The following is a 60,948-nucleotide window of genomic DNA, read 5'->3' as shown; positions in this document are numbered from 1 at the left end:
AGGAGACTGATGCCAGCACTGCGGGTAGGTTCTGCCTGAGTTCTTGCAGACCAGGCCAAAGCAACTTCGCGACGGCTCCCACGCTGCCAGAAGAATCAGCGTCACAGTGAACAAGCATAACATTCGGGATCCAGCAAGCCTCTTGACAGACGCGGGATTAACGACTTCCCACAAAAGCCTCCACATTTACCGAGCACAACTATCAAGCAACACGCACAGGAACGCGTGTGGCTGCCCCATTCCGCGACGAGGATACGGGGTCCCGCGGACGCAAACCGCACTGTACCAAATCACACCATCCAGAACTGAGACCGTGACCACACACCGAAGCTTCCGCGGGTCGCATCAGGACTGCGAGACGCGCTGGACTTGCGCATTATTTTTGGTACGCTGGCAGTCACTAGAAAGGGGCGGATCCCAGCGTGGCTAAAGCGGCAGCCGGCGGAAGTGGACGGCGGACGCAAAGGCGGAAGGAGCTCTCTCAGGAAGTCCCGCCTGTCTTCGGGGCTGCCCCGGAAGTGTGGTGTTCTAGCGGACGCGATGGCTTCAAGGTTACTTCGCGGAGCTGGAGCGCTGGTCGCACAGGCCCTGAGGGCTCGCGGTCCCAATGGGGTAGCTGCGGTGCGCTCCATGGCGTCTGGAGGTACTCGTCCCGCCGGTCGCGTCAGGGCCCGGCGCAGTGGTCTTCCCCGTGTCGGGGGTCCTAGTGCAGCACAGCGGGCCGGCCTTTCAGCTCCTCTGGGCCTCAGTGACCGTGCCCGAGCCCCGCGAGCCTCAGGTTCCTCGGGCATTTCCCTGTTCCTACCGGCCGCGCCGCTGCAGCAGCCCACCTAATTGACCCCTGCTGCGACAGAATCCTAATGGAGGTGCCAGGTGACCTTGTTGGGGCCGGTGCTGCAAACACGATGGGGAAGGCTAAGCCGCCCTTCAGACCCGCGCGCAAAGTTGGACTCTGATTTATCTGCCTTTACGAAAAAATGTGTCGAAAAATCGGTCTTGGTGGTTGGGGGAAGAGGATTTCCCGGGTGCTGTAGCTTTTGGGCATCATGACTCTGGTACTACGGGACAGTGGGTATGGGTAACCTTTAGGAGCTTGTGAGCCCACTTAAATAGTACGCGGAAACTTTTGTGCAGTTTCTGCCTTGATCATTCAGACGACATCATAATTCATGTATTTTTTTTAGGTGGTATTCCGTACAGATGACGAGCAGGCGACTGGGCTGGAGCGGGAGGCATGATGGCTGCGCGGAAGGGACAGGTGAGAAACTGCTTTCTGTGTCTTCTCTGGACCTCATGCCTTGATTGGGACCAGAGCACTCTCTCTCTGGGAGTGGTTGATCCAGGAAACCTGACTGTGGGGAACAGTAATGCTAGCCCCTGAAGGGTAGAGGTCCTCTGGGTATGATGGCTCAATCTTGGTTTTTTCAGGACCCTACAATATGCTAGCCCCAAAAGCAGCTTCAGGCACCAAGGAAGATCCTAAATTTAGTCCCTCCATCACCAACAAGCGAATAGTGGGCTGCATCTGTAAGTACCTCACCACTATTTTCTTATTCATTTGTTTAATATACTCTACTCTACTACAGGATGTCTGTAAGCTGCTTCAGATCTTCTGGTGTGTAAAGAGAATATGTTTGTAAATAGTTGTTTCTAAGGGTCTCAGCCCTTTCAGCCCTTCTTAGCCTGAGTAGGTCACCATTACTGTGAGGAGGCTCACTGAAGACATGACATGAGAAGTATTCATCCAGAAAATACTGTATTTCCTCTCTGCCAGACATCATTTTAGGCACTAGGATTACATATCAGAATGACCCTGCTTTGGGATTCTATGTAGGCAGGGGAAATGTTAGAATCTATATTGACTTCAATATATGGTCACTTTACTCACAGGTAAACTCAGACCTCAGTTTCTTCATCTGAAAAATGGGGAGGATAGCTTGAACTGATCTCTTAAAATATCAACCATAATTTTGTGTCTCGGAGGTGTCTGAGGAAAAGAGATGTTGAAAGTTTCCTCTCTTCTAGACTAGATGGCCTTCAACCACCTTTTTCCTTTTAGGTGAAGAGGACAACAGTGCTGTCATCTGGTTCTGGCTGCACAAAGGCGAGACCCAGCGATGCCCTAGCTGTGGAACCCATTATAAGCTGGTGCCCCACCAGTTGGCCCACTGAGCCCTGACAATAACTCACAATGTGCTGTAAAGTTTCTTGTCTCCGATAAAGACTGGCCATTGCTTTGGCTCTTCCCATAGTTGGCTGGTCTTATTTCTGTGTTTTTGGAGAGATATGGGTAATTCTTACATCAGGAATAGCTCTCTGTTACTACTAGCTTGCTCTCCGCTTGCGTACGCTAGGATTGACAATCCCATAATGCTATGATTGGGACTACCTGGTACCAGGGAAGTATGTGCTGTGGAGTCAGACTGATTGGACTTGAAATATTGGCTCCATCATTTTGTAATATTGGCTCCATCATTTAACTTTGTCACTGGGGACATGTTTTCTGAGAGTACATTATAAAGAGCCTGGTAGACGGTAGGTCCTCAAGTATTGTTATAAAGACCGGATGAACTTGTGAGATTTTTTTGGGGGGGTTGAGGTCTTGAGGGACCCAGGTTCAAAGCACAGTTAATGGGGCTACCATCACAATTCAGAATCTGGGACAGTTCCAGAAACCAATGCCTAGGTTTTGTCAACAAATACATTGCAAAGAGAAAAAGAGGGAATACCTACAGAATGAAGTGGATGTGAGGGAGATAGCAAGCAAGTGCAGTGGTCAAACTTGTTTGGATATTGATTTGAAAAACTTACTATAAAGAAAAAGAAATTGGAATAATTTGAACTCTGGATATTTTGATGTTTAAGAATTTATTACATTTTAGGTCTTCATTTTTCATGCTTTAGAGATACATACTGGGGTACAATATGCCTGGGATTAGGTTTAAAACTGGGGAGAAGAGGCAGAAGTGGTTTGGAGTGTGATTGATCCCTCATAGCCAGGTAGGTACATGAGGGGGTCATTGTTCTTTCTGCTTTGGTGTGAGTTTGAACTTTGCCATAATAATGAAACAGCACCAAAAATAGTTCTGTCCATATCCCCAATCCCAACACCATAAGGTTCTAGCCTTAGCAGCTTCTCACCTGTAGCTTTGATCCGGCAGTGAGAAACCCAGCGGGGCCAGAGCTCTAACCACATCATCCCTGCCAACAGAGGGAGGAGGGAGGGTGCTGCATAGTGCTTAGCTTAAAGGATGGGATTTTGACATACGGGAAAGCCATTCCTAGCATGGAATGGCATGAGTAGCAGCTGGCAGACAAAGCAGGGCATGATGATGCAGAAGCCTAAAACAGGGAAAGGACAGATCCCAAAGGGCCTGAATTAATGCAATAATGTGTGGTTCACGAAGGTGATCTCACCAGGCAGTGGAGAACTGTTTTAACATTTTGGATTAGGAAGTGGCAAGACCAAGGTTATCTGGGCTTTAGACCCAACAGCAAATGAATGGTGGGGAAAATGGAGCTATGATCTTGAGCCAGGGTAGTAGAGGCCCTCATGGAAAAGAAATGATGGGTAGGAAAGGTATTACAGAAGCAAAGAACTTGGGAGTGACAGAATGTGAGGGAGGTAAGGAAGAGGGAGGACCCACACTAATAGGGCTCCAACTTGGATGGTTGGGAGAAAGTGGTACAAGAACAGAACCCCAAGGTTCTCTGTAATTTTGTTTCCCCCTTGAGGGCAGCTATGGGCTTAACTGCTTTTCTGAAACAAAGGCTCACAAAATGCCCTATGAAGACAGGCTGGACAGAGTAACCTCTCCCCTTCTGTATGATCTCAGTTCTGGGCTCTCCCTCAGCTCCACTCATTCCAGTTACCTTCAACACTCAGTTATGACAGCCACCCTTCTGTAGCAGGCTGCCCATCACCCAGTATATAGCCAAAAATTGGCAAGGCCCTCATGTGCGGGCCTTGCCCCCTAACCTTTTTGGTGTACCCTTGCATTCTAACCAGAGACCACTTTCTCTTCCCGGCTGACTTGGTGTCACTCAGGTCTGTGCCTTCTGTCCCAGTCCCAGGTGTCTCCTTGAGCTCTTACCTCTGCCAGGAACACCCTCATCTCCCATACCTGGTTAACTCTTCTGGACCCATGCAAGTAAGCCTGCCCCTCCTTTAGGGCCCCACAGCTACTGAAATAGCCTGTTCTTCCTCCCCTGACCTGTATGTTTTTGGGAGCAAAGATGTTTACCATTGTCCACAAACACATGAACCCTCCTGGGTATACTGTAGGTTTTCAATACTTGAAGGAAGGAAAGGGCAGACACTCTGGTGTCTCCTTCTCACTGCTCCTCCATGGCCCTTTCTGTCCTCAGCTTCTACCTTCAGAGCCCAGCTCATTGACAGCCTTTGCCATCTCCCCTTATCTCCTTCCTCACTTGTCTGAACTCTGAGTCTATTAGTGTGGGTCCATCAGCTTTAGCCACCTGTGAGTGGGGCAGCAAAGGTGTTCCAACAGGTGAGGACTCAAAGGCACCAAGCCCGGCCCCACCTGCCAGGAGGCCCTGTCCAGGAACAAGGCAGAGGAGAGCAGCTTTGTCCTCTGCTGCTCGTGGAAGACTAGCAGCAAGTGGGTAATTAGGCCTCAGGAATTCTGGCACCAGGCTGAGAGCCCGCCTCCTGCGCCACATTGCCCCGCAACCACTAAAACCTTCGGCGCTCTGAGCCAGAGCTGGTACCATGCTGCGTTCTTGCCTGTCCTTTCTTTCAAAGTCCCAGGGATGGGTGAGCAAACAACAACATAAAAACCATAAGAAAAGAGAGCCACACACTGGGCCTTGTTCATAATTATTACTATAATGATTTACAAAAAAGTTTTTTTCAGGCAACTGGGTAAAATTACTGTACATATCTGGGAGAGGGAGGTGGGGGACCTGGCCCATGGTAACGAGATCTTCTGGGAGAGGAACTGTGCCCCCTCAACCCTCTGGGTCTGACTCCTGATTAAGTGGCTTCCCCTCCTCAACAAATGAAGACCATTAACTCTCCCCTGTCCAGGGTACTGGGGTAAAGGAGAAGGAGCAGCAAGTCAGTGAAGTGCTTTGAAGGGGAGAACACAAAAGACTGTGGCTGTCTGAAAGTCCCCCCCTCCCCCTCCCACACACACTCTGTGCTGGCTCCAACCCTGGGCCAGAACCCCTCACTGGGGAGGGCAGACTGCCCACTGTTCAGCCTGCACCAAGGCATCTGCTCAGGAAGACGGGGGACAGTGTGGAAGGTCCAGGGATGCCCAGGAGTGGCTGGCCCTTTGTGCTACCCTGTCAGGTCAGGAAGAGGTGGCATGAGAAACTGATACACCAGTGGGGAGCTGCCGGCTGCCCCCTCCTCTAACCCACTCCCCAAAGCTAGTTACACAGGCATCCAGGCACTCGGGCTCTGGGAGGGACCCTGTCAGAGGAAATGAGGGCATTTGGGTGTCTGGCCTTAGAGCTCAGGGAAGCAGCCTCAGGGTTAGAGCCAGGAACCGTAGGTCTAATTGGTCTTGCCAAGGGGGACAACCAGAAACCACCCAAGGCTGGGCTCCATTCAAGATGCCCACCCTGCGGCTAACATTACCATGTCTGTGGTGCATGTGTGTGTGTGCATGCGTGTGTGTGTGGAGGGCAGTGCTGCAGGGAAGCACTGTTGCACCACCTGCCCGGGTTCAGGGCATGCAGGGGACCCTACGCCTGGTGCGTGAGCCCAGCCCAGAAGGGGTTAATGGCTCTGGCTCCCCTTTCCTCCCATTCTCCCAAGCGTTGCCCCCTCCTTGGGCACTAGAAGGTTTTGCGATGAATAGCACGGGCGCCATCTTCTTCGTACTCTTTCTTGGAGACCCACATCTTCTTAAAAGTGTCTAGTGAGGCCAGGATGGAGCCACTGCAAGGAGGGAGGGGTGGTGGTCTTATGGATGGCCACCCTCCCTGTGCATGCAGCATTCTGTTTCCCTCACCTGGGAGGGAAATCCATCCACCTCCACCCGGCCTGGGCCAACCCTGGGAGAAGTGTCCAGGGCAAAATGGTTTCCTCCCAGAGCCCTCCCTGTGAGCTCTGCCTTACCCGATCCATGTGGAATACAGCCGTTCCTGAGGTGCAGAGATCTAGAGGGAGCAAGGGGCAACTAAGTGCCTGTCCCCTACACAGCAGCCCCCTGTCCCAGCCTTAGGGGTGATTCCCGCAGGGCACGAGGCCAGACAGCTAGTGGGAGCAGGGGAACAGGCGAATGGGAGAAGCAGCTGGGCTGGAAATGAGACGGCCTCCGGAGGTGGCATGTGCCCTCTCCTGGGTCATGGTTGCTAGGGACCCGATGTCCCACGGGCACTCTCCACAACCTCACCTTGATTTTGACATCCTTTGGGGCAAGCTTCTTCACTTCACTGAGTATCGGTCACCAAAGCCTGTGAACACAAAGCTGGCTAGCCTCGGGTCCCCATCCAGCCCTTACCACTAGCTCCCCCATATCTCACCTGGTACCCCCCAGTTGCTACCCTCCTTTCAGCAGTTCCTTCCAGGATTAAGGGTAGGCATGAGCCACTCCAGGGGCAAAAAAGACCAAGCACCAGGCCTACAGGGAGTCCAGCCTCCAAAGAGAGACATGAGATGGGACCCCAAGTCACAGGTTTGCCGTCCCCTCATGTTCTTCATCACCCAATGCGCCAGCAGCTAAAAACCCGATAGAAGCAAAAATCAAAGGCTAATGACAAACCAGGAGAAAACAGCTACTGGTTGGGGTAGATGGGCAAGATCCTACACGGTATCAGGCTGGCAGTGGGCATAGCTCTCAGAAGGGACACCTTGGCAGGACCCACCAAATAACAAAGGCACATCCCCACTCTGATTCAGCAGTTCTACTCCAGATTTACCCATTAGTATATTCTCAGCATGCGAAATGACAGTGTGGGAGAGTACTAATTAGAAATGACTGCCACTCCTTCAAAGGCCATCAGCAGGATGTCTGCGTGGCACTTCCACTTAGTGAAACACTGTACAGCCAGATGAGAGAACTTACACAGTGGGAAAGACCTTCCAGATATGATGCTAAAGGAGCCATACATGGTCAGGGCCCGTAAAACAGGGCCCGTACACACAACAGTTTGTGTGTACATGGGGGTGGTGCACATTTGTTACATGTGCTGGGAGGTCATCGACAGCTGCCTGAGAAACTAGCAAACCCTGTGTGGAGGGAAGGGCTGACCAGGACAACAGGGAAAGGACACTTCATCTAACACAGTTTAGATCTCTCATAAACTTATCACCCACTTATAAAGTGAAAAAAATATAATTTTAAATTTTACTCTTAAAAAACAATTGCTCACTGAGCACCAAGAAACTACTAGAAAACAGGCCATATGCTGGCTGCAGGGGAAGGCCCAGCTAGCTGTCCTTGGCTCTAGAGCCCACCCCCACACTCCCAAACCAGGGCACCTTTGAATAGCGTGGAGCCACCGGAAAGCACGATGTTGGCGAACAGTGTGCGGCGCAGGTCCAGGTCAGACTTGTGGATGGCAAAGGCCAGCACCTCATGGAGTCCCTCGCTCTCATCCCCTATCAGGTCTGGCTGGAACAGCAGCTCGGGAGCCCGGAATCTCGCGGGCCCCAACCTTTGGAACACAGGATTGAGACAGGAAGTCCTTCTCCCCCTCCAGGTCCCAGCAGCACCACTGCCACCCAGGGCCAGGCCTGGTGACTTACATCAAGCATGCTGCATCTGGCAAGGTGTACTGCACCTTCTCTGTCTCCAGAGCCTCATCCTTTTGAGGGTTGATAGACAGGTAGCAGGCTCTCTGCAAGGGGTTGGGGGCAGGGACACACCCTCAGAAGGCTGCAGACTGGGGCACCCACACCCAGCGTTCCACCTCAAGCCTTCCTCCTGCTCCCTTCCCCCGCCATTTGCCCTCCAGGTCATGTTGACACCCTCTGCCCTTCCTCACCTCTTTGATGGTCCGTACAACCTCAAACTCAGCTGAGGTGTGAAAGTCGACGCCTTCCTTGCGCAGCAGCAGCCGGAGATAGCGGGAGACATCTCGGCCAGCAATGTCCACGCGCATGATGGAATGCGGCATGGCAAAGCCCTCGTAGATAGGGACAGCATGGGTGACCCCGTCCCCCGAGTCTAAAACCACTCCCGTTGTGCGTCCTGTTGCATACCTGTCAGCAGGTCAGCACCCCTTCACCTCAGCCAGTAAGGCATGGGACCCCCCACTCCTGAAGGGAACCCTGGGACAACTGCATGATCTGGTCTGAAAAGGGGACATGAGGAACTCCCTAAAGGAATAACCATCCGGGGGCTGTTTCTACAGGGAAGTCAGACATCTGGTTTCCTTGAGCAGGATGGCCCAGGGAGGATAGGGACTTGGGACCACTCACAGGCTGAGTACGGCCTGCATGGAGATAAACAGGGCCGGCACGTTGAAGGTCTCAAAGAACACCTCTGCTGCCTTTTCCCGGTTCTTACTCGGGTTGAGTGGGGCTTCCGTTAGAAGAACAGGATGCTACAAGAGATGGCAGAGTTGTGGGCATGTGCACAGACAGTATGTTAAGCTCTAAAAGGATCTTTCCAGACAGCCAACCCCCCTTGCCCCATGCTCTGAGTACACGTGGCTGCAGCCTGATGTCCTTCTTGTGGGCACTTTCCTGTCACCTGCTGGCAGTTATTCTTCCAAAGAGCCAGCTCTCTTTGGAAGTGAAGAGGTGGCAGGCCCTGTCAAAATGCAGGAAATATGGGAACCTGACCAATGGAGAGCAGAGCAGGGAGGGCAAAAGGCAAAGCGAGAGGATTTGGAGCTTGTGGAGGGCCTGGCTGCCACACCTCCTCGGAGAAGGTCTGCAGCTGGTCCTTGGAGTAGACATACTGCCAGATGCGCTCCATGTCATTCCAGTCCCGCACCACGCCGTGCTCCATGGGGTAGCGCAGGGTCAGCAGCCCCCGGTGCTCCTGCGGAGGAGAGGTGGAAAGGCCAGTGTGGCTCTGGGCCCCTCACCAGGCATTGCTTTCTGCCTTCCCAGAAAATGCACCTTCAGCTGCCCTGAGTAGACCACTGCTGTTTACTGGGTGTCCCCATGCACTGTGGCAGGTCCTGAACTCAGTGTAGCTCAACTGTCCGGCAGCCTCTCAGGATCTCAGAGCCCAGCCAGCCTCAATGGGCCAGGGACAAGGGAGGGTGGTGACATGCTTCCTTCCATCATCCAGTCCCTCCTCTTCCTCCCCTGACCATGCATCTCTACACTCACTGCCAGCATGTTCTCCCCTTCTCCCCACATTGCCCCAGCTTCCATCTCCATCACTCACAGTCACTGCTCCCATCAGTGGCGGTACAGTCCCCTCCAGTGGTCACCTGTCACCCCACCCCCACTCCTCCCAGCTTCCCAGCCAGCGCTCATGTCTCCTGCATGGATTTGCCTTCCATGTCCTCCACAGTATGCCCCTTCTTGCCAAGCACCACACAGCCTCTCTCTCTCTACTGACTCATCTCCTGAGAGCCCCTGTCTTACCCCAACTCAGTCCCTAGACCCTGGCACCCCACATTATGTTTCACAGGTGCCTAATTTGCACTTGTTTTTAATTCTCCCACCCTACATTTGCTCTTCCTGAAGGCCTCTTCTGGCTGTGTGGCCCCTGACAAGTCACCCCAGCTGGGGTGCAAGAAGTGGCTCCACAGCTCTCATTGTGACCAGTTATCAAGTCGGGTAATCTGGACTCTTAAGTCACTTTTTAAATCAGTTCTTTCCTCTACAGTTTCCAAAAGACAGGGCATGAAGTGGTCTAACTGTTCCCCTTCTCCCTGCCCACAGGAGCCAGTACCTTATTACAGGGCAGAGTTCTTCAGAGCTGAAGCTGGGGGAGTCCAGGGCCACCTGGCACATGGCTCAGAGATCAGAGTTCCAGGGGCCTCTGCAGTACAGCTCTGCCCCCAGCGGATGCTCCTGGGACTATAAAGACCCCAAACCCAGGAAAATGCAGGTTCCACAGGTGTTACCTCTGCTTTTGGTCCAATGAAGATGTCACCTTCCAGGGCTCCAGCCATCACCCGCATGTGCTTAGGGCGCCCGACACTGAGAGGACAGGTAAAGCCAGTGAGGTGGGTACGGGGCACAGTTCAGCCTCAGCCCAGGAAAACCAAGTCCTGCTCCAGTCATCAAGAGAATAACCTACTCCAGAGCAACAGGATGTGGCCATGAGGGAAAGGTCAGAACCCAGGGATATGGGATAAGAGACTACAGAGCAGGCCTTAGCAGGACAGAAAGCTCAGTGTCATAACAGGTGTTCCTCCCAGAGAGGGATGAGCTTTGGAATGTCAGCCCTCCATGGCCCATTCCTGGCAGTGGGTCGGTCAGCTTTTGCAGCTACAGCGACTCAGCCCACACTCTCGATGTTAGGAGGCCAAGCTGATGCCAGTATCTGCAGCCCCAGGAAGGAAGGCCCCGGGCAGCTGGGCAGTGGCTCCCTTGTGTACCCCTCTCTCATCAGTTGATCCTGCCCCTTCCCACTGCTAGGGCTTCCTGAATAGAGATTATGAAATCTGACCCAAGTTCCCTGTGCATCAACAGGAATCTTAGTTACACCCAAGTGGGGTTCAGAAAGGAAAGCTGGAGCCCTATTGGGTGTTCCACATGGGCTTATCTTCAAACTAGGCCTGTGGTCTTGGCACAACCAGCCACTTCAGGGGCCCCAGGACCCCCACCCCCAGGCTTAAGCTAATCACTCTGAAGCCTCCAGGATTTGTGAGGTGATACTGCTAAGGGGGGAGTTCCCAGTGGGCTGGAGTAGCCAAAGGTGTACCCCAGGCTTTCTCCAGGTTTCACCTCCTCTGACCCCCACCACTGCTGGCACTATTCAGGGAAGTACCTTCTGGACTGAAAGAAAATATTTTCTAAAGTCTGAAAATAAATAAGACCCTAAGAAAACCTCTCCCAGGAGGAAGAGGTGGCCTTGCACTAATTCCCCACTCTTTCCCTCCTCTGAGTTCAGGTCTTTTCCTGAAAAAACTTCTCCCTTTTATTTTTGCTGCTGCTACCACGGCCTGTGCCTAGGGGAATGTTGGCAGCTTCTTCTCCCCAGCTCAGTGAGGGGCCAAATTCAGATTCCAAAGAGGAGGGTAAGTGCAGAGTCCTCACAGCATCAGCCTCACAAATCTAGTGTCTTCCATATCAGTGGGGGCGAGGTTGGCCTCAAAGACATAGGACTACTGTTCTGGAAAGCACACTTACTAGTTTGGGAAACAGTATTTGGGAATCTGGTCTCCTGCAAAGCCAGCCTTGATCACCCCAGAACCCTGCAAGGAAAAACAATGTTTAGCCGCCTGCATTTACTCCCAAATTAAGGCAGTGCCTTGCAGTGGAGGGTGCAAGCTGCCTACTGATCATGACGGCAGCAGAGGAGGAAGCTGAGATCTTGCCCAGAGAGCAAGATTGTTTACAAGTACACCAGTGGCTCAAAAAAGTGTGTGGGGGCAATTTTGTACCCCTTCTCCCCCCCAAGTTGACAATGTTGGTAGACTGGGGAAGGGAGGGAGGAAGCTACTGGGATATAGTAGGTAAAGGCCAGGGACCTGCTGAACAACCTACAGTGCACAAGCCAGTGTCTCATAGCCAAGAATTACACAGCCCAGAATGCCAACAGGAGACTGAGAGACCACTGCACACTCCAGGATTAGCTCCCGGCAAGAGGAATCCATGGCAAAGCTACTCCTGAAAGCTGGCTAGAAGCAACCCCTAAATGTAGTTTTTTCAACAGTCCCTCCTCCCAGCAGGCTGTGTCACATATAGGACCCATGGGAAGACCACAGACAAAGGAGGACTTGTGCTGCCAGATACCAGCTGGGACCTGGCGTCTAGAACCCCTCACCAAGCCCTCTTCACACAGGTCTTCAATCAAACACTTTGGGTCTGCAATACAGGAGTAACCATCCCCAAGTTATAGAGCAGCCAGAAGCCCAGAGGCACCGCACAGGGGAACCTCTGAGCTCATAAGCTTGTTGATTAGCCTAAGTGAATTTCTGGCTCCCCAGAAGGGAAGTAGACTGGTCCTTCCTATAGCCTGCTGGAGAGTATCCCCAAGCCCAGTTCTAGCCTTCTTATTAACATCCCTGTTGTGGCTCAGGAAGCCTACATGGGTACACCAAAAAAGAACCACTCAGGGATGACATGTGGAAGTCATGTGGGAGGGAGACAGACCCCAGAAAAAGAAGGGAGTCATTTTCAAAAACTCCAAGGCTTGCACTGGCTGGGTGGCTCAGCTGGTTGGAATGTTGGTTCATACACCAGAAGGTTGTGAGTTGATTCCTGGTCAGGACTGAGGGATTGAGCCCTGGTTGGGGTGTATACGGGAGACAACAGATTGATGTTTCTCTCTAAAATCAGTGAACATGACCTTGGTGAGGATTAAAAATAGTAATAAAAACAACAAATTCCAAGGCTCATACACCAGAGGCAGATACCCAGAGCCATTCATTTTCTTCCTATGACCAGAAATTTCTGAGGACAAATCCTCAGAGGGCAGCTGACAGCACACTGAGCCCCCACTGATGTAGGACAAGGCCACAAGGAAGCCAGGCCTCTTTTCTCTGAGGCTTCTAAACAATTATCCTCAACTGGTTATGGGTCCTGGGAAGAGAGGTCCTGAACTCCCTCTGTGCCCTGCCAGCTACAGGATCTCTGCTCTGCACAAGGAGCACTTCAGGAAAGGGCAAAGTGGCAAGTGGCCAACCAGGTGGTGGTGGATTTGTGGCTGGTACAGCTGAACTTGCATTTTTTTTCTAGTCCCAGGAAAAGAGGGCAGTAGGGCCTGTCCACTCTGGAGGCCCTACCTGGGGGTGGCAGCCTTTTGGAAAGGGCTGTTGGTAAGGACTCCAGGCCAACCCCTCTCCAAAAGATGAGGCCAGCGCTGTGCAAAAGGGCAAATACCATCCTTTCTCTACCATGAAGGGCAGACAGAGCCACAGCCTGAAGGACAGGGGTAAGGGGTTGGGGTCGAAATCTGCCCAGTAACCCCACTCTCAACCAATCGAGGTCCGGGGTACGTCCCCGCGCAGGGCAACCCGCTGTCACTCCTGCTCTCCCGAGATGTTCATCACGGACCAGCTGGGGAAGGGTTCGGGCAGGGGCTCTACGGCGCCGGGGGTGGGGCGGGGGTCTGGCCCCAAGGCTCGGGCTACAGGGCCAAGCAGAAGCGCGGGATCCGGGCAGGCAGCCCGCGGAGGACGAGCCCAGGCGGGTGGGGGTCCCTCCCGGTGCTGCCGCGTACGACCCGGCGGCGGAGCGCCCGCCTTCCCCCCGGCTGCCGGGCCTCACATTGTCGATGACCACTGGCTGGTTGGCGATGATGTCGTAGGACTCCATGGCTGGGCCGGGCCGGCCCTGCCCAGCAGGCAGGCCGCAGGAGGGACCAGCGGGCCGGCGGGCGGGCGGGCGGACCGGACCACTGTGGCTGCAGACACGGCGCTGCGCCCCTCCCACCGGAGCGGGCGCCTACAAGGGCCTCTCTGGAGGGCGCGCCCCGCGGCCAATCACCGCTCCCACCTGGGCCGATTGATCACACCCGCCCGGGGCTGGTCGCGAGGCAAAGGGGCCTGGGTCGCGGGGCGCTGGCCAGCCAATTGCGGTAGCTCAGCCGACCTGCCAGGCACTTCAAGGTTAGGATGCGCGGTGTGGAGGTGACGTCATGGTTTCTCTCTTAAAGGGAACAAGGGTGGTGTCTGGCCGGTTGGAGGTCATCTGTCCTGGAAGATGTCTTCCTGACCCCCAGCACCTCGAAACACGCTCCTTCGTGATCGCGCAGTCCCCGAGCAGGCCGCGCTGGCTATTTCACCTAAAGCATTTATTGAACACTGAGGAGCGTCCTTTCTTTTGTAACAATTACAGTTTAGTGGTAACTTGGTAGCTGGGGTTTATCCAGCACTTGCTCTGGGGCTTGTGGATCACTTCTACCCACTTCGTATAGATTATATTAAATTGGGCAATAACTCTACCAGGTAATTGTATTGTTATCCCCATTTTACAGATGTGGACACCGAGAAGCCTGTCCACGGTTATGGAGCTAGCACTTGGGCAGTTTCCAGCTTCGCAGGTGTCAAAGGCTGAGCCATGGTGATTTGCCATCATATAGAAAAGTGCAGAAATCATAAGCCTACATTCAGTGTGTTATTACAATGTAACCATCACTGAGTTTAAAAAACATCATGATCTGCACTTCAGTAGCCACCACCCCTCTCAGTCACTGCCCTGTTTTTCCTCCCAGGTGACCACCCTTGTAACATTAACACCACCGGTTAATTTTGCCTATTTCAGAACTTAATGCAATGGAATCATAGGAATGTGTTCATTTGTATCTGGTGTCTATGCATTCATAAAATGGGTCAATGTGCAGTTGTTTAAACTAATAAGGGAGTTCTATATAATCTGATATGAAACACAAGGGACATATGGTTAAATCAAAGCAAAGAAAGCCAGACGCAGTGTTCAGCATGTTTTCTATGTGAATGGCTTTGAAGAGTCTATCAAGGACCTTCGAGACTGTAATACGAGAAAGGGACCATTGGTAGATGTGGGGGAGTGATGGGAGAATTCTTTTTTACACTGTAAAACTTTTGTATTGAATTATTTTTAACTTATGTATATATTGCTTTTTTCTTATTTTTTATTGTGCTAAAATACACATAACATAAATTTACCACCTTAACCATTTTAAGTGTATGGTTCAGTAGTACTAGAAAACATTCATCATGTCGTGCTATCACCACCACCATCCTCTGTGCCCATTTAACACTGAGTCCCCGTCCCCTCTTGCCAGCCCCCGGCAGCCACCACTCTACTTTCTGCTTCTACCAACTGACTAAATGTTTCAGAGCTCTACATTGTTTTTCTGTAGCAGCAGCACCATTAACAATGCACAGGGCTTCCAGTTTCTCCACATCCTCGCCAACATTTGTGTATATATATATATATATATATAATTTTTTTTTTTTTACAGCAGACATCCTAATGGGTATGAGGTGGTATCTAGTATCTCCTCATAGTTTTTGATTTCCATTTCTCTAATGATTCATGATGTTGAGCATCTTTTCATGTGCTTATTGTCCATTTGTACGTCTTCTTTGGAGAGATGGCTATTCAAGTCCTTTGCCCCATTTTCAAATTGGTTTATTTTTGTTGTTGCTGTTGATTTTTATAAGTTCTCTCTGTATTCTGGATATTAATCCCTTATCAGATATACAATTTGCAAATATGTTTCCCATTCTGTGGGTTTGCCTTTTCACTCTATTAATAGAGGCTTTTTTAAAAAAGATTTTATTTATTTATTTATTTTTAGGGAGAGGGGAAGGGAGGGAGAAAGAAGAAGGAGAGAAACATCAGTGTGTGGTTGCCTCTCATGCACCCCCCAACTGGGGACCTGGCTCACAACCCAGGCATGTGCCCTGATCAGGAATTGAACTGGCAACCCTTTGGTTCGCAGGCTGGCGTTCAATCTCCTGAACCACACCAGCCAGGGCTATTAATAGTGTCTTTTGATGCACAAATTTTTAAAATTTTTCATGGTCTAAGTTGTATATCCTTTTCTTTTGTTGCCCCTGCCTTTGATGTCTAGAGATACCAAATCCGATGTCCTAAAGCTTTTGCCCTATGTTTTCTTCTAAAACCTTTATAGTTCAAGTTCTTATATTTAGGTCTTTAACCCATTTGAGTTAATTTTTATATATGGTGTTAGGTAAGCCGGTCCAGCATTTTCTTTCTTTTTTTCATTGCAAATATTCAGTTTTCCCAGCACTGTTTGTTGAAAAGACTGTCTTTTCTTCTATAAATGGCTTTGTCACCCCTGTCAAAGACCGTTGTTCTAATATGTGAGGTCCTCTCTATTTTATTTCCATTGGTCTGTCTGTCTTTGTGATAATTACTGTAAATGGAAATAAACTCCTGAAGTGAAAGTTGTCTGCCTAACCAGTCCATTTTATAGAAGGCCAGGGTCCTGGCTGTGAAGAAATTCCACTAGGACACTAGACAACCTGGTGGTGGAGGGTAGGGTGGGGTGAGGAGCAGTGGAAAGGGGCCTCCAAAGGCTTGCTGTGGAGGCCCTGGAGCAAGCCCAGCTCCAGTGGCAGGAGAGCAGGCTTGCCAGTTAGCCTCTGAGACAACTAGAAAGAGGAAGAGCTCAGAAAACTTATTTTGGAGGGAGAAAACAAAGAGAGAGAGGAAGAGAGGAAGGTGCGTAAGAGAATGACGGCAAGTGAGAGGATCCCTCGGACACGAAGGGCCAGCCACTCCCCCGCCCCCTCTGAGTCACCCTCTCCTTTTCCGCCTGAACCAACACCCCTCGCGTCTTAGATCTTTTGACTTTTCAGTCTCAGTAACTTATTTACACTCACTTTACTAAAAAGATTGTTGACTCCCTGGGGAAGGATTCTAGCTGTGAAAAAGGACTCCTCGTTGTCATTAATTGGGCCCAAATTCATAATCAGAGTTTAGCAGCTCTTGTTTACCTGGGGCCTCTCACTCATGCCACAGTTTGGGGAGAAGCCACAGAGTGGGCTGCTGAGCCTCCTGCGTCGTGTTCCTGCTGGGTAAGCCAGCCCTTACAAAGGAATCCCTGGTATCATATTTTTGACCCATGGGTTGAGACCAGCCCTGTCCAGCTGGAGCTGTGCAGACAAAAGGCATCAGTGCAGGTAAGTTCTCCACACACAAAAGAAACCCAGAGGGTGGGGTCTTTGGGGACTTCCCTGAAAGACCCTATAAGAAAGACAGATGAGGGAATGCTGAGCCTGATGCCAACCTTATCCTGGTTTTGCTGAGGTTGTGAGTTTCATGTTGTTTTATATGTTCTTTTCTGTTCTGTTTTTACTTTTTAAAAGATATTTTAGAGAAACAAGACTTATGCTGCTGTCATTACCTAATGTTATGAATTGAATGGTGTCCCACATCCCATCCCTAAATTTAAATGTGGAAGTCCTAACCCTCAGTATCGCAGATTGTGGCTTTATTTGACTTGTCTTTACAGAGGTAATTCGGACTAAATGAGGTCCTGTTAAGGAAAGGAACATTGCATATGGAGGGAAGACACTGTGAAGACACAGGGAGAGGATAGCCATCTACAAACCAAGGAGAGAGATCTCAGAAAGAACCAGCCGGGCTGACACCTTGACCTCAAACTTCTGGCCTCCAGAACTGTAAGACAATAGATTTTTGCTGTTTAGCCCCAGTCCACCCATTTTGTGGTACGTTGTATGGCAGCCCCAGCAAAGGAATACACCTGAGCTACTCAGAACTCAAGCTTTATAATTTTTTGTTTAACTTTTTGCCCCCCAGAGATCTCTTTCATTACCCTACTACACACAGTGTGTGAACAGGAGGGCTAAAGGGTGGTGCCAGATGTATAATTTGTGGGACCCAATGCAAATGAAAATGCAGGGGAAAGAATGCAGTTAAAAGTGCTAAAATATAAAGATTTTTACTTTGAATGTAGTTTCAAAGTAAAATCTTAATAGGGAAACATAATAGGGAAGCCGTGTGTGGGCAACTTAGTGGTTAGAGCATTGTCCTGATAGGCTAGGTTTTGAGTTTGATCCCTGGTCAGGGCACATGCAAGAATCAAACAGTGAATGCATAAATAAGTGGAACAACAAGTCGATCTCGATCTCTCTCTCTCAAATAAATACTAAACATTTAAAAATATAATGGGGAATAGTGATACATGAGGACATTAAACTTATACTTTTGTTTATAATATTTTGGGTATTATAATTTAATGTAATATAATAAATAACAATACTTAATGTGATATCTTGATTTATCCTAAGATTTTACTGGCTAGATTGAGCGGCGTTTTTGTCACTTGCAACCTACTGCCTTCCAGCTACATTGCTGGTGGGATGGAGGAAGGCACTGCACAGCCCCCGGTTCCCCTCTTGTCCTTGTCTAAGGAGTTGGGCCCTCCCTCCTTTCCCCTGAGAACTGTCCCCACCTTGCCTCTGCTGTGACTTCACAGACCATAAGGTTCCACAGTATCCTAGAGTTCAAGGGTGTTCCATTGAGAGATTTGCTTCTAATGGTGCACACGACCATGGCAAAGAGAGGAATAGAGAGCCTCTTCTTTGTTCTTTTCTTGGACTGTTGGCATGGTGCAGCGCTCCACCACCCTTCCCACCTGACCAAAGGTACTGAAACAAGTATACTGTTGTGGCAAAAAGAGAAGTGGGTGGCTCACCTGGAGCCTAAAGCAGGCAGGAGATGGTGGTCACTTCCTGTGAGTTCTGACGTGGTGAACACAGGGCTTCCCCCACCCTCTACCCTCTTCACGTCCCTGAATCTACCATAATGATTTCTTGCTCTCAGGAAAAGGGAGTAACTTAAACATTTTTCCTAACTTTGAACCTTTCCAAAAATTCAGGGATCCACAAGAGGGTAGCATACATACACATTTTAACTTTTCATTATAAAAAATTCCGAGTATACATTAGGTTGAAAGGTTGGTATGACGAACCTCCATGTGCTGACATGGTCGATCTTCCTCTGTCTGTCCCTCACGCACACATGCTGTAACAAATAGCGGCCTGAGATATTTACATGTGACATAAAATTCACCCTCAGAAAGTGTATAATCCAGCAGTTTGTAGTATAAAGAGTTGTGAATCGCCACTCCCCAATTTTAGAACACTTCCATCATCCCCAAAAGCCATTAACTGTCAGTCCCCAACTCCCCTTTCCCAAGGCCCCTGGCGACCACTGTCTCCTCTGTAGGTTTCTCTAGCTTGAATATTTCGTAAGTAGAATCATGCACTATATGGTCTTTTGTGGTTCGTTTCTTTTATTTAACAGATTTCCAAAATTTTTATGATTCAACAACATTCCATTGAATGGGTATACCTCATTTTGTTAAATCCACTTATCAGTTGATGGGTGTTTGAATTGTCTCCGCCTTTTGACCATCTGGCTGATGCTGTTATGAACACAGCATTCCCAAGTGACATCCTAGTTCCCTGCTCTTTTGCTGTTTACTAAGCTTATTGGCTGACTACATTCTGAGAATTCTCTTCATGTAAAACCTGTCAGGTGTGGGGAGAAAGCAGGAACAGAAGACACAATCCTGGTGATGGGGGAAGAACAGTATTGTTCTCCAAAAATTAAGTAGACCAAGGTTGTAAAACAGTGTGATATGTAATAAAGGGCAGTGAGTACATTATGTAAACTGCCCAGTCAGTGGGGCAGCAGGAAAAGGGGAGACAGTAGCTACTCTCCTCAGGGCACTTTAAAAACAAAAGGATTTTTGTGAACAGATATTTACTGCATTGTCTTAATATACTACCATTGTAATGATCATTAATGATTCATTAATATCTCAGCAAAATAAATGTTTTTCATTTACCAAAAAGACAGTGTACCTGGAAGAAATGTCAACGTGTCTTGAACAAACTTATTACATTCTCATGAAGAGCTGAAAGCTGCTGCATGCACACATCACTCAGTGGCTATGCATATTGTCTGCCAGGACACCAGGTGACGGGCAGCACTGTCACTGCATCCGAGTCACAGGGCAGATCCACAGACACTCACAACAACTCTCAGAGTGGCACTTGGAGTAGGTGGGTGGTGTGGCCTTAACCACCCTTCCTTAGGGCATCGGTTTCTTCTTGGTGGTTTGCCACTACCCTGGGGACAGAAAAAAGGGCTGGTCATGACCTTGAATCACAAACCTGTGTCTGCACACTGAGACATCACAGCCTCCATGAAGAAAAGCCTGACACTGTAGCTCAAATCTCCATGGGTCGCTATAGTGCCTGAGCCCAACTGATGCACATCCTTGATGCAGCCACAGCAGTGTGAGCAGAAGTCTTGAAATCGGCCCATGAGGTCCTAGAGGATATTGCCCACCAGTCCATTTCATTTGCACCTTCATTTTTTCATTCGTTGATATCAACACCAGGGGCTTCCTGTGCTCACCAAGTGGGGTGGGGGGATAGCCAAACACAGACCCACAGTGTGGATCAGGGCTGAGTATGCAGTAGTATTGTTCCCTCTCCTCCAAAACAAGAAAGCACCACATCCCCAAAGTGGCCGAGATCTCTCCTATTGGCATCATTCCTTGGACAGGGGAGAGTTTCTCTTCAAAAAACCTGAGGTGTGTCTGTCTGTCTGTCTGTCTGCCCCACACTGAGCACTGCACACAGCCGTGAGTCCACAACAGACACAACACTGAGACTTGAGAAGGGGAGGGCACATCAGCAAGTTTTACCTCCCTCCTCCTCCTGTGGTTGGTGCCTTTCCCACCAGTCTCAAGGAGAAAGCCAGATCCACAGAGCTTACTGCCTGAGCTCACAAGGCTCTCAAAGGGTGGACCAGAAGCCCTTTCCAGTGCTCTTTGCCCTAGAGCAGCCAACTGTGTGATGGTGGTGATTCCACACACCATGCATGAGAGGATCAGTTGAAAATGTTGCATGCAGATCTGATGAGAGATTTACTCACAGCTAAGGTTTGTTTTCCCATAGGCTTTTTTCAACAAAAGAGCTTGAAAAATTCTAAATTTGCATCAAGTCCATACAAGCAAGAAGAATATTTGGCTAAACTCTTTGGTAAGTTCCTTTCTCATATGACACTGTCAGGCTGTATTTGAGCGTCTTGTGCTTTCCCCCAGAAACCGGTTCCTGCAGCTCTGTGGGAAGGGAAGTGCTTTACAAGGAGGCTAGAACTCGTTCTCTAAGTGACAGAGTCCCAAGAAATAATCAAAAGCATAGAAGATCAACATGCACAAAAGATTCTGCTCCTCACAGAGTGGTCCATGTGGCAGTGCAGGGCCCTTCTCTGGGAGGTGTTGGAGGTACAGTGTCAGACCCCCTTGAGACCAGCTGTGCCTGGGCACGTGCCCAGATGATTGTGCATGTGATAGAGATGGTGAGGCCCTGAGACTGAGATAGTTCTTCTGTCCAGGTTCTCATCCCTCACTGAGCATGAGCATCCCCTGGGAGATTATTAAACAGACAAATCCAGACCTACCCCAGCCATCAGGTTCCTTGGTGTGGGGTGAAACCTTTGTGTGAGTCATTTTTAGACGTGAGTCTTGGCTGGGATTTATTGATCTACTCCAAACCTCCCATTAATACTTGAGATGAACTAGGGCCAGGGAGTCTTTCTTTTTTTTTAAAGGAGCCAAAGTAAATCTATAGTGGTTTTCCACCTGGCAGATTGATGGGTAGGTGACTGTGAATGAAGGAAGGAATGGGAGCAGCCAGCTCTTGCAGTCCCACTGCCCATGCTTCAAAGGTTTCCATCTAGGAGTGAGAAGACTCTCTCATGCTCACAGGTATCCCTGGTTCACACGTGGGGAAGGGGAGTATGTGCATCTGCAGATGGGTGTCTGATTCAGGACTTGGGAGGATCACATCACCCCCAGAGCCTACTGAGTTGCCCAGTGCTGTGCCAGCATTGGCCTTGGTATTGGTGGGCCACTGCTGAACTTGCCCAGTTCTCTCTGAGCAGTAATTCAGGAACTTGTAGGTCAACCCATTCACCAAGGAAGGGCTGGTGATGAGATCCCATTATTTTGAATGAGTGAGTGTGGTGGTCCATTTTTTGTGTCCTTATTGTAAGCATCTATCCACCAGGTAAGTAGAACATCCACCAATGTACCAACAGCCCTTGAAAAAGGACTCAGAATAAATATCCAATCAATGTGGAACTTAAGTTCCACATTGTTCCTCTAAGTTCTTAGAGGACAGCTTTGCCTTTTGAAGAGGCGTTGCAAAGTTAGATCAAGAGAGAAGGACCTGGCCATCGTGGCCTTCTGTGACTCACAGTCCATGCAGAAGGTCTGCGAGAAGGTGTTGAACAAAGATGTGGCACCACGATGTACCAAACCATCACCTTCACCAGGGAGGATCTAGAGAAGTTCAAGGCCCTGAGAGTGATCATGTGGATAGGGAACGGCTACTACAAAGTGGACATCAAGCCTGCTGGTGAGCTGGGGATCTCCATGTGCAATATCCCATTGGTGGCAGTGGAGATGGCCTATTCCAGCTTCTGCCACAACCTCAATTTGTCCTGGAGAAACATGTGGCTGTACCAGGCCCTGTGGGAAGGCACATGGGTGCAGAGTGCTGAGCAGATCAGGAGTGCCTGGGGAGCAGCCTGCCTTCTCCGAAAGACGCTGGGCCTCACAGGCTTCGCTCGCAGGGAGAGATGGTCGCTGTTCGAGACAAGGCCTTTGGATTCAGTGTCATCTTTTATTACCCCTACTCGCAGGACCAGGTAGAGTGGTCCCTGGGTGGACAGAGGCTCTACACCCTTAGGACTTACTCTATCAGAGAGCCGCCACATCTCCTTACACTGTAATCTCAATGAACATAATCACCACCTCATCAACAACTTCACTATAAAGCAGATAAGGCAAGGAGCATTCCTGGTGAATGCAGCCCACTGTGGACTGGTGGATGAGAAAGACTTGGTTATCCCAGGCCCCCAAGGAAGGCAGGATAGGAGTGCTGGCCTTTGAGGTGCACTAATTAGAGCCTTTCAGCTTTGCACAGGGTCCCTTGAAAGATGCACAGAATCTCATTAGCATGCCCCACAATAGTCTGGTATAGTGAACAAGCATCACTAGAGATGAGGGAGACTGCTGCCACTGAGATCAGCTGGGCATCACTGGTCTCATCCTAGAAAGCTTAAGAAACTGTGCAAACAAGGAATTCTTTGTCACAACTGCTCCTGTTCAATAACAGATCAGCAAGCAATTCATCCAGAGCTCATTGGTGCCCACATGGAGATCTCTACCAGGCATTGTGGGTGTGGCCCCGGGGAATTCCTGCTGCCCTGGAAGGGACCATCCCCAGAGGCACCCTGGTGACTCAAAACTTCCCAACAGCAGCAGACCCTTCCAAGTGCCCTCTCCCAACCAGCCCACAAAATGTGGAGACAATCAAGAGACCACTAAAGAGCAATAGCAGAGGATAACAAAAGGTCAGATAAACCTGGACCAAGAGATAGTGAAAAATAGATAAAACTAAGAGAAAGGATGTGGCAGTCTTTTTAATTGACTCTGGACATATGCACCATTGACATTTCAGTGTTAAAACTAACAAAACAGCTAGAAGCTGAGATGTGGGAAACTGAAGATGCCTTCTACTTAGGAGGCCCCTGAAAGACTAGGATGTGATATCAATGACTGATTTCTGTTATTGTGAGTTCAACCTTCATCTGTGCGTCAAGTCACAAAGAGGAAATAGATCTTTTTCTTTTAATAGTCCCTCAGGCACAGCAAGTCCTGAACACCTTGCTATACAGAATGTTGTGTCAAGAGTTCCGAACCTCAAAATGAAAATTATTATGAGGCAATCCCCATCCTGTGATTCTGTTGCCTTTGGTCCATGGGGGCTGGTTACCTCTTTTGCTAATAGGAAGATTTAATTACCACGAAATGTGGAGAAAACTGTTTGCCTGTGTTAGACAACTTAACTGCAAGCATAGGATGACAGTCCGGCTCCTGTACTGGGCAGTCCTCCCATCTGAACTGCATAGTAAGTGGGCAAGTTGGTTTTGAGTTCATTAATATATTCTCTGATGATGCAAAAAAGTATTAAGTTTCACAAACTGTACTCAAATATATTTTCTCAGTTCAGATCCTCAGTTATTTTATTGAGGGGAAACATAAAAACAGACACACAGATCAATGGAACAAAATAGAGCCCAGAAATGAACCCACACTTTTATAGTCAATATTTGACAGGGAAAACATGCACATACAATGGGCTAAAGATAGTTTATTGAATAAATGGTGTTGGGAAAATTGGACAGATATGTGCAGAAAAAATGAAACCACCACATTTCACCACATACAAGAATAAATTCAAAATGGATTAAAGACTTAAATGTTAGACTAGAAACCATAAAAATCCTAACAGAAAGCACAGACAGCAAAATTGTGGATGTTGCTCATAGCAATTTTTTAGCAGATGTATCTCCCCAGGCAAGGGAAACAAAAGAAAAAATAAACAAATGGGACTACATCCATCTAAAAAGTGTTTGCACAGCAAAGGAAATCATCAACAAACTAAAAAGACAACCCACAGAATAGGAGAACATATTGCCAATATATCTGGTAAGGGGTTAATATCCGAAATTACAAAGTACTTACAAAACTCAACACCAAAAAACCACAAACAACCCAATTAAAAAATGGACAAAGGACCTGAATAGATACTTCTCCCTTTGGAGAGACAGACAGATATGCAATAGACATATGAAAAGATGCTCAATGTCACTAATCATCAGATAAATGCAAATTAAAACCAATAAGATATCATCTCACACCTGTAAGAATGGCTGTCACTAATAAATCAACAAACAACAAGTGCTGGTGAGGATGTAGAGAAAGTGGAACCCTTTACACTGTTGGTGGGAATGCAGACTTGTGCTCCCACTGTGGAAAGCAATATGAGATATCTCAAAAAATTAAAAATGGAACTGCCTTATGACCCAGCAATCCCACTTCTGGGAATATATCCAAAGGAATCCAAAACACTAATTCAAAAGAACATAAGCATCCCTGTGTTCATTGCAGTATTAATTACAATCACGAAGATATGGAAATAGCCCAAGTGTCTATTAATAGGCAATTGGATAAAACAACTATGGGATATTTACACAATGGAGTAGAAAATTTTTACCCTTTGCAACAGTGTGGATGGACCTGGGGAATATTATGCTAAGTGAAATAAGTCAGTCAGAGAAAGACAAATACCATATGATTTTACTCATATGTGGAATCTAATAAACAAACTGAACAAGGAAAATGGGGACAGACTCGTAGACAGAGAGAGCAGGATGACAGCTATTGGGGAGGGGGTTAGTGGGTGGAGGGATTGAGGAAAAGGAAAAAGGACTCATGGACAACAGTGTGATGATTGGTGGGGGAAGGTGGTTATAAGGGGACTAAAAGGTAATGTAAAAAAATACAGTAAATTTTTAAAAAGAAAGTCTTGAGCTGAAGGGTTGAAGAAGAATATTGTGTCATCTCCTTATTGTCTCGGGAAACACTTTTTATGATAACTTGTCAGATTATCTATGAAGAAACCCACTTTTTAAAAAATATTTCATTGATTATACTATTACAGTTGTCCCATTTTCCCTCCTTTATTCCTTTCTGCCCTACACTCCCCTTCCCAACCACATTTCCCCCATCACAGGTGGGCACAGGTAACCAAATTCTTGGTGATTGGGACAAAGAATTGAACTGGGCTGGAGGGATTCTATTTTTATAGGGTGGATCCTTCTTGGCTAGTTTTGGCGAGCTTTTATTGCACATATACAAGTAGTTGTATTGCTCTAAAGCTACTGTGCAGGTGGTCTCCCATGGTTTTCCTTGATTGGCCACAAAAGAAGGGGTCACACAATGTTACCAAATGCAGCCCCCCTTCTCCTGAGGTCCCTGTACTAGATTTGCCTTGCGTGCTGCCAGGGCATTATAGCTTTCAATGTCAGAGATTGGTGAAAAGAAAAGGAATGATTTATTCAAAAGTTATACAGACTTAAGAGTAATAACTGAATGTCTTCATTAAAATCCCAAAGTCCCTTAAGACATCCACAAACACACACAGTCCTTCCTTCCCCCCTTTTCCCAGTCCGGGGGTACCATATCTCAGGAAAAGAAATAGAGGTCCATGGCTCAGGTAGCCTTCGGTTCTTCCCAGTAATCTGTGCTCTGCTGGCAGGCCTCCCTCAGTTCCCAGAACCATCAGCTGTGTCACTGGGATCCCTAGTCTTAATCCAAAACCACAATGCACCTTCTTATGGCCCATAAGCAAGAGTCCTTTCACCCCTTTCCTTCCCACAGCGTCTCTCCCTGCATTCTTCCAAACTGCTAAGAGAGAGCTCTGCATCGCTGCTACTTCTTGCTTTCTGGCTTCTAAGCTGCATGACAAAGGGAGACCCAAAGCCACATGGTTCTTCTTGTCATAGCTGCTGCTCCTGGGTTTAAATCCCAGCACCAATCTTCCTCTGCAGCTCCATTTCTGACTCCTCCCACATCGGCTACACCTGCCAGCATTCCCATATTTTCCCAGCTTTTCTGGGCTGCCATAGAAAGTCCAGAGAAGGCATGGCCCCATGGTGTAGAGTCAATCATCTCTAAGCTCTTACACAAGCTCTGTAACCAAAAGGAGTTGCCTCCTAGTTATATCCTGGGTGGAAGTCACTCCCATCTCCCTGGCTCGAAGCATAGCCACAGCTATTTAACATATCCATGAAACTGGGCAAAAGTTATAGATATGTTAAATGACCTTTCTACAGATTATTTGCAAAACTGTTGCTACGCAAAATAGCTCTCAATGGCCTTGCTCCATGTGTCCCATCCCTCAGTTCAGATTTGTGAGGGTGAGGAGATCCCATATTTTTAATATTTCCTGGACACCTTGAGTTCTGGACCCCATTACAAATCCTTTTTTGGGGGGCCCCTGGCTGCACTCTCTTACACCTCCACTTAGTTCATGTTCATGGGTTGTACATATAAGTTCTTTGGGTTCTCCATTTCCTATACTATTCTGAACCTCCTCCTGTCTATTTGGTACCTACCATTTGTGCTTCTTATTCCCTATACCTTTTCCCCCATTCTCCCCCCTCTCCCTCCCCACTACTAACCCTCCATGTGATCTCCATTTCTGTGAATCTATTTCTGTTCTAGCTGTTTGCTTAGTTTTTGTTTTTGTTTTTATAGGTTCAGTTGTTGATAGTTTTGAGTTTGTTGTCATTTTTAAAAAAGATTTTATTTATTTATTTTTTAGATAGAGAGGGAAGGGAGAGAGAAAGAGAGAGAAACATCAATGTGTGGTTGTCCCTCACGTGCCTTCAACTGGGGACCTGGCCTGCAACCCAGGCATGTGTTCTGACAGGGAATCGAACCAGTGACCCTTTGGTTCCTAGGCTCATGCTCAATCCACTGAGCTACACCAGCCAGGGCTACCATTCATAGTTTTTTATCTTCTTTTTCTTAAATAAGTCCCTTCAACATTTCATATGATAAGGGCTCGGTGATGATGAACTCCTTTACATTGACCTTATCTGGGAAGCACATTATCTGCCCTTCCATTCTAAATGAAAGCTTTGCTGGAGAGAGTAATCTTGGATGTAGGTCCTTGCCTTTCATGACTTGGAATACTTCTTTCCAGCCCCTTCTTGCCTATGAGGTTTCTTTTGAGAAATCAGCTGATAGTGTTATGGGAACTTTTTGTAGGTAACTATCTTCTTTTCTCTTGCTGCTTTTAAGATTCTCTCCTTATCTTTAATTGTGGGTAATGTAAGCATGATGTGTCTTGGTGTGTGCTTAACCTTGGAAACCCACTGTTTTAAACATTGAAAAAAAATGGTTGTAGGTTTGATTCCTGGTCCAGGCACATACAAATATCAACCAATAAATGCATAAATAAATGGAAAAACAAATCAATGTCTTCCTCTCTTTCTACCCTCTTCTCTAAAACTACTTTTAAGAAGTTACAAAAAAATAATAGTGTACTAGGCTGCAGTTACCAGAAGACCTGAGGTTAGTGGCTTAAACAGAGAGCGGTTTATTTTCCTTCTGGCATAAGTAGCCTGAGGAAGGCCACCTCTGTTTTGGTGTGGTGCACAGTGACTTTTCAGACCAGGGTGTGCTTCTCTGAGTTCATCAGGGCCTTCCCTGGTGCTTTGCCTCTTGCTCATGAGATGGCTTCTGCAGCTCCAGACATCACATCCACTCGCAAAGGGACTGAGGCAGTGCAGCCCCGGCACAACTTTCTCTTCCATCTGGAGGGGCAAGAGTCTTCAAGGGTCAGTGGAGTCTTCAGAGCCCCTCTGCAGTCCCACATCCCTCCCCTGGCTGCCTGGGATGTGGGTGGGGTAGAAAGGACACGTCTCTCCAAGGGCTGGCCCTGAGGCTCTGAGCACAAGCAGCCATGGGAGGAGGCAAGCATGGCTGGATGGAATGCCACAGAGTCTGTGGCAGATATCCCTGTTTTCCTAGGATAATTACATCTTAGTTTCCTTTGTGCTTTGTCTTTTTTCTTCCCCACCCACGTATTAATGCACTTGTGCCAGGTCCAAAGAGCGGGAGGCAAGCGAAATCACTAGCTGACCTGGGGGTCATTGGCATAGATCGCATGAAGAGCAGCAGTCTCCAAACACTTAGCCTTTCACCTATTGGCGCACTGGCTCTGTGCTAAGTGGTTTCCTACACATTGTTTTATTCAATTTTCACAAAAGTTCTGAGTGAAATAATCGTGTTCTCATTCTATCCACGAGTATCCGGAGATCAAGAGGTGGAGTTAATTGCCCAAAGTCTCATTTTGGTAAATGGCAAGGCCAGGATTCGGTCTAGGTCTGTCTGTCACAAAGGCAGGGCTCTCCCTGCCAGTAGCTTCTTGGGAGAGGCAGTAAGCCCCCATGGAAGAAAACGATGTGTTACAGAAACAGGACAGAGGTTCGTTCCCAGAGAGGGACAGCTTGGGGATGGTCTCAGAGGTGAGGAGAATGACAGTGGGAGCAAGGGGAAAAATTATGACATAAAATATCATGTGATTTGGAGCAAAATATCTGTAGTGTGTCTGTCCTGTTTCCTGTCTGGGATATCTAGTGAAATCACAACTTTTCAGAAGTGATTTTTGATAGACGGAGTTTCTTGCTCAAGACAAGGTGTTTTAGAATGACAATAAATATTCAATGAATGGTACCCAGCAAGAATAGCTGGAGTTGATTCCAGGGTTCTGCACAGTTTTGCATTTTCCCCGAGTCACTTGTGTACATCAACACCCTTGGAGATTAGCTCATATGGTTTCCTGCAGGATGAACCAGGACAAAAATATTTGTTTTTTTTTAAACATCATAATTAATTTAGAACCTTCATCTTTTCTTTGCAAACATTATTTTCTAGTCAATTCCTTGTTGTATTTGGGGCTATTTCTACCTCTAATCTGCCTGGTAGTCAGCCTCCTAGTCTCTGTGCTGAGATGACCATAAGATACCTCATGACCATATGTGCACACTCACTAGGCCCTGTGTGCCAGGACTGAGGAGTCGGGCTGTGACGGGTAGTAGGTGCTCAGTAATATTTGCTGAAGGAGTGGACGTGGATGAATGGATGGTGCATTCTGTGTAAGGATAATAATGACTATTATAGGGATAACATCAAAATATACTGAGCACTTATCCTGTGCCAGACACAGGAGTTTGTCAACTGCATGGTTTTATCCCCACAGCAGTCCTATGTTGCAGCATTATGATTATGTCCCCATCTTCCACACAGGGGTGCCGAGGCTGAGTGACTTTTCTCAGGTCAAGCCGCTAGTGTGTGAGCTCGGGGTGCCTGTAGGAGACACCAGTTTTGTTCGTGTGATGTGTCCATTTTAAGGGCACATTGTACTCCTTCCTTAGCAACAGTGAGCATTTAAAAAAAAGGCTGAAGGGCTGTATATGAAGAGCTATGAGGGAATTACCCTCCTGAGAAGTGAAGTGTCCTGTAAACAGCAAGCCCAGGTTTGTGAAGGGATGCTCGTCCTTGGTTAACAGGGACAATGAGTTGCTGTTCACACAGAACTGGAGGCTCGCTCCAGTGTCAGCATCTCTTAAGCCTATTTAAAAGAACACAGAGAAGTCATGAAGGTGTAAGACTTCAAGTTTTCCTTGCACAAAACCAACATTTCTTGGTTCTGGGCTCATTTGGGATAAAGGTGCCAGGCCCAGGATGTGACTGGGCATTTAGACCAAGTCTGCATCATGCAAACCCCAGGAACTGGACAGTGCTTGCTCGTGACAGGGGCTGCTGCTGTCCCAGTCAGTGGTTTTCTAAAGTTGAAATGAAGTTTGGAAATTGACTGCATTTGGCAAAACTTGATAATAATGCTTATTTTTTTCACACAAAAATAATTCAACAACTGATCAAAATCACAACCCATCACACGTGGAAAACATCCTTCAAACTCTCCAAAGAACTGTAGGTAAATGGAAATGTACAACCTTAGAGATAAGTATGGACAATGTCTTACGTTTTGGTTGTGCAGAGATGAGGAAAGTAACAATTTGTGTTCAAGTTATAAGTCCACCTTTTTTACAGCTCCACAAACAAGTAAGGCAAACCCAGCCCTCTTGTGGACTAACTCCATGTTATCCAGAGTTTTCTGTCTGCAGTGGTTAACCTCTCAACTTTGACTTGACAAGCTGGCATTTGAAAGTGAGTCATATTGTGCTGGGAGTTTTTTTCCAGGCCAAGTTGAATAAGGAACAAATTTCTCTCTTTCCAGAGAAATAACTAAGATTTCACAAGGCTATTATCATCACCCCCGACCCCACCTCCATAACAATCTTAACCAAATTGTCTCACTGAAGGCACAAGGCATGTGGAGATCTCCCATCTAGGACTGAGGGCTCCAGCCCAGCCCAGAGTGTCCTCAGGGCAGGGCTTCATTACTTTTCACCCTTCCCCATTCTCCTTGTGACAGCCCTACTTTCTAACTGTAAATGGTCTAAACAGATGCAGCTGGAGCTCCTACCCATTGATTCTAGTTTGCTTCTGAAACGTCTCAGAAATTCTCTCAGCCCCCTTCTAGGACCAGTCCTGTATTAGGCAAGGACAGCTTTCTGACTGCCTGGTTTTCTCCACACTAAACTCAGTCACGCTCTCTGACAGGTCTTGTATGCAAATGAGCCAAAGACAGCCATTGGCAGAGTTGGCATGCAAATATTTTTGATTTTCAAGCCCATTTCTTTCTCCTAATCCATTCTGCAGTCTCTCTACCAGTAAATGAGTATTTCAGTCTAGTTCATGTTCGTGTCCTGCGTTTGCAACTCAAGAAACACTTTTTATAGTACTGTGTGGTTTATAAATTGCTTTCCTGAACATCACGCCACTTGTGACATAGATTGCATTATCTCTGTTTCGTACTGGTGGAGCCCTGGGCCAGCGAGGCCAGGGACTGGCTGGAAGCCTCTCCCCAGGCTCCTCCAGGTGTGGCTCTTGGCTGGCAGCGTCAGTGCCGCATTCTCAGGCCTCCTCAGACCTACTGAATCAGACACTCTGGGATGGGGCCCAGTGATCTTCGCAGATATTAAAAAATTATGAAAATTAAAAACATTTTTTCAATTACAGTTGACATGCAGTAATGATCTGTGCTTTGACAAGGCCTCCTGGTGGTTCTGATGGACCATTGAGTGTTTAAACCGCCGCCTCAGTCCACGTGGAGTTCACCAAGGAGTTTGTCAGATCAAAAAATAAACAAAAACAAAACTTTGATGTACTTTTGGACTCTTCTCCAAAATCCTCCCTAACTTTTCACTTTGACTTGAGAGGAAGTTACTTTCATCCTAAAACCAGAACTAACATGGACCAGTTGTGGTTTTTAGATGAATATATTTTGCCTTTTGTCTCTTGTAGGTCACATGTCAGAGGAGGAGAGAAATAAGGAGCCCTCTCTGTTCACCAGGGCCATAAGCAAGCAGTTAACCTCTGTAGATAAAGAAACACTTGAAGAGGCAGTTAAGCCAGGTAATAATCTACACAGCGTGAACCTGTCTGTTTGCCTTTTATGACACTTTAAGGGCTAGATGTCAACAAACCTTTAAATCACCCACAAAAGTATACAACCTGCAGTTAAAATTATGAATAAAAGTAATTCCAGAAATTTGAGCCCCCTTTCAAAAAGATGCTCCCTTTACTTTTTTTGTGTGTGTGCAGCCAAGGCCACTCACAACATGGGCACCATCTTGGGAGCCCTGTCAGGACTGGGACTGAGACTTTCTAAACACAGGAAGGACTAGGTGCCAAATATGAACCTAATCCCTGGTCACCAATTTTGTATTGCCTGAGCCTGAGCCCATTCAGTGGGTAGGAACTTGCACGTCAAGACAACGTGCTAGTACCCAGACCAGTATACTCCCTCCATGTAGCTACCCGCTAACAAAACTATACCTGGTTGTCCCTTCCTAACTCTGAGATGTCCAATGCTAAATCATTCCAACAGAGCCCTTACAGTTCCCCGATGCTACTGCGTCCTGGTGTGGTGGAGATGCAAACAGGAAGCTGAACAGGCCCAATTTTCCCTCCATAAGCCACAAAGGCCCTTGGCCAGCACCTCCTGTCAGCATCACTAGGCTTCCAGCTTTCACACTAAGCTGTCTGATTCCTGTCATTGTACCTCTGTGCCTTATTTCCCTGAACCCTTTCTCTTTTTTGGTCATACTACAAATGGTGTTCCCAATGTCACCAGGGGTCTCCTTCTTTGAGGTCTAGCTAAGATTGCCTTGTACTCCCAAGCCCACACGCGCCACTCTCAAGATTTCTGCAAGTCCCCAGACTGCCAGAAGAGCTCAGGATCATCTCAGGATCGCATTTGCCTTATGTCACAACATTCCCCCAAACCTACACACTCGAAGCAGACTGTGCACATGTTAGAATTTCCTGAAGCTGAGGGAGGAGGAGCGGGAGGGCAGCAGGGAGAGGTTGCACTACTGTCCTGGGAAAAGCTGCAAACAGAGTGTCTGACTCCATGTTCTCCTTGTTCTTAAAAGCATGGCAGTAGGACTTTGTTGCCTCCTCTAGTGCTGCCCCCTCTTCCCTCCACCTGAGCTCTCCTCTCTTCTCCTCACTTCCTATAAACTGTGGTTTGTGGAACCTTCTCTTTGGTTGCTTTGCTGCTTCCCAGCTCACACCCTGAGTATCTGCCTCCTCCACCAAAGAGCTTACAAAGGCGTTTTCCTAAACAAAGCTGGGTCCTTCCCTGTGAGGTGTTGAGGTTTTTGGAGCCAACAGTTGTCCCTGCAGATCTGTATGGGGTCGGCGCTCTGCTTACTCTGCCCATGTCTTCTCATTTAGATACTCAAAGCAGGACTGTGCCCTGTAGGGAGCTGCTGCACTTCCTCCAAAGGAACATCATCATTGCTGTTTGCGCAGTGGCGGGAATCCTAGTGACCACAGTGGTGTTGCTGCTCATGCTAACCATGCATGCCAGGAGGAAACAGGCGTTGTGAGTGGCTGTCAGTTCCCACCTTCCTTCCAAGAACTCATGGGTGTTGGTGCCAGTGTTGCCCAGAGCTCCCTGCTCATCCTGGATTTAGGAGGAGGCAGGGGCTCTTAGGCTGGTGGCTCATCAGTGTCTCCTTGCAGGCTTTGTGAAAGTACAGATAACCCTACTGTAGGTTTTTAGGCATTGCCTTGGAGGCTCTGGTGCACAGCCAGCCCGACTTGGGTCATGCTGGCCCCTAAAGGCCACATAGGTTTGGACACACCTGTGCCCATTGAGGGCTACTGAAAGAGGAGCTGATACAGCTCTGGCTGACAGACCAGAAAGTAGGAACATGGGTGTAGAAAGGACATTGTGCAGTAAGAGGGTAGGAGGGGTAAGGCCAGGGAGGAGATGGCAGCATGCCTACAAGAACAGCAGCACTGGTTTCAGTGTATTGGTAAACTCCCCTTCCCAGAACCTTCCACAGACTGCCCAGTCTTCTCCATGATCCTGCAAATGAGGGCTAATACCTGGTGCAACAGTTGCCACTGGGACTGGTCAGTGCCTTCTTGTATCAGTTGTGAAATACTTTGATTATTCCCCTGGATGAGAGGGTTCAGGCACAGGCACTAGAAAGCAAAGCCTTTACAAGATTATGCACGTGCAAAAACTGCACCTGGAAGTGGTGTGCCTTGTTCTGCACCCCTTGGGACACACATTCCTGATCACAGGAAGAGTAGCTCCCTGCAGGCCCCTCAAGTCCTGTCTGACACTAGGTTGGGTGCTCAGCTGGCCCTAGAGTGAGGCGCTGTGGTGCAGAATGAGAGGTGAAGTGTCCATCCCCAGTTCTGCCCACTCTCTCACTCTGAGCCTACAGTGTTTAAATTCCCCACCAGTATGGCATGGCTTTCCCTAAAGATGTCCTTCAAAATGCCAGGGCTCCTGGGCCTAGCAACCTGTGCAGGCCAGCAACCACCTCCTCACAGCCGGCATCCCCCTCTGAGACAGCCATGGGGACCCTGAATGGGCGGGAGTTAGAGACAGAAGACTGAAAGCACTGGAAATAAGTGTGACCCATTTCACTGTTCCGATGGGGGCTCATCCATCAGATTTGCCCTTCCTTCCCATGCCTATTGGAGGTCTCAGAAGAAGAGGCGGAAAGTATGGCTACATGCCACAGGGACCCACCTAAGCTGTGGGGAGCCCAAGCTGGGAGGGAGCTGAGGGAGGAGCTTCCCAGAGGCAGAGGGAAGGGGAATCCTCACCCCTCAGCCATTGCACAGCAGGAATTCCTGTAGGCACACTCATGCAACGTGGTTTTTGTGTTTTGTTTCAGATATCCTCCGGCAAACATGACATATAACATTTTTATAATGAATGAAAAGGCCTGGTGGGACAAGTCTCAAGAAAAGAACTCCAAAAAATACTCAGGAAAGCAGGAACAGCTGAGCTGTGATTAGGTAGGGTTGGGCCAGCCCCCTGGACTCGGAGCCGAGGCGACGCGCGTCCACACACCCCCCGGAGAGGCACCTGGGTCTGGCTGTGAGGTGTACTGCACGAACATTTACACTCTTGGCACCTTGGGTGGGCCAAGACAAAGTGTTCCACCACAGGGTGCTTGTGGTGGTGTGGCACCATGACTAGCACAGCGACTCAGGGCATTCTCATGAAGACAAAACTGACAAACACTGGGTTTCTTTAGTAAAGCGTTGATTCATTGATTCAGTCATCCATCAAGCAGATGTTAGCTGAACGGCGAATACCTAGACAATACAAAAATACATGAGGCAACCAAAGGCGCTGGAGTCAGGCATGGCCCTGGCAGGTTTCTGAGATGGCAGTGGGCTGGCTGAAGCTCTTGCGGGGCCAGCCAGGTCTCTGTGTTCCAGGGTTGGGGCCCTGCTGTTGGTGTCGGGTGCTGCAGGGGCCAGGGACACTGTTGTGCTCAGGCAGCAGTAGCCCCCTAGAACACGGGAGGGCAGCAGGGTCAGCAGACGGGTCAGGAGAGGGTCCCGAGGGCTGTCAGGGCAGCAGCTGGGGAGGCTCTGGACCTTCTCTGCCACCTATGTGGTGCAGTTGCCCCCAGCCCGTGCTCTGCCTTGACCCCAAGAAGGCATACACTCCTATAGCCCCAGGCAGGGGTCCAGAGGGGCAAGAGCTGGGGAGATCAGAGGTCAGAGGAGGGAGGTAGTGTGTAATGAAGGGGTGTGGCCTAAGCAAATGGTCCTGATCAAGGGGGTGGGAACTGGCCCAAGACACACTTGAAGAGCCCAAGGGCTGGGGGCTGGAGAGAGGGAGAGTTGGGTGGGTATGGGGCGAGGGAATCAGGTGGGGAGGCACAGGAGTGTAGTAAGGTGGAGGGTGAAGATAGGAAAGGAAGGGTGCTGGGATAATGGTGTTGGAGAGGGGCAGGGCTGGGGAAGAATGAAGTAGGAGGGTGGGGAAGAGGAAGGAAGATTTGGGTGCAAGGGAGGGAGAGTAGAAAGAACAATGGGGTGAGAAGAAAATGGAGGAAGAAGGGAATGGAGTGGTGGGGGGAAGGATTGGAAGGAGATGGGGTAGGAGCAATGGCAGGGGAGGGAAACACCTGGGGAGGCACTGGGTGAAGGCCGGAGGGGCAGGGAGAGGAGAGCGTTCTCCTCACTCAGCATCGGAACAGCAGTTATTTACTGAGCACTGGTCCCCACCCAGGTGAGCGTTTATTGGGCACCTTCCTGGGCTACACACACACCCTGGCAGCCAGTCCAGCCCGACCCACCTGGCCTCCTAGAGCGCTCTGCTGGATGTTGACCTGTATGGGCCTGCCCTTGGCCTCTGTGATCTGACCCCTTCATTGATGAAGAATCTGAGGCCAGAGAGGGAAAGAGCAAATGCTCTGAGGGAGCAGCTGCCCACAGGTCTGGGTTCCTGTCCAGGGCAGGTACCCCAAGAGAGAGAGGTGGTGACTGGAGCATGGCCAGTTCCACCTGACATCTGACTGACCCGGACCTTAAAACTTCAGGCATTTCCCAGGCATGGCTCCTGGGAAGCTGGGCCCTGCTGGACTCCTGCCCTCAGTTTCTCTGGGCCTTAGTTTACTTGTCTTGGCAATGGGGGTAGGGATTGACCTCCTGACAGGGCCATCAGGCGGCTCATTCAGCAGCAAACATTGGCCGAGCACTCATTGTATGCCCCACACTGTCCTGGGCTGGGTGCTGCACACCACGGAGAGAGAATGGGCAGGGCAGCCTTCCTGATGGCAGCTTGCTGGTGTCCTCCTCACCTTGGGATGAAATGCGTCTGCCAGGGCTTGGGTATACAGCAGGCACACCGTAAGTACCAGAGTTTTCCATGGGCCCCTGGCAGGTTGTACCCCCACCCTTACCCCCTCCTTATCCTGACCTCTTGGGACCCCCTGAGGGTCAGCCCACCCTCTGGTTGGCCCCACAGCCCTACCTCAGGCTTCCACCTGAGGAACAAGTTGGGGTCCACCACCTCTAGCCTCTGCCAGCAGTCTCCTGTTATCTGCAGGCCCATGGTAGCCTGCCTTGGGCTGTCTCCATTTCCCCCTTTCTCCATCAAAGAAGTGGCCCCTTTGCTTTCTCAGTTTGCTTTCAACTAAGGGCTTCCACCTTCAGTTCAGTGGTTGGTCCAGTGGCCTGTCCTGGCTTGATGCAAGGGACTGCAGAGTCCAGGTCTGGGGAGACTCTGGGTTCCCTTTGAGCCAGGAGATCCCAAGCTCTGCCACTTACTAGCTGTGAAACCTCAAGCCTCAATTTCTATCTCTGTAAAGTGGGGCTAGCCTCCTCTGTGGGGCTCTTGTGAGCATTAAGTGCACCTTAGCTCAGGCCACGCCTAGTGGTGCTTCCTGCCAATGGAACAATGAATCTTAGCTGTTAGGATTATCCTGTCAGACTTTGGCTTTTTGCCTGCCCAGCATTCTTTCCTCCTCCTTTCAGCCATCATCTCTGACTTCTCTGGGGTTCTCAGTGTGGTGTGGTGAGACAAGTCACCTGGTCCTAAGCCATTCCTCCACCCCATCCACTGGCTTCAGGGACTGGCTGGGGAATGGACCTGTGTCCATTCAGCTAAGGAGCTGTTTGGGGCTCTTGCTGGGAATGCTTAGAGAGGCTCTTGCTCCTAAGTGGGATTTAAAGCTCAGTCACTATCTTGGGTGACAAGGGGAAAAGCTGTTTGAGAATAAAGCCTGCCTCTGGGCTTTTCTTCCATCCTGCCATATTCATTGAGCACTATTGTATACCAAGTAGCACTCTAGTTGCTGGGGATGCAGCTAGATACTCCCCACCTCACAGAGGCCACAGTCCTGCCCCAGGGCCTTTGTACTTGTTGCTCCTTCTGGTTGGAATGCTTTTCTCCTGATGTCTCCATTGCTCCTTCCTGTGCCTCCTTCTAGTCTTTATTTACAGGTTATCCCCTCAGTGAGGCCTCGCTCTGATCCCTCTGCTCCACCTCACATGCCCACACAGCTCCTCTCCCCTTTCCTGATTTATTTTACTTCTCAGCACTTGAAACTACCAGATAGACTCTACAGAATACTTGTGTACAGTGATCCCTCACCTATCTCGGGAGTTACATTCCAGAGACCCCCGAGATAGGTGAAAATCCTCAAAGTAGCGACATTATATTTATTTTATTATTTATATATATTTTAAGACTTTATAAACCCTTCCCGTACTCCTATAAACCTTTCCTACTCTCTTATAAACACTTCATATGTTCTTAAACGCTTTCTACACTCTTAAACCTATGTAATTTTAACAACATATAAAATTCTATATGGGTACTCACCAGTGAAGTATACTACAGCTGGAATGATGAAGATCATGAATTATGTAGCTGTGCAGTGCTGATGGTGATGAAGGTGATGAAGATGAGATGAATGTACTGCATAGCCAAGAAGAGCATTACAGCTCTTCTGAAGGCACCACTTCATCAGGTGCTTCATCGGGTGGTGCAGTGTCTTCACCCTGGGCCGTAACTTCTATTTCCACTAAAGGTGAAGGCATAACTGATCTCTTCACCTGAGTGATGAACATAGTTATGGGGAGTTGCTGGTGCTGCGTTTTATCTGCAGAGGCAGCTTCTCCATGCAGAGAAATGCTCTTGAGTTCAAAGCATCTCTGAAATTTGTCAAACCAGCCCTTGCTGGCACTGAATGGGGTTGGTCTGGTGGGAGAAGCACTCGATGGGTCCTGCTTCTGTGTCGTCATCCTGGTCTTCGTCCTCATCACCATCGTGAACATCTGTGCTTTCTGCAAAACTGTCATAAAGTTTCTTGGCCTTCGTCCAGATGGTGTTGGTATCCAGCGAGATATTCTTCTCCCTGCAGTCATTTATCCACAGGGCTCATGCAGACTCCATCCTCACAATGGCCTTATTGCAGGAAGTGACCACCCTTTTTGCAGTCTTGTTAAAAGTCATTGTTGCCATAGACCTAATATTATTCTCATCTTTCTTTATGTAGTGAACAGTCGATTCATTGATCCTGTAATGGCAGCCTACAACCACGTAGCTTTTGCCTTCTTTTAACATGTCAAGAAGTTCCACCCTTTCTTTGATGGTAGGCATATTCCTCTGGTGCTTGGGTTCACTGCCAGAAGCCTTAGAAGGCGCAGAACGTTTTGGTGGCATCCTAGGGCTTGAAGTAAATTCAAACTTTTACAAAAATTTCACAGAAACACAACACAGCAGAGCAGCACTACACACAATGACCTGACCTCAATGTGAAGTGGACAAGGACAGATGCTGAACGTATGGGCACAGTGTGGGAGAGCAAACAGACTGATGCTACGATCACTGAGCCAATCAGTGCCCAGGATACAGAACACAGTGCCGTGGTTGGTTGCCTTCCATTCCATCAGCCAATAGTGTGCTGTATACAATCTCACGTTGGCAAACTTGCGCAAGTGGTAGTTGGAATACTGCATTTCCATTGTGTACAGTATGGTATTTCATCTGCTGATAAAATACATGCTCTGTTTTATTTCAATTTAATATTCTTTTAATATGTTTGAATTAACATTTTTTAATATTTTTATTTTTTTTTTACATTTTAAGGCAAAAATAATTAAAATCATAAATATTATATAAATACCTATATATCGCAAAATCCCATGATATAGTGAAAACTCCGTGATACAGAGTTAGATATATTTAAAAAAACCCCCGCAGTACAGTGAAGGCACAATAAGTGAACCGCAATATAGCGAGGGATGACTGTATTTTGTTACACCTCTATCTCCCTCACTAGAAAGTCAGCCCCACAAGGGAAAGGATTTTTGTCTGTGTTGCTCACAGCAGATCTCTACTGCTTAGAACGGGGCCTCTGCCTAGAGGAGGGGCTCAGTATTGAGTAAGTAGGGAGCCCCAAGGGCTGTCTGAAGAGGTGACGCTGTCATTGCGGTTTGAATGTTTAAGGAGCCAGCATTTGCTGACCCTCAGGGGAAGGCACAGCGCATGGCTGCTGTGGACAATGGGTTTCTTCTGATTTAAACCAAGCTGGATTTAAAAATTAGCAGGGAGGGGAGGTGTCCTTTCAACCTTTAAGCTCCTGAGTTAAGCTTGGACGGACACAGAACTTTAGAGTTGCCCCTGGAGGGCACCAGGGAGGTGTGTTGTCACCCGTGGACTGCAGTCACCAGCACACTGTGACAGGTGGGGAATCCAGAGATGACGGTGGTGGTGGTGCTGGTGGTGGCAGCAGCAGCAGCGGCAGCGGCAATAGTGGGCTATTTGCTTTAAGGTCTGTTTTCATGTTCACAATGTCCCTATGAGGTAGGTGCTGTTTTCTAAGTGAGGGAGCCAAGACACAGAGAGGTCAAGTGACTTTCTCAAGGTCCCTGAGCTGTAAGTGGCAGCACTGGAAAAGGACAAGAGAAAAATTACCACTGTCTGACCCCCAGAGGAAAGGCAGGTGAGCTGCATGGCTGAAGACACCCAGGTGGGAAGGCATTGGAGGGGGCCTTTGGGGAGTCACTGGGCTGGGATGTGAGCCCTCTTGCCACAGCCCAGCTCCTGCAGGTTTCCACGGCAGTGACCTGGTGTCCTTTCAAATCTGGAAACAAATATGGCTGGCACAAACGTAGGTGAAACTGACACAAACCCCAACCCTGCTCCGATTGAGGCTTGGAAGGCTTCCTGGAGGAAGCCACATTTAATCAAAGATCTGGAGTAGAAGGAGTCAGGTGGTAGAAAAGGTGGGGGAAGAGAGTTCAGGCTGGGACAGCGTGGGCAGAGGCCTGGGGGTGTAAAAGTGAGTGACCAGTTTCTTCCAAGTCTCTTTGCCTGTCTGGAGTGAATATTTACTCAGACCTGCCCTTGGTAAATGCACCACAACTTTCCCAGCCCACATTTCCATCCATTTGCTCTATACCCTGAACGTTCAGAAGACATATCCACCTATTTCCTTGACTGTGGCAAAGCAAGCGGCCTTATCTGCAGGCTCATCTCAGAACTGTCTGGGGCCATGTCGTTTCAGGAGGCGGCGTCTGGGACTGGAAGGGCTAGAAGGCTGCTGAGCCAGTGCCTCCCAGGGGCTGCGAGCCCTTCTCAGGCCTGAGGACCTCAGACTGGAAGCCCTAAACCTGCTGCCCCTCAAGTATCCCACCACATGTAGTCTGCTGCCCTTCCAGGTCTCTGGGAAGCCTGCTCACAGAGACCTATTTTGCAGCAACGGTTTCCTCCTCCGTCCACCCAAGGTGGGCTGTGGCCACCTGACATCTGTTAACTAACCTCTCTGGGTTTCATTTACCTTATCTGGGAAATGGATTAAATTGCAAACTTCTTACAGCATTGTCTGGTTCATCATAAGTGCTCAGTGAGCACTACTGTACTGCCGTTGAGGACTAGGTGTTTCTGATGCTGCAATTTCTGCCCTGGCGGCCTGCTGGGTGTTCTCTCATTACCCTGGGAAGGAGGGTCCAGTATGGAAACAGAGTTTTTTCCTGCACTTTGAGTTTCATGGTATCTGTGGGGAAAGAGAAGACTTTTAATAAAACAGTTTTGTGGGTTTATTTGCAAATCTACGTAGGAGAAAAGTGCCCCAGCCTGGAGCCCAGAAAAAAGATTTCCTGAATGAGGAGAGGGGGGTTCGGTGAGCTGGGGGAGAGCAGAGTGAGGGAGAGGATCCACCCAAAAGGAGAGCTGGGGCGCTGCATGGAGGGAACGCCAGGCAGGCTGGGGAGCTAACCCCATCTACTCGGCATGGGAGGACCCAGAAGATTCTTGGGGTCTCAGCAGTCGGCCTAGGACAGCCCCCGTGGGTCTGAGAGGGAAGGAAGCAGGGATGAGAGAGCCCCCAAAGGCCTCGGGGCACCGGGCGCAGTGGAAGCCAAGCCCAGGAGCCAGCTGAGCAGCAGAGATGCTCTGCAGGCTGCTGAGGGAGCAGATGTGAGGTGTGGCCACCTGGTCAGAGTGTGGGCAGCCCATCGTGGGGGTGCGCAAGTGTGAGGGGAGGTAGGAAGTGGTGGTGGCCAGAATAGGAGGCAGTGAGTGACCAGCCATGCGCAGTGTGAGGGGAAGGTCTGAGGTGGGGCTGCACTGGGACTGGGGGCGCTGGGGACACCCTGTCTCAGTGTTTTGTTATGACCGACATGACCGATCCCTTTCAGAGCCCTTCCCTGACACTCCCCAGGCAGCAGGAGGCTCCTCTGGGATCACACAGTGCTCAGGCTCCTGCCATCCCAGCTCTGTCTCCCTGGTGGCTTAGCCGTCTCCCCTTCCAGCCTGTGAGCATTTTGAGAGCAGAGACAGAGCTGTCGTTGCTGTCCTGAAGCCTGTGTGATACCTGCCACACATGCTGTGCTTGGAACCTTTGAGATACGGACCTATTTAGTAGGTGTCTCCTCTCTCTCTTTATCCTGCTTATGGAATAAACAAGTCACTTTTATGGGCAGCTCGGCCAGGAGCAGGCCTAGGTCCATGCCCTCTTGGGAGGGGAAAGGGGAGCATTCTAGTTTCCAGTGAGTCCTGGGGATCCCCCACCCACTGTCCCACCCACAATTCCGGGACTACAGTCCCCCTCCTAACCCTCCCCAGGTTTGGGGTGCTGTTGGAATCATTATTTTTGCATAACCTCTGCCGGCAGCTAGCCTCAGTCCCTGCCCCCTGCCACTGCTGGGGTAGGCACTGGTGGCCCCGGAAATGCCCTCTGCCCTCCCACGAGCACGTGGCCTACAATTTTCCTTGAACACAGCATTTTGTGACTTACACGTAAGCTTCAAACGCAGCCCCCTTTCCTGTCTTTGCATCAAGGAAATAGGTTGAGTTTCAGAGAAACCCGCTGCGAAGAGAGCACGAGGCCTTCCGGCCCAGATTCCTGCCTTGCTTGGGTCTGTGCTACTGCTGCTACGAGTCCAGGTGAGTGGCCGCCCTTCAGCCTTCTGCCTCTGCTGGGCCAGCACAGCCACCCCAGGGGGCTCTGGGGTAGCTAGCAGAGGGGGAATAAAATTCCCCTTCAGTGAGAGACCCTGGTGAGGTAGGACCTCTTTACACCTTGCTTGGGCATGTTGGGGTGATTAGCCCCAGCAGCCTCAAGCTGGGGGCTTGGGCTGTAGGGAAACCCAAGTTGGTTTCTTGGGCCCCAATTCTTCATCTAGAACCCACTGTCCATCAGCACTGGGGACCAGAGACATTGCAGGTAAGTTGTCCCAGATGGAGCAGTAACCAGCCACTGTCTCCAGGGGTGGCCTGGGTCTGGAGAAGAGGGGCAGAGTCAGAAAGCCACTTGGAAGAACCGGGAGGGCTGTCGGACTGGGATGGTGGTGTTGAGCCAGAGGAGAAAGCAGACATGGCTTGTGGCTACCCTGAGGAAAGCAGCTCTCCTTCCAGAGGCTCAGCCAAGTGGCAGCGTCCTGGGGTCATGGAGATACTTGTTCAGTCCATGGCCTCCTACTGGGTCCATCAGGGTAGCATCCTTGGTTCTAGGAAGCAGAGAAACCTCCAGAGAAAACTCTGGTCCCAGGCCTCATGAATATGAGGGTGGCTCAACAGGGCTGTGAATTTGCACAACAAAATGCTGATGAGTCCCATCCTTCTAGCCACTGTGGGGCAGCTTGGGTTAAAGTGGGACCCAGAGAGACGGGTCCCAGAAGGAGCAAACTGCTTGAATCCTGCCTGGTCACTGTGTGTCCTAGGCAAGTTGATTGGCCATTCCGAGCCTCATTTTGCACATCCATTACATGCAGATGTAAGTGTTGGCATCGAGTAGGTGCTTGGCTCCTGACCCTTGGGTGAGAGTATGGGAAAAGAAGGGTCTTGGCAAGAAGGAACAGGGGTTCATGTAGTGAACAACTCAAGACAATCTTCACTGTTCTTGTTTCAGCCAGGGAAGCAGGCACACAGTACAGGCTTAATAAAGCTTTGCTGAGAGATTAGGATCAGGACTCCTGGGTGCCTGCTAAAGCTCTTCTCCCACCAGCACAGGGCTTTTTTCCCTTTTCTCCCCACCCTCCAGACTCGTGCCTGCAGCCTAGGCAGGCACACCAGACAGGCAGGCAGCCAGGCAGGGGTTAAGTGGGCACTCTGGAGCTAGGAGGCCTAGATTCAAGTCCTGGCTCTGTCACCTACCATGTGTGCCGTGTGACCTCGGGCAAGACACTCCACCTCTGTATGCTTCCAGTCCCAAGTTCACACATCCTTCACTCACAGGATTCTTGCAAGGATTAGGTGAGTGAATACGTCTAGGGCGCTTGGCACATAGTAGGTGCTATATAGACATATTGCTCTAGTTGACTCTTGAACAATGTGGGGGTTAAGGGTGTTGACCCTCTGCACAGTCAAAAATCCATGTACAACTTTTGACCCTGCAGGCATCCCTCTGCACCCACCAGGGATTGGTTCCAGGACCCCTGGGGAGGCTCACGTCCCTTATGTAAGATGGCACGGGACAGTGCATATAGTCAGCCGTGCACATCTGCAGATTCCCAACCATGAATCAAAATGACTGCTTGCCAGTGCAGTTGGTTGAATCCGTGGATGCAAAACCTGGAGATATGGAGGTCCTGCTGTATCACTATTGAAAAAAATCCATGTGTAAGTGGACCCACACACAGTTCAAACTGGCGCTGTTCCAGTGCCAGCTGTAATTTTAGTGATCATTATTAGCTCTGGGTGGTCTCAGGCTCTGGACTTCGTAGCTCCTGGACTTTCCTGGGGCTACAACATGCTGGCCACTCCCTCCCCACCCACAGCATAGGATTAAGGCAGTGGTTCTCAACCGGAGCCAATTTTGCTTCCTCCCTCCTCCCGTGCTCCCCTCACCCTGGGGACATTCTGTAACGTCTGGAGACATTTTTCATCCTGACCTGGGTGAGGGTGCGGGGGTTACTGGCTTGTGGTACACATAGGCCAGGAATGCTGCTGAATGCTCTACAGGGCCCAGGATAGCACCATGCTGGCCCCACAGCTCTGCCAGTCTCCGTTCCCCTGACTCATCTTACTTTTCCCATCCACAAAGCCTTTTCCCATCTCCCCCTTACAGAGCTTGACACTCAGAGAGGGAAAGCTCCTTGCGGAGGTCACACAGCCCTCAAAATCCAGGCAGCAGAGGTTGGGGTGAGGGGAACTGCTCTCAGGGTGTTGCTCAGTCACTTAACAGACACTTAGAGAGTCTGGTGGATGTGAGGACATGCCCCTGGCCCCCCAGGAATCCGGGCCCTGACAGTCAAATGTGGCTCAAGGCGCAGCCGCCCTGGGCCTTGGGTCAGACCAAGGTCTGTGGGGATGCGGGAATCCCTGAGCACCCAGCTCGGAGCCCAGGGTCCTGCCATCCCACTGAACCATTCATTGGAGAGCAGTTCGTGCCGGCTGCGGGTGAGAAAAGCCCGGGTTCAGGCCCAGCCGCCATTGTGGGCTGCACAGTTCTGAACCCGATAATGGCCCCTCTGAGTCTCTGTTTGTTTAGCTGAGGGATGGGAATAGCAGTTCCCAGTGAATAGATTTAAGGTGAGGACTGGATGAAATGGGTAATGCTTGTAGAGGTGCGGTAAAGTCCCTGGCACAGAGGCTGTTGTTGCCTGTGTGACAAACATTTATTGGGAGGAAGCAGGGGCTACAGTAGAAAACAAGACAGCTGTATTCTGCTCTGCCTTGGGAGCTCAGCCTGGTCAGGGACGGAGGAGCAGACAGACAGGGCTCTCACGAGCTATCAGGGCTGCGATGTGGGAGGATGGTCCTGGGGGGGTGGAGGAGGTGTCTGACTCAGCCTCGGGAGGAACACTTCTGGGAAGAGGGGGCGACTGAGGGGCCCTGCAGCATCTGTCTGGCAGGAGCAGGCTGTGGGCGCCGTCCCGGCAGAAAAAACAGCCTCTGCGTAGGCTCCTTTGGTTGGTCCTCCCCTCTCCCACCACTGCTGGCGGAGGAAGCCTCTGGGTCCACACTTCCTCCTCTGCCCCAAGGAACCCCCCCACTCCCTGTCCCCCACCCCTCATCCTCTCCAGGCTGCCAGGTTCCCCGGACCCACAGAGGTGTCCCCACCCATCACCATGGCTGCATACCTCTTCAGGTACCCTGTATTGGGTGGCCTCTGCGCACCACAAATATTTATTGGGCATATACTATGCACCTTGCTGGTGTAGGACAGGAACAAGAAAGGGTGTCCACCTTCACCGTGCTTACTTTCCATCATATGATAAGATATGTCATAACATATGCTGACATGTCAAAGGTCCTATGCCAACACGTTGATACATCTATCCTGTTTTCGGGGATGACAAACAATAAAGCTGGGTCAGGGAGAGAGAGAAGACAGGGACATTTTAGAGAGAGAGTTCAGGGAAGGTCTCTTGGAGGAGGGAGTGGTATTTACGCAGAGAGAGACCTGAAGGAAGTGAGGCAGAGGGGACAGGCAGCGCCAGGGCCCTGCAACTGAGCCATGACTGATCTTTTCCAAGTGACCCGAACGAGTACCATAAAGAGGCCTGTGTGGCTAGTGGGGAAAGACTGAGTACAAGCAGGTGATGGGGCTGATTGTGTAAAGCCTGGGGGGTCACCACGAGGGTCTGGGCTTTAAGCCTGAGTGAGCTGAAGGCCCTGGCAGGCAGTAAGTATTGGTAGAAAAGGACAGACAGCATGAGGGCAGGGTGTGCCCTGTGCTTGGCGCGCAGTGAGCCTTCTCTCAGGGGACCCCTCAGTCCCTTGGCTTTGGCACCGTCGCTGGCCTCGTTTCCAGGTGGGCTCTGGTGAGCTTAGCTCACTGCTCAAGACCATGCCTGCTACTACGCAGTAGATTTATAATTTCTTGATTAAAATCTGATGCCCTTGTGTCAGAAAAAGATATGAAGGAGCTTCTTGCCATCTGTGGCACCATGCTAATTGCTGTCCTTGTGACTTATAATGTAAACAAGGTGGCATTTTGTTGCCTGACAAATGCCTGTGCCACTTCTGTTGGTTGGCCCCACCACGGGCCCCACTATGGCCTGTGGACAAAGGAGCAGGAAAAGAGGCTTCAGGGGGGCACCTGGGGTCTTGGGCAGAGGACTGGAGAGTCGGTGAGAGGGCGTGAGGAGCTGGGCCCTCATTTCATCTGTGCTTGGGTGGGGACACATCCCGTGTCTGGCTGAGGGTGGCACTCGGAGCCTATGGGGTTTGCTGGGGCCACTTCCACCCCTTCTGTCAGGTCCAGTTGGATCGATTGCCTCTGCAGCCTGTCTCTCCTCTGAGCTCTCATCATGGGCATTTAATCGGGGCTTTCAATGCTCAGAATAGGTGGTGTGGAACAGGAAATCTTGATGGCCCTGCTACATAGCTGTGGGATTAAACAAAGCTGAAAAGGTCCTTCCCTCCAGGTCTCCTCAGAGCCTTTAGTGTTTATTTGTTCATTTGTTTTGATTTTTTAGATTCCACATATCAGTGATATAATACAGTATTTGCCTGGCTGTGTCTGACATATTTCACTTAGCAAAATGCTCTCAAAGACCATCTGTGTTGTTGCAAATGGCAAGATTCATTCCTCTTTATGACTAATATTCCACTGTAGTATATACATACCACAGCTTCTTTATCCATTTATCATCTATCAGTGGACACCCAGGTTGCTTGGGTGTTGTAAACAATCTTGGCTATTGTAAATAATGCTGCAATAAATTAGGGGTGCATATATCTTTTCAAATTAGTGTTTTTGTTTTCTTCAAATAAATACCCAGAAGTGTAATTGCTGGGTCATGTGATAGTTCTCTTTTTAATTTTTAAAGGCATCTCCATTCTGTTTTCCATAGTGGCTGCATGAGAGCCTTTACTACACTAATATGCTTTTCAAAATGTGTTTGGCCACTTGACCCACCGTTTTTCCTTTGCAGTATGTTTAGGGTGTCAGATCTCTCTGGAACAGATATAATTTAACCCGGCCCTTGCCTCATGAGGATGCTTGAATGGTGGAACTCCCAGCAGATATGTCTGGCCAAGGACCAAAGGTTCCCTCCTCCTCGTCTCCTGGCCTGGGCTGTGAGAGCAAGGCAGGAGTTCCAGGGCGACTTGGCGGACTCGCACACTCCGGGAAGGCAAAGTTAGGGTCACCGGACTCACAGAAGCACACTCGGTCAAGGGGAGGCCGGCTGGGGCCAGCCCCGCAGGACTAGGGAAGGGGAACCTCGAGGTGGGTGCACCTTCTGAGGAAGTCACGGTGTGTGCAGGGACACTACTCAGGACAGAAGCCTCTCGTCCTCCTGCCTTGTGGCTGTACAGGAGGCTGCAGGCTGGACCAGGCCCTCTGAAAGCCATTGTCGTTTTTGGCAGTGAGATGGGGAAATTGGGCTAAAACTGAGAATGCACAGGGAACGCTCCTGTCTCAGGGACACCTTGGCCCCCAGTCCAAGGTAGCCAGCCATGGTTCACAGCCCTGGACTGAACCCCAGGGGTCAGCCTCTCCCCATCCCCCACTTCTGCAGGAACCTGCCTTTGGCTACCCAGGCTGCACCTGTGGCTACTGTGCTTAGGGGAGGAGCTTCTCAAACTGTGTTGCCAACAGTTTCCTACCACAGCTTCCTGCCCAGAGACAAGATTCTCTACCCCCACCCCTCCCCATGGTTCCTGGACAGGCCCCATCTTGCTGCCTTGTCCTGTGCCCTTCTACTCTGTGCGGAGCAGTACTGTGAATCTGTGGGGCAGAGCTGCCTGGATTGGGAAAGTGGAGAGGAGTGGGAAGGGCGTACTTTGTCCACCGCGTGGACAAAATATGCAAGTGAACATGAGGGGAGGCTAATAGCACAGACCTGCTGCAGCAGGGGGTGGGCTGAAGAGTTTAGCTAGAGTCAATGAAGTAGGCAGAAGGGAGCTGCAATGGGCTCTTGAGCAAGGGGAGCCTTGGGGAGGAATTGCCTAGAAGCTCGGCTCATGTGGGAAACAGGCTGGGGTTCAGCCAACCACAGGCACCATGTGAGTTACATGTGGATCTCAGGTTTTATTAATAGAAACAGGGGTAGAGATCAAAGGAGGTGACGGCAGCACACACCAACCTCAGGAAGAGAGATCTGGACTAGGCAGGTGGGTGTGGCAGCATGTTTAGCCACAGACAGGATGGCCCAAGTAAGAGGACCAGGGCTGGGGAAGGGGAGAGAGCAGAAACCATAAGACAGGGAGGAAGTGAGCCAGGGGTCCAAGACGTTCAAGCAGGAGGGGAGTCGCTAGTGTCCATCACTCAGGGGATCCAGGGTCCAGGAGGCACTGAGTGCTTGCCTAGTGCCCTGCCCTCCAGAGGGAGAGAACAGTGCTCCCCCCGAGGCTGGAGATCAGCATGAGGGCAGGACAGACTCTGTGGCTGGGTGAGGGGGCAGGAATCTAGCAGGGGAGCTGGAATGAAGACAGTCCTCTGTTTCCTGTTTCAGTCCCTGTTTTCAGTGCCTGGCACGCTACACCTTCCAGCTCCTTTATCCCCCTTCAATTAAAAAAATTAAGTTATAATTTACATACTGTAAAATTCACTCATTCTAATTAAAAATTCTGTGAGATTTGACAAATGCATAGAGCTGAGAAACTGCCATCTCAGTCACGAAATTCCCTCGTGCCTCTTCGTAGGCAACCCTCCCTGGCCCCAGCCTCTGGCAGCCACTGATGTGTTCTCTGTCGACAGTTTTTTTTCCCCCTGAAGTTTATTTTTTTCCCATTACTATTTAGTCCCCTTATATCTCCCTCCCCCCCTGCAGTCACCACACTGTTGTCCATGTCCATGAGTCCTTTTCCTTTTTTGCTCAATCCCTCCACCCCTAAACTCTGCCCACGCCCCTTAGCTGTCATCCTGTTCTCCATCTAGGAGTCTGTCTCTATTTTGCTTGTCAGTTCAGTTTGTTCATTAGATTCCCCATATGACTGAAATCATATGGTATTTGTCTTTCTCTGACTGCCTTATTACACTTAGCATAATGTTCTCCAGGTCCATCCATACTGTCGCAAAGGGTACAATTTTTTTTTTTACAGCCAAGTAGTATTCCACTGTGTAAATGTCCCATAGTTGTTTATCCACTCATCTACTGACAGACACCGGGCTGCTTCCAAATCTGGGCTATTGTAAATAACACTGCAATGAACACAGGAGTGCTTCTGTTCTTTCGAGATACCATCTTGAGTGGTATCAGACAGTTGTAGTTTTTGAACCTGGCTTCTTCACTCAGCGTGATGCCTTTGAGGTTCATCCATGTCGCTGGGTACATGAGCATTTCATTCCATTTGAGTGATTGCTGAGCAGTGTCCCAGTGGAGGTTGCACCCCAATTTACCTATTGATTTGCCGAGAAACATCTGAGTTGTTTCTGATTTTGGCAATTATGAATAGAGCTGCTGTAACATTCCTGTGTCGGTTTTTGTGTGAATGCACGTTTCTGTTTCTCTAGGTGAATACTAGCTCTCCTGACTCCACTTAAACTCTCTTACAGAATGGTGACCTATGTCTACAGGTGGGGGCACAGATGCAGTCCCTGATTAATCACCTGCCAGTAATCAGTAACCGTTGGGACAGCCAGGAAGCCCCTCAAGCCTGGCTCTCCCAAACCCGGTGTCAGAAGCAGTCTGGTTAGAATGCAAATTTTGGCCCCTTCTCCCGTTGCCCCGACCCAGACCTCTCTCTGAAATGATTCCCATTTCAGCACAGCTGGCCCTCAGATAACGCTGTTTTGTGTTCATGTTGTTTCATTCTGATGTTGATGGGGGAAAAAATTCGATTCTTAGCTGGGCTGCTCTCTGTGTGGAGGTCGTGCCTTCTCCCCACGGCCATGTGGGTCTTCTCCAGGGACTCTGGTTTTCTTCCCCACCCCAGAGGTGAGCACGTGAAAGGAGTCAGCGTCTACATGGTCCCAGTCCGAGTGGTCGGGTGTGTGTGAGTGACCCTCAGACAGGCTCTGAGCACCATGGCCCAAACCTGGAAACAGCGAGTTGAAACAGAACTCTCTTATGCTTGTTTTTATTCATCTCTCTTAAGTGTATGTCCAGCTCACATTTATTTCAATGTTTTAGTATCAGAAGAGCTTTGAGTCATTATTTAGAAGTTTGGTGGTGTTTTTTGTGAGCAGACATATGTCATATGAACTTGTTTGTTTCAATGAGCCTACAGTAAAATTGTGTCCTTATACATTGTTTAACTCAAAGTCACAGTTTCCAAGAACCTTTGGATAATGTGAAGTGAGGACTTACTGTATCTTCCTCTCAGATCCAGTACCCATCCTTACATATCCCCGGACCCCCAGGGGAAAGGCAGCCTTTCTTAACCCATCGAAGCTTTCTCTGTGCCCCTTGCATACATTTGCTTAACTGAGAAAGACACCCAAGGACCCTTTCTCAAACACAACCTGGGTGGCCTTGCTGGGTCCACCTTAGTAGAGAAATGGCTGGAAACTGCAATGGAGAGAGAATTTTCAGCATTATATTAAAACTCATAAATAGAAAAATGGGAAGAATTGGTTGTATACCCATGAGCCACCCCCTAGATCTTACAATTAACATTTTGCTGTTTTTACTTTATCGCATACAATCAATACCCATTATTACTGGATTCCGGGTTTGTGAACTAGCCTGCCACTAAAATTTGTTTGTAAACCCAAACTAGTACCTGAGTCTCCTTCACGGTCATCCGAGAACACAGGCAGAGCAGGAAGAAACTTGAGTCGACTGACGTGCACATTCCTGCTCAGGTGGAACAAGCTAATACTCTGCCTTCTTGTTTTAGCTTCCGTACTGGAAGCCAGTGTCCTTCTTACAGTCCACTTGGTGCTACACTTTTGTGCTGCTTGTTGGTGATTTCACTGTTTGACTGGCCCCCAAATGCAGTGCTGAAGTGCTTGTCTAGTGTTCCTAAGTACAAGAAGGCTGTGGTGCCTTATGAGCAAAGTACGTGTTAGATAAGCTTATAGCACTGCCGGCTGAGAGCTCCACATTAATGAATTGACATACAAGGTGTCTTTGAACAGAAATACACACACAACAAGGTTATGTACTGATTGGTTAATGGAAATGTGACCAGAAGCTCAAAGGAGGAACCTAACCTGGACTTCCTCTAGGAGCCATGGCTCAGTATTTGCTCATTTCGTGTCTGCATGGACTCGCCAGGAGGACTGTGAACCAGGATGACAGGAAGACTTGACTGCGCCTCTCTACCTATCCACTCACCCAGCAGTCAGTGTTATCTTCGTGTGCCTTTTGAAGCACGTTACAGTCATCAGTCCCCACCTAAACATTTCTGCACACAGGTCATTAACGAGGGTTTAATATTTTATGGTTCTTTTTCATAGAGGGATCCAAATACAATAAAATGAGCAAATCTTAAGTGCACATTCTCTGAGTTTTAAGGAATTCAGACACCAGTATATCCAGTGTTTAGCATCATCAGACAACATCCTCACTCCAAAATGAAGGAGGATAATTTTAGGTGATCTGCCTCACTATTTATCTAAATGTTATTATTTTTTTTCTCCCCATATACGATCATACTTCCTGGTCACACTCTGCATTTTGTTTAATGGCTCTATTAAAGTTCACCTAGGAGTTAAACCCTAATATATTCAACCAAGCCCCTATTGATGGGTATTCAGATTAGCTTCTGCTTTTTAGAAACTTGCTCATGGAGGCAGAGGAGAAAGAACAAAGGGGGAATTTCTAATGCTGAGGGGAGTGAGTGGAGAAGCACAGGGAAGGCTAATGGAGTAAGACTCCTTTGATAAGCAAAGCTTGCTCCGGGTTCAGGGCCTTTGCACTTGCTGTTCCCTCTGCCTGCTCTGCTGCCCTCCTCCATGCTTGGTGAAGTCAGCTCCTCCTCACCCTTCAGCTCTCAGCTCAAATGCCACCTTCTCACAGAAGGTGGCCATCCCAGCAACAGTGGCCTCTTTCCCTCTTAATGCCACTCTTTATTTCCTTTATAACACTGGTCTCATCTGTAATTACTATTTTGTCTTTTTCCTTGTTTATTGCATCCCTTCCCCCCTCAGTTATCTTCAGGAGCGCAAGGGCCGTGTCCAGCACCGGCCTGAAACACAGTAACAATTCAGCGTGTTTGGACATGAATGAATGGTTCCAGGTGCTGGTGCGTGGGGGCCAGTGGGGTTGTCTGGGCATTCCGCGCGAAGTCTCTGAAGGGTCAGAGGAAAGTTTGGGACTACCTGATCTGGGTCCACCAGGCTGGGGCTCCTCTCCAAGTTGATTCTGGCACAAAGAAGGCTCCACACGATGGGCGCGAATGCCCCTCAATGTGGCCTCTCTCCCACTATCTTTGAGCCCACGGACGGAGCTCAGGAGGAGCTCAGGAAGCGAACCCGAGACCCTGATGTGGCTCCAATCTCTCTTGAACCCACAGGGTCTGGCGAAGTGCAGGGGCGCATAATCTGCAGGAGGCAGCGGCAGCGATGCCGGACCCCGCGGCACACCTGCCCTTCTTCTACGGAAGCATCTCGCGCGCGGAGGCCGAGGATCACTTGAAGCTGGCGGGTATGGCCGACGGCCTCTTTCTTCTGCGCCAGTGCCTGCGCTCGCTGGGGGGCTACGTGCTCTCCCTGGTGCACGACTTGCGCTTCCACCACTTCTCCATCGAGCGCCAGCTCAACGGCACCTACGCCATCGCCGGCGGGAAGGCGCACTGCGGACCCGCTGAACTCTGCGAGTTCTACTCGCGGGACGCAGACGGTCTGCCCTGCAACTTGCGCAAGCCGTGCAACCGGCCGTCGGGGCTGGAGCCGCAGCCTGGGGTTTTCGACTGCCTGCGCGACGCCATGGTGCGAGACTACGTGCGCCAGACGTGGAAGCTGGAGGTGAGAGCACCGGGACCGGGAGGCCACGGGCCTGGGGCTGGCGGGGCCGAGGAGGGTGGGCCCTGGGGCTCAGGAAGCAACGATCGGCTTCGCCAACCTGTGCTTTGCTGCGCTGCATCTGGTTCGGAAGCTGGAGGGAAGGCTAACAACGACAATAAAGGAGTTTATTCTTGGATTCCGTTGACAGGCTGTTCCCATGAGACTGGGAGGGGCGCTAGCTGGGGGCAAGATTTGGGAGTAGGCCTCCGAGGTAGGGTCCCAAACTGCCAGAAAGAAAGCTGGCGGTTGCCCTAGGCCGGGGATAAGGGCCAAGCTTGGGCTAGGCTGGGCGTGGGGTTTGAGAGGATGTTGGGGGCTGAGCCCTAAAGTAGGGTGGTTAGTAGGGCGGGTGGCTGTGGTCTTCGCTCCCCTGCGTTACATCAACATGCTTGACTGACTACCAGTGTCGGAACTTCAAGCTACAGATGAGCCTGGGGCTGGCTGGAAGGCAGGTTCTGGGCTCGGCACTGGATTGGCGGGGCCTAAAAGGATGGGGAATGTGGCTGTCCTTTGCAGCTTGAAGGACTTACCCCCGGTGCACCCAGATGGGCTCGGGAGGGGTCCCATGGATAGGGACCGTGGGGAGGGTCCAGGAGATGGAATAGGGTTCCTGTGGCTGCACATTTGACGTCACTTATAAGTGTCCTTGGCCCTTCCTTCCCTAGGGTGAGGCCTTGGAGCAGGCCATCATCAGCCAGGCGCCCCAAGTGGAGAAGCTCATCGCCACCACAGCTCACGAACGAATGCCCTGGTACCACAGCAGCCTGACGCGGGAAGAGGCCGAGCGCAAACTCTACTCAGGCTCGCAGACCGACGGCAAGTTCCTGTATGTGGGGATTGTGGCCTGGGGCTTGGGGGCAGGTCTCAGTGTGCAAGTGAACTGGAGGGGTATGCCTGTGCTTCTCGTGAAAGTGGGTGGTGTGTTTCTGAGTGTGCAAAGGGCCTTCCTGTGGGAGAGGAGCAGCAGTGTTTAGGACACACAGCTCACTGCCTGGAATGGAGTCCAAAGTCCACTACTTACCAGCTGGGACGCTTGGCAAGTAGGTTGATTTCTCCTTCATTCCACAAATATTTACTGAGTACTTGTTATGTGCCAGACACTGTTTCAGGCACTGAGGACACAGCAGCGAACAAAACAGACACAAATCCCTCCCTGTCCTTGTGGAGCAGGGAGACAAAAAGATGAATCAATAAAACACAAAGTGTGTCAGGTGGTGAGGAGCAGGTTGAGATTAGGCGGCCAGAAGTGGCCTTTCCTATTGGGTGGCTTTTGAGGGAAGAACCGAAGGAGGTGAGAAGTGAGCGTGCAGCTCTCTGGCAGAAGGGTGTTCTTGGCAAATGGGAATGGGAAGTACCCAGACCAGGAGGCAGGCTCTTGGTAAGATCAAGAAACAGTGAAGAGGCCGCTGTGCTTGGAGCTAAGTCAGTGAGGGCTGGAGCAGGTGGAGCTAAGGGGAGGAAGAGGTGACTGCCTCTGACTGCCCTGTGAATGAGAGTAGTACCTCCCCAAGGGGCTGTTATAAGAATTGTATGAATTAATATATGTAGAGTAAACGTATAGTATCTGGCATATAGTAAAAGTGCAATGAATGTTAGTTTTTATTACATGTGGGTGAATGTGTGTGTCTGCCTGTGTCTGAGTTTTAGCTGGGCCATGTGGCTGTTTGTGAGTTTGTTATTATGAAAGAATCCCTAAAGCTATTTATATAACCCTATGAGTGTCTGAAAGCCCTGCTGGCATTATTGCTTTCTGGTCCGGACACAGGTCCTCTTGTATAACAGATGTTACCCAGATGTCAGCTGAGGTAACTCTGGCCTCAAGATCTAGAGAAATGTGGTGCTTGCCTCTTTCCTGCGACCTCAGGGAGTACTGTGCCCTCCTCAAGATGTCTTTGAATCCCAGGGACCTCTGTTCTCACAGCCTGAGTTCCTGCATGGCTGAATCCTAGTTCCCATTCACCTCTCCTAGGGCTGTGTCCAAGCTCGCCCTCAATTTCCCTGCCCATGTGTGGCCTCTTGTATGTACCAGACTGCCTACAGTTCTCCCACAGGGTGCAGGTTCCAACACAAGATTCTGTTGTCAGCTGATAACATATTTTTTTTAACCTGCCTAATTTTAACCTGCCTAATGACAGGATAAAATTGGAATAAAGTTTCTAAGGCTTCTGAGGGAACTCTTGAATGCACATTACAGATAATGCTTAGAAGCAAGGAAGGCTTTTAAACAACAGTAACATAGGACTGTTTCTCTAAGAGGGCAAACTTAGCCTTGTATTTGTATCATGTAGCTTTTGTTATGTAACAGACTGCCCCAAGAGTTACTAGCTCAAAACAACATTTTTTTTAACTTGCCACACTTCTGTGAGTCAGCTGAGCTGTTCTCCTTTGGGTCAGCTGGGCTGGGACTGCATAGGTTGGGATGGCCATGCTCGTGTGTCTGGCTGTTGGCTGTGTGTCCCCTGGGTGACAGGGATGCATTGGCTGCAGTGCTGTCATTGTCCAGTAGGCCAGCCTGGGCTTAGTCAGTGATGGTGGTTGCAGAGTTCCTAAGAATAGTCACAGAGGGCATGTGACAATACACAAGCACTTTTTAAGCCTCCACTTGTGTAATGTTACTGATGTCTTATTAGTCAAAGCAAGTTAAGTGGCCAAAACCAGAGTCACTGTGGGAAAAGGGACTGCCCACAGGAGAGGAATTAAGGCAGCCAGTTTTGCCAGGTCCATCATAGGATTGAAGCAAGGAAATCATAATGGAGGTGGTGGGCCTCTCAAATGTGGGTGTTTGGGGCTCCTTCTTTCATTTTGGGCTGTAAACCTGAGGGCGGAACCTGTATCGGGTGCTTCCAGGGGGCTCCATCTTCTAGTACATAGTGAGGGCTGGTAGTGGTCCAGATGTTACTTGTCTTTATCCAGATGCTGCACACTTCCCATCTCAGGTGTGATGCTTGCTAAGACATCACCAACATGTGGTCATATGACTCACATACACTCATATCTCACTTATGCACACATTCACTCAGGTGCCAGAGTATCTGGGTTTCCCTTCCAGCTGGACACAACCAAGAGAGGTTGTGTGATTCTCCTGTTGGTGTAGCTGATTCTTCCTCCTTGTCTCTACTTTCTCCTTTATGACATGTAATTTCCTCTTTTTTAGGTTTTACAGTCTAAATTTCCTTCCCTGGTTTCATCGCAAGTTCCTAACTCAGCTTTTTATCACCTCAGTTTTTGCCTCCTGTTGGTCTTGGTTTTTGTTTTCTCTTCTCTCCTCCCCCTCTTCCCTTCCTATGTCCCACATACAGACAACTATTCCACCATTCCAATGGTGTTAAAAGCACACCCCAGATTGCCTAAGCCCCCTCTGAAAGTATCAGAGAATTCTGGGGGAGAGTGGGGTGGAAGAATTGAGTGGGAAGGTGGAGCAGGTGGCTACTGAGCTCCCACCCCAGCTCAGCTTTGAACTGTTCATATTTTAAGCTTCCACAGAAGATGTTTGACAAAGAATTCCATTGCCCAAAGGAAGAGTTTGCAGTTTTTGCATTAACACAGCAGAGTTTATGACAAACTTAGAGTTAACCTGTCTATTGAGATAAGAGGAATCTCAGAAGAACAAGGGCCAATGGCTTCGAGGAGCTGGTGCTTTGGATATCAAGCTGGCTTGAAGGCTCAGAGGCAAGTACTGGCCACAGAGGGTGAGGCAGCAGGGGTAAGATCTGGGTACAGTGTAGAGGCTGAGGCTGGTGCTGGGGTTCAGAAGCAATTGGAGCAGCGATGTGATGAGGGACAGTGACTCATGCTGGAAAAATGTCAAGAGACAGAAGCTGTTACAGCGAGCCACACTGCTGGAAAGTTAGGCAACATGTGCTTTGGATGGAAACTGTTGTAGATTCTTCTTGTGGTTCCTATAGTCAATGACTGCTTTCTCAGTGTGTAGATAGTTAGGGGCCAAAGGTCAAAGTTGTAGGTAGGCACAGAACCTCATATAGGTCAGTGGTGAGAGGACATCTCTGGTAGGTCATGAGGCCTGGGACATGCCCAGACCTGGTCTAGTTCTGAGATCAGGGTGCAGGGTGTGATAGAAAGACCCAGACCACTCAGGTCTTCAGTTAAGACTGGGGCCATGCATATCACTGACCACAGTTTGGAGCTGTTGAAGAATGGATGGAGGCCCTGGCCAGGTAGCTCAGCTGGTTAGAACATTGTACCACTATACCAGCATTGTAGGTTCGATCCCCAATGAGGGCACAGACAAGAATCAACCAATCTCCCTGACTAGTGTGGCTCAGTTGATCAGGCATGAAAGTGTCCTGCAAAGTGAAATGTCGCTGGTTCAGTTCTAGTTAGGGCACATGCCTGGGTTGTGGGTTTGATCCCAGTCAGGGCACGTTCGAGAGGCAACTGATTGATGTTTCTCTCTCACATCGATGTTTCTTTCCCTCTCCTTTCCCTGCTTTCTAAAAATGAAATAAATAGAATCTTAAAAGAATCAACCAATGAATGCATAAACAAAGTAAACAACAAATTGCTGTTTCTCTTTTTCTGCTTCTCTCTCCCTCTTTCTCTCTAAATCGATAAATAAAAAATAAAAAATGGAGCCCCGGATGGTGTGGCTCAGTGGACTGAGCACTGGCCTGCAAATTGAAGGGTCCCTGGTTTGATTCCAAGTCAGGGCACGTGCCTGGATTGCAGGCCAGGTCCCCGGTTGGGGGTGAGTGAGAAGCAACTGATAGATGTTTCTTGTACATTGATGTTTCTCTCCCTCTCTTTCTCCCTCCCTTCCTCCTTTCTCTAAAACATGAATAAATGAAATCTTTAAAAAAATAGATTGCCTTTTGCTGCCAAAGCTTGCTGCTTTTCTGCATAATTCCAGCATTTGTGGTACTGGTTGAATCTATGTGTAAACAAACTTGACCTCTGGGAAGGGCCTTCAGGAGCATATTGTTAGGTGGTTCCTAACCTCTTCAAGATCATGCTGTCTTTGGGACTCTTACTGAAGCCGAACCCTCCCACAGGCACCCCCACAGTGCAGTCGGGTCCATCTGTGAGTGTGCATGTGTATGGATCGATGGGTTCTCACTGCACCAAGGCACCATATTTGAGAGGCTCAATTCCCATTCACAGTCACAGAAGATACATTTATCTTAGCAAATTTATAGCAGAGAACAATGAAGGGTCTCTTTCTGTCAAAGGTCTGTCTGTTACAATAATTGGTAGGTCTGTTTTGATAACAGTGACTCATTCTGGTTTGTATAAAGGTATCCCATGATCTAGCCACAGAATTGTACTTACCTTTGTTGCTTCATATAGAAATGACTTTTTCTTCTCAAGAGAATGGTCCTAAGTCTACCATGTGTGGCCAAGTGTTCCCTGCAGATGGCTGAGTGTCACTGTGGATAGCTGTGTCCCCTGTGAATGGCTGAGTGTCCCATGTAATTGGCTGAGTGTCCCCTTGTGGAAGTCAAGTGTCCAGACAAGTATTCCACCACAGAGGACCAGGTATCCCTCTGTGCATGGCTAAGTGTCCAGCTGTGGGTGGCTGAGTATCAGGTCATGCAAGGTTGAGTATCTGCTATTTGAGGTCTGATATTTCCTTGTGAATGGTCACATGTCTGTCCTTGGATGACTTTCTCTGCTCCCTGACCCCTGTGCCCCACTGGCCTGGAGATGACCAGTAGGTCTGGAAGTTGAGTGGGTCCTAACCGACCTTGGCTTCCCCAGTCCCAGCTGCTTCTCCATGAGGCTCTGTAGGGCCACCAGTGTATGTATGTGTGGGAACTGGGGCCCAGCTCTGGGGCTCCACAACAGGGGCCCAGGTAATGATCTTTCCTCCTTGTCCCCACCAGGCTGAGGCCCCGGAAAGAGCAAGGCACGTACGCATTGTCTCTGATCTATGGGAAAACTGTGTACCACTACCTCGTTAGCCAGGACAAGGCCGGCAAATACTGCATACCGGAGGGCACCAAGTTTGACACACTCTGGCAGGTAAGCCACCTGCCCACTCTGTTTTGGGGGAGACACAGGGTGAGGTGCCCAGGCTCCTGGGGGGAAAGGAGTGGGACCCTGATGGCCCCTCCCCCTGCAGCTGGTAGAGTACCTGAAGCTGAAGGCTGATGGGCTCATCTACTGTCTGAAGGAGGCCTGCCCCAACACCAGCGCCAGTGCAGGTAAGCTGGGCATCGGGGCTGGGGGGAGCTGAAGACGCTCTCCTCACCCCCTTACCATCCTTTCTGTTCCCTCAGGGGCCGCTGCTCCCACACTCCCAGCCCACCCATCCACGTTTGCCACTGTGAGTCAGCTGGCATCTCAGAGTTGGGGCCTCAGGGACAGAGCTGGTGGGTGGGCCATGGTCCTGTTCCCAGGGCAAAGCTGGGGTGGAGAGTGTGGTTGCTATGGAATAGGGGACTCTCCCTGGGAGTCCTCAGAGGCTCTGGACCTCATGAGAGGTGCTGGTGCCCTCATCTTGGGCACCACTGACTCTTGCTAACCTCATGACCTTTACACTCAGAGCCGGAGCGACAACACGGATGGATACACCCCTGAGCCAGGTGAGTTGGCAGAAGTGGAGATGCATGGTGTGTTTCATGCCAAGTTGATGGCAGGGTCCCTGGCTGGCTCTGGGTGTGTTCAGGGAGGCACACAGTCCTGGCCTGGCCCATGGCAGTTGGCTTGGTTGGCCCCGTGCACACACTGTACCTACAGACATCTGTACAGGGGCACACTCATCACACCTCTCTGTGTGCATATACATGGGTGTGCAGACATGCAGGGGAGAACATGTGGCTGTGCCTCGGATGCTCAGTGCACAGACACATTTGTTAAGCACCTGCTATGTGCCTGTTACACTCCAAGCTCACTGTGCATAGGAGCTGGTTAGATCCTTCTGACATGCCACAGGAGGTAGTCACAGTAATTCTCATTTTACAGGTGAGGAAGGACAGTAACTTTCTAAGTTCAGGCAGCCAGGCAGTAGTAGAGCAGGACCGGAGCCCAGGCAGATGAGCCCTGGAGGCCACGTTCCAAAAATACCCTGCTGCCAATGCCCTTGTGTTTGATGTATGGATGCAAGCCTGTCCATGTGTGTGCTCAGAGAACATATATGGTTGTGTGTGCATGCAGAGGCTCACCTCTGGAGCCCTTGTAACCATGGCTGCATGGTATCCATGGAGACATGGGCAGGCACAGATCTAGGTGCATACATGTTAGTGCACACACAGGCACAGATGTGCACATTCCAGCTGGCATGCTAATGGTTACTTGTACAGACATGCTTGCCCCCCACACACAAGAAACATCAGTGGGAGTATACATGGGTACACACACATGAACACATAGGGGCACACATGGTTACATGTGCAAAGCGATGCACACACCTTTAGAGTCTACTTGGATGTGGCTTCCCTGTGCACCTGCAGATGTGACCAGGAGTGCACTTGTGTGTGCAATGTACACACACGTACCCATGTACCTGTACATGCTCTAGGAGGTACACCCCTGTCCAGGACATGTACCTTACAAGTACTGAGGTTCCCTGCCCTCCCATCCCCCTGCCTCTCTCCCTCCTCTTGACCTGGGAGTGCACTTCTGTGTGTGTACTCAGCACTCCTAGTACCCTCAGAGAAACCACGGCCAATGCCTATGGACACAAGCGTGTATGAGAGCCCCTACAGTGACCCCGAAGAGCTCAAGGACAAGAAGCTCTTCCTGAAGCGTGAGAACCTCCTCAT

The 60,948-nt window shown here is 49.6% G+C and overlaps 4 protein-coding genes and 1 pseudogene across 4 annotated transcripts in view; 4 read left to right on the top strand and 1 right to left on the bottom strand.

Moving 5' to 3' along the window:
- The first annotated feature begins 491 nt into the window (after positions 1-491).
- LOC114499638 (cytochrome c oxidase subunit 5B, mitochondrial) lies at positions 492-2,251 on the top strand. The gene is given in 5 exon segments (XM_028515987.2): positions 492-658; positions 1,201-1,230; positions 1,233-1,277; positions 1,429-1,527; positions 2,060-2,251. Coding segments are annotated over 5 exon segments (405 nt in total). The 5' UTR covers positions 492-540; the 3' UTR covers positions 2,173-2,251.
- Positions 2,252-3,026: 775 nt separating this feature from the next.
- On the bottom strand, positions 3,027-13,593 carry ACTR1B (actin related protein 1B). Its single transcript, XM_028516771.2, is given in 12 exon segments — positions 3,027-5,911; positions 6,092-6,132; positions 6,369-6,415; positions 6,418-6,429; positions 7,457-7,632; positions 7,724-7,815; positions 7,963-8,179; positions 8,399-8,523; positions 8,841-8,966; positions 10,009-10,084; positions 11,240-11,304; positions 13,322-13,593. Coding segments are annotated over 12 exon segments (1,128 nt in total). The 5' UTR covers positions 13,370-13,593; the 3' UTR covers positions 3,027-5,808.
- A 7,291-nt stretch (positions 13,594-20,884) lies between these two features.
- On the top strand, positions 20,885-23,336 carry LOC114498410 (annotated as a pseudogene).
- An 8,003-nt stretch (positions 23,337-31,339) lies between these two features.
- C6H2orf92 (chromosome 6 C2orf92 homolog) lies at positions 31,340-34,787 on the top strand. The gene is made up of 3 exons (XM_028514289.2): positions 31,340-31,514; positions 32,841-32,991; positions 34,307-34,787. Exons 1-3 carry the CDS (start codon positions 31,373-31,375, stop codon positions 34,428-34,430), a joined length of 417 nt encoding a protein of 138 aa, XP_028370090.2. The 5' UTR covers positions 31,340-31,372; the 3' UTR covers positions 34,431-34,787.
- A 17,717-nt stretch (positions 34,788-52,504) lies between these two features.
- LOC114498387 (tyrosine-protein kinase ZAP-70) overlaps positions 52,505-60,948 on the top strand; it is a 13,267-nt gene continuing 4,823 nt past the window's right edge. Inside the window, exons 1-7 of the mRNA XM_028514261.2 lie at positions 52,505-53,188; positions 53,893-54,053; positions 59,068-59,206; positions 59,307-59,388; positions 59,464-59,518; positions 59,732-59,769; positions 60,822-60,948. The exon at positions 60,822-60,948 is cut by the window's right edge and continues 66 nt beyond it. Coding sequence (XP_028370062.1) covers positions 52,787-53,188; positions 53,893-54,053; positions 59,068-59,206; positions 59,307-59,388; positions 59,464-59,518; positions 59,732-59,769; positions 60,822-60,948 — 1,004 coding nt within the window. The 5' untranslated portion in view covers positions 52,505-52,786. The remainder of the gene's footprint in view (positions 53,189-53,892; positions 54,054-59,067; positions 59,207-59,306; positions 59,389-59,463; positions 59,519-59,731; positions 59,770-60,821) is intronic.

The sequence above is a fragment of the Phyllostomus discolor genome, chromosome 6, assembly GCF_004126475.2.
Source record: "Phyllostomus discolor isolate MPI-MPIP mPhyDis1 chromosome 6, mPhyDis1.pri.v3, whole genome shotgun sequence".
NCBI lineage: Eukaryota > Metazoa > Chordata > Mammalia > Chiroptera > Phyllostomidae > Phyllostomus > Phyllostomus discolor.
The sequence above is the reverse complement of the archived record's forward strand: the minus strand, read 5'-3'. Positions and strand labels throughout refer to the sequence as shown.

Bases quoted from the DNA above. Each gene is read 5' to 3' on its own strand.
- C6H2orf92 (XM_028514289.2), top strand. From the start codon at position 31,373: ATGAATATATTTTGCCTTTTGTCTCTTGTAGGTCACATGTCAGAGGAG. The intron at 31,515-32,840 runs GTAATAATCTAC...CTTCTCATTTAG, and splicing joins TGAAGAGGCAGTTAAGCCAG to ATACTCAAAGCAGGACTGTG. The intron at 32,992-34,306 runs GTGAGTGGCTGT...GTTTTGTTTCAG, and splicing joins GCCAGGAGGAAACAGGCGTT to ATATCCTCCGGCAAACATGA.